The sequence below is a fragment of the Mustela nivalis genome, assembly GCF_964662115.1.
Source record: "Mustela nivalis genome assembly, chromosome: 8".
Taxonomy (NCBI): Eukaryota; Metazoa; Chordata; class Mammalia; order Carnivora; family Mustelidae; genus Mustela; species Mustela nivalis.
The window spans coordinates 140,060,128-140,130,188 of NC_139027.1; the positions used below are offsets into that span (position 1 = coordinate 140,060,128).

Below are 70,061 nucleotides of genomic sequence, written 5' to 3' on the forward strand. Positions count from 1 at the left end.
ACAAAGAAGACGCTAACAGCAGAAAGACATCACCAGAAAGCCTGTGGAAGACAAACACTTCACATCTTCAATTATAAGACAACCTGATGCAGAGAGAGAATAAATTAATTTAAAAACCTCCTGCACAAAGAAAATAATGGAAAAATACATCACAAGTAGTTATCCCTTTTGTGCTAAAAACAAGTGATTTGAAGAAAATAACTGCATGGGCTGAATGTGTTAGTCTTATTTTCTTTTTCTGGTTTTAAATTCTTAGGGGAGAGACAGAGAATAAGGGGGAAAAGCAGCTTTCATTGTTTCAACAAACATTTATTGGGTATTTGGTATGTTGCCAGGCACCAGGCTATACTTTCTGTGACTTTTTCTACTTTTAAAATCACTTTCAATCAGGTGAGAGAAACTTCTGGATGCCTCATTGCTGATTCCAGTGGTGGGTCCAGAAAGGCCATTCTTCTAAGGTTTTTGCCAAAACTGTTATGGCTCATCTTAGAGGTATAGCTGGGGAGTAGCACCCAGGATTTTCCCCCGCTGGAACCCGAGATTTAGGGGCTGGCTGACTCCTCCTAAGAGAGCGTCCATTTGCAAGGAGAGCTTTGTGAGAGTTTCAGATTGGCTTTCTCTGGAAACAGACTGAGACAGAATTTAGTGTTGGAGATTGGTTTGGGAGGGCCCTTGGGATGACGGGCAGCTGTGTAAAGTAGCACAGGGGAACAGAAGGGGCAGAGGGAGGGGGCTGAGCCCTAATACAAAGACAGCCTTGGCCACCCCATGGGGTGCGTTGGAGAGGGGCTGTGCCCCTGGGGGAAGCAGCTCTCTGTGGCCCAAGTGGGCCTTGGAGGGACCACTGCTGCCTGGAGACAGCCCTCTGGCCCTTCCCTGGGGGATTTGGGCTGGGACATCGTAGGATCTACTCCACTGCGCTTCCACTCCAGGCCCATCCTCCCTCCCGCCCCTCCCTGCTCTCCTCCTCCTCGCCCTCCCCCCTTCGTCCACTCCTCTCCCTCCTGTCCCTCCTCTCCCTCCTGTCCGTCCGTCCATCTGTCCTTCCTTCCTTCCTATCTAACAAATATGTACTGAGCATCTGCCATCTGCCCAGCATAGCCTGGTAGAGAAGATGTCATTGAACAAAGTATTATATATTATTTACTTACAACTTAACAAATGCTAACAAGGGACTATGCCAGGTGAGAAAAGAAAAAAATAATCTGGGGAAACCAATAGACTCGGGGAGCCTTTGGGCTGGACCCAGAAGGCTGACCTGGGATGAGGGTGATGGTGCTCCCGGTAAAGGAGCGCGGAGCTGGAGAGGAGCAGACGGGTGGCCTGTGGGCCACAGGGGAGTGGCTATGACACTGCTGGGCGAGGCTGGATCTGAGGAGTCCGTGGACAGAGTTAAGCAGTGTGCTTTTATCCTGAACAGTACAACCTAAAATTTCACACCATGTTTGGGGAGCTAGGGAAGTTCTGGGACCGGAAAGCTGGAAATTGGTTTAAAATGAGAATGGCAGACCTGCCCAGGAAGTTTGTATAGTTTTTGAGAATGGGAGCAAACCTAAGATTAAATCAGCTGCTTTCAATGTGGCGCAAGGGGGCACTGTGCAGAGCCGTGCAAAATTTCATACAGACCTAGTTAGGTTTTTGTCATCCCACTGAACCTGGCCACTTTTTCACAACTGACCATCTACAGGGGATTATCTAAGCTATAACACAAAATACTTAAAGGGTTAGTCGACCGTGGGATTTGAGAACTGCGGTCCGTAAAGCTTGTAATGAAGGAGTAGGTGGCTGGAATCGCCTTGCAATTTTTGTGTTCATCTGGTTGAAAAGATGAAAGGAAAAGGTCACTTTAACATCCAGAAGATTCTAGATGTCTGCCATCCAGTGTTGTGCCTTGTGGGACTCACAGAATAAGAGGTTTCTCTTCCGACTTAATGTAGGAGCAGAATCAAAATCAATTAGAAAATGATACAATTCCAGAAGGGACTCATGTTCGGAGTCTGGGGCTCCCTCTCTGTCCCTCATTCTCTCTTCAGCCAGAGAGAATGGTGGAGAAGCATTTGAAAAACAACCTATTTTGGGCTTGAGGAAGAGCAGGCTGTAAGTGTTTGTGGTCTTGCTCAGGCTTGTCTCAGGGCGTGCCCCCCCCCCCCCCCCCAGCTCCCGGGCTGCCTTATTGCCTTCGGCAGGCTGAGTCCTTATTTAACATAAAGTTTGAAAAGCTTAACCTTTTCAATTAGTAGCTGAGGTCTCCCCCATGGAGATCATCCAATTAAAAAACCAATTCCTGGGTCAGGGTAGATGAGTCATCTTTTATTTGGCACTTACAAAAGTGGTCCATGTCCACCAAGGAGCGCATCAGGGAAAAGCACTTCAAAATGCGCTGTCTTCAGAGTGTCAGATCCCACACCGGGGCTGGAAGCCGGGGAACAGACATGCATGTTGGTCTTTAATTAAGGAAGCTGGTGAGAATGAAGCACATTTAACTTCTTAAACCACCGGTGGCTTAAAGACGGCGTGGAGCCCCTGGGTCCCAGCTGTCCCAGCTGTCCCAGTACCTGCCTTGGCCTGTGCCGCTGACCCAAAGCTAAACGCCGCTCAGCAGGAAGGATTAGAACCGTCTGTAGACCCCTCATGCTGTGAAAACTCAATTTTCACAAGTGGCCAAGAAAGTAAAGCTGCAGTCCCCTCCTGGGGGACACACCTGCCACAAGACATGAACAGGGCCGGAGAAGTAAGAGTCCTCTGCCGGGAGAAGCCCGCAGCCTTGGGAACAGGCGAGGGCTGCGTATGACCAAGGATCAGAGCCCCATTGTGCAGGTTTCATCACTATTTCATCTGGGGGAGAAAGAACCTATAGGAGGATGGATGGAGGGGAAAAAAGCCCTCCAGATTGTGCCTTGATTTTATAACCAGATTGTGGGAAATTACTGACAGATTGAATAAAATAATATGCTTTAGAGCAGCAGGGAGCTTAAAGGTGGAAATCTAATTGACTTCTTCCCTAAACCTCGGAGCTTGGGGGGTGGGGTGGGGGAGGCTATATTATTAATCACCACTGTGGTCACTGCTTGGTGGTTTCCTGCGCTGCGGGAGGAAACGTAGCTTCCAATTACATACATGTGAAATTCAAATGACTACCTGGTGTACCGGAGAGGGGGATTCACGCGGCGGGGGCTGCAGCCCGTGTGTGTGCACGTGAGCAGAACCACGCCGCCCCATAAAACGATGCAGTTAGGGTATTGGGGGTGAGCACTGTGGGGGCGAAAACCCCTACCTTGCCAGCCCTCTGTCGAGGCACACGTTACTTTCCTTACTGCAAAGCCCTTGTGGTGGCCCTGGCCTGAATCGATTTCAGATCTGCCTTGAATAAGAAAAACCTCTGGATACATTCAGCCATTTTCTACCCTGAAAGTCAGAGAGACAAAAGGTGGATTGTGTCTAAATTTCAGGGATATTTCAAAAGTTCACTAATGTCAAGATAAAATGAGGGACAGACAAGAAGTCTTTTCTGAATTAATCTAAATTCTTTAGAATCCAAGTTTAGAAGGCCCTCTTTTGTTAAGCTTCCAGAGATTTCCTCTGGTATTGAAACAAAACCACACAATTTTTGTGGTGGGGTTCATTGCTAGTATGGACACTGGTTTCCTTTAACAAGTCTTTTGCTTCCCTGGAGAACAGACCCCCAACAGTCACCTGAGCTTGCCAATTTGCATAGCAAGTAGCTCCTATAAGCCCACCGTTGTGAGACATCGAAGACCCAGAGATTAAGACCAGCTTGTTCCTGCTCTGGGGAAACCCGTCTTAGCCCCTGCACATGCAGGCATGTGGTGGCCAAGATGTGTCCAGTTGTACAGTGTAAGCTGGGAGGCTCAGTCATGGATTCACTCACTCGATGGGCCTTTCCAGAGTGCCCACCGCGTGCGGGGCATGGTCGACTAGTCACTAGGTAGCACAGAGGACCGCAGGGGAGTAAACTCAATGTCGGGCCACACACACAGTCTTTGGACTCAGACGGACCTGGGCTAGAGTCTGCCTCTTCTCTGAATTTCTGTGCCTCAGTTTGCCTTTCTCTAAAACAAGGACAGTAGGAAGCCCCACTCCGACTGGTGACATTCGGCAAGAGCTTTACTTGTATTAGCAGTTCTGGCCTCAGGATTCCTCGACACTCTTAAACATGATGGAGAACCCTAAAGGGCTGTTGTTACAAAATCTCTATTACAGCATAGCGATCGATATTTATTGTGTTATAAATTAACACTGAGCATATGCAGGATAATTTATTAACTCATTTAAAAATAGCAGTGATAAACTCATTATGTATTTTTTAATGGAAACCACTGATATTTTCCAGGGCATTTAGGGAAAAGAAGGGTATTATTCATCGTTTTTGCATGTCACTTTTAAAGTCTGTTGCAATATCACTCTCCGTGTAATCTCCCCTGTGTGGTCAGACAGAGTCTGAGTCTGAGTTTTGTTTATCTTTTTTTTTAATTAAAAAAAAAATTATTTATTTATTTGAGAGAGAGAGAGAGAGCATGCACGTGAGCAGTGGCAGGGAGGGGCAGAGGGAGAGCCGATGCCCCGCTGAGCAGGGAGCCCGACTGGGTGCTCCATCCCAGGACCCTGAGACCCTGACCTGAGCCAAAGATAGACGCAAACCGAGCCACCCAGGTGCCCCTGAGGCTTTTTGTTAAAATAGAGTTAGACCCTTGAAAGGGTCGAGGGGACCCAGACCACACCATGGACACCAAGGTGGGAAGTCATTAGATTTTCACTGCAACCCTCCAGGACGGAGGCTATTTTCATTCCCATTCTACAGATGAGGAAACCGAGGCCTCACCAATGCCACACAAGCGAAGCAGCAAGCTGGCATTTACACCCAGCTCTCTGCCCCCAGGGACTTTGAACTACCACCTTGGGGCAGAGAGCACAAAGCAATGCCTGACGCTCGTTGCTCCAGGGAAATGGGGGCACTGGGACAGCCCTGAAGCATGTGACATTCTTCTCCGGCAGGGATGATCCCCCCATCCCCGAAGAGCCGTTCATCTCAGCGCCCCGAGAAGCGGGCAGAGTGAGGCCACTGGAATCTCAAGACGGGAGGCTTTGGAAAATAGTAAGATTCGGACCACCCCCGAAATACCTGAATCCTTTCCAGAACATCTCTAGGAACCAGAAGTCACTCACGGAGGAAGAGTCTGTCAGATCATCTAGAAGGTTTTAGACATCCTCAGCGACCGAGCAGCTCGCTCTCCCTGTGGTTTACCTGGTGGCGGGGCCTGCCCACAGCACACATTCGTGGAGGACCAAGGAGGCAGGCACGTTTATGGGCAGGAGCAAAATGTCACAGCAGCAAGGGTCTCTCATGCTTTGACCAAAAAGGTGGGTCGTTGATCAAAGGGCTTGCCCCTGAGAGGAGGCCCGGAGCCCTTGCAGCTCTGAGGTTAAGCAAATGCGGAGGAATGTTCCTCTCTCCCCCTTTTTTTTTACATGCACAGACCATTTGCTCTTTTGGGCTGAAAACACCCTAAAGACTTTGCAACTCACCTGTTTCCATTTGCCAGTTAGGAAAAAAGATGAGAGGGAAGAAACCCAGCCACATTAGAATTCATGGGAAGAAATAAGATTGTTTTTGAGACACTGGCAACTGGATTTCTTTGTTTTATTAGCATAAGTGAATTATTAATTCAGCACAGAAAAAAGCATAGATCTTTGTCATATAAAAAATCATCAATACCACAAGGGACTTTCACAACCCCGGATAATAATGATATCTTACTTACATTTGCATAATACTTTACAATTTACAAGGCTCTGTCATATACCCCATGGATTTCCCTCTGATAGCGGCGGGAACGGAGAGGCTGCCCTGGGGGGAGCTGGCGGGAGAGGACGCGGTTTCCTGCGTTCCTGTCCTGCCCCAAATCACGGAGAAACACTCCAGATCCAATCAAAGCGCCTGCAAGGCGGGGCGGGAGTGGGGCGGAGGAAGTCATTAATAGTTAACATGTTTTTTATTGTATCTTGAAACTCAACAAAACTTTTCAGAACTTGCTTTCCAGAACCAAAAGTTCTGGGCCCGGCACCCGGGCCCCGCTTTGGGGAGTGAGCGGTCCAGGCGGAGTCGTGTTCTCCCAGTGCTAACTTGATGGAGTCTTTGCCGTGGGGACCACCTCGTCCTGGTTCTCCTGGGCTTTTCCGGTTGGGGGTGTGGAAAGCCCAGGGTCCCCCCGCTGCGTCCCTCAGGTCTGGGCACAGCTGCTCAGCCGGGCGCCCTACGTTTGACAGTCCCACACAGAGGCACGCATGCTGAGCCTCCCTCGGCCCTCTCCTCTCTCTGGTTTTGCTCCAGCCAGTGGCTTGCTCAGACCTTCGTGTTCCCCAAGTGCCCTTGGTCTTAATGGCTGGAACTGGCCTCACGCCTGAACCTGGAGAACTGCTCTTCTCGTCTCCCCCCTTCTTCTGCTGTGTCAGAGCAGAGAGGCCAGAGCGGCTGCTTGGCGTGGGAACACACGTTCTCTCTGGGGGAAGTCCCCGTAGTGTCCCCTTAGTGTGTAGTCTCCCTCCGTCACTACAGGGACAACAAGACAATGGAGGTGCTGGTTCCTTTTCCCCAGCCCATGCGACTCTGGCTCTGGCGCATGTTCTCGCTTGGCTGGCCGTCTGCTCTCCGCCGGCACTCTGAGTCTTGAAGGAGACACATGAAGTCTCCAGGATGACTCAAGCCTGCCTGCTCGAGACCCGGCGTTCGGGTTGTCTCTGTCGCAAGTGCTCTGTGGCTTCTCAGTTCCCTTTGGGCTGGCCTGCTTTCTGAGCCCGATTTCCTGGGTCTATGGCCTCACCTATGTCCTTCTGATCAATTTGTTCAATGCTGAAGCTAGCTGGCGTCAGCTTCGGGTGTCTGCTACTTGCACCTACTGTGGTGGATCAAGAGCGATGACATTATACCTCCCCACCAACTGGCCGTAGGTCAGCTTATCCCACCCCCCCATCCGTCCGTCCGTCCACACATCCATTCATCCCTCTCTCTCAATCCTCTCTCAACCCCCCACCCCTCCCTCCATCTAGCCATTCATCCTCACTTAGCCCCCTACCCCACTCCCCTTTCTTTGGACTCCACGGCCCAACATTCAGAGGTGTTAATCATTTCGTTTGTATTATTTGCAAAATATGTATTATTATTTTATGTGCATACACACATATAAGCACGAGGCTGGAAGTGTATATTGCTCAGGGGACTTCAGCGCACGTCTGTAACTCAGATGCAGCTCCTGGAGCAAGGTGAAGGTGACCTCCAACATCCAGAAGCCTCTCCCATGCTCTTCCCAGTCCATCACTACCCACCCTGCATCCCAAGGGAACCGCTATTCTAACTTCTGTTACCATAAAAAAATTTGGGGGTGCGTGTATTTCCAATTTATATAAATGATCTATATATCTTGTCCTATTGCTTCGTTTTTAAAATGAAGTCCTTTGTTGTTACGATCCATCCGTGTTGCGAGGCATTCACCGTACCCATCACTTTTAACTCGTATTTATTTACCAGGATGGCCCTATCTGCCTATCCCTGCCCACTCTTCTAGGTTGACTCAACTCCCAGTGCCGGCATTGTAAATGGCTCTATTGTCTTTATGCATAGGAATGTGCTGGGTTTCTTAGCTGATACCTCAGAAGGTCAAGTTTTAACTCCCAGGGTGGAAGGATGCGGGTTTACAAGGTGAACTTTTTTTTTAACCCTTTTTTTTTTTCTTTTCAATGTACCAGAATTCATTGTTTATGTACTACACTCAGTGCCCCACGCAATACATGGCCTCCTCAATGCCCACCACCAGGCTCACCCAACCTCCTACCTCCCTCCCCTCTAAAACCCTCAGATTGTTTCTCAGAGTCCACAGTCTCTCACGGTTCATCCCCACTTCCAATTTCCCCCAACTCCCTTCTCCTCGCCATCTCCCTATGTCCTCCGTGTTATTCCTCATGCTCCACAAGTAAGTGAGACCATATGATAATTGACTCTCTCTGCTTGACTTATTTCACTCAGCATCATCTCCTCCAGTCCCGTCCATGTTGATACCAAAGTTGGGTATTCATCATGGAGGCATCATACTCCACAGTGTATATGGACCACATCTTCCTTATCCATTCGTCCACTGAAGAGCATGTTGGTTCTTTCCACAGTTTGGTTACCGTGGCCATTGCTGCTATGAACATTGGGGTACAGATGCCCTTTCTTTTCACTACATCTGTATCTTTGGGGTCAATACCCAGTAGTGCAATTGCAGGGTCATAGGGAAGCTCTATTAATTTCTTAAGGAACTCCACACTGTTTTCCAAAGTGGCTGAACCAACTTGCATTCCCACCAACAGTGTAAGAGGGTTCCCCTTTCTCCACATCCTCTCCAACACACATTGTTTACTGTCTTGTTAATTTTGGCCATTCCAACTGGTGTAAGGTGGTATCTCAATGAAGACATACAAAGGGTTATCTGACACATGAAAAAATGTTCATCATCACTAGCCATCAGGGAGATTCAAATCAAAACCACATTGAGATACTCCCTTACACAAGGTGAACATTTTATATGTTATGTCCCTGATGCCTTTGCTGAACTTGTCAGTGCCTCCATCCCAACAGACAAGGTGTTGTTGGGAGAGGTGGCCATCCTTTCTAGTTGTAGAACCTTCCTTTCCTCACTACTTCCCCCCACCCCTAACAGACTCACCTCCTCTGAGCTACACAAAAGTGGCGCTGGTGACTGCGGTGACCCCACAGTCATTCCATTGAGACCCACCCTTCTGGCCTGGCACTCAGCAGCCTAGAAATTCTAAGTGAAGTCTTTGGAGGAAGCCATGGGAAGGGAAGCAAGAGTGAGAGGACAGTAAAGCTAGTTTGTCCACAGAGTCTTCTGCTGTTTCCCACAGTGTTATGCCTCACCAGCAGCCGAGGAACATGGTGGCCCCAGCTCCAGAATACAACTTGCTTTCCATTTGCCTTCTGATGCATTCTGTGTGTGGAAGAGTTTATGTGGGCTTGTTGATGGGGTGTTGAAGAAATGTGTTTTCCCTGCAGAAACCAACAGTTTATGGGCAAAATAGGCCAAAAGATAAAGACCTTGGAAACACCGTTCTGCCTGTGGGGCCGCCTAACCCACCCTGAGGAGCAGACTTGCTGAGGACACAGTAAAGCCGCCTCATCCGGTGCAATTTTGGGAAGATCCGGAAGGTTATACTGAGGTGGATTTAGTTACTGAAGCTGATAGAAAAAGAAAATAAATGAATAAGAGAAAATAATCACTCTCCTCCGGGATGTAGCATGAAAAATACCAACATAATCCTGATTTCATAATAATTCAAACCAGATGAAGAGAACTTCATATCCAACCCCACCCTGATCGCCCTGATTTCTAATCGATTATTGTGGAAATGGCATTAACAGAGTTCAGGAAGCAGGGCAGACTAGGAAAATGTTCCCAGTTCCAAGACACACAGCCACTGGGAGGGATCGGGGAGGGTGACAGGCACAGGCTCCAGAGCTGGGCAGGATTGCAGTCAAATCCGCACTTTCTGTGTGCGTATCAGTTATGCAATTTTAGGCAAATTCCTTACGTTTGCCAAAATTCAGTTTTTTCATCTGTGAAGTGGGGGTAGGAACTGCTCCTGCTCAGGGTTCAACGCACAGAAAAATGTAGACCATGGAGAGCAACACCCAGAACGTGCTCCCTAAAGATGAGCCCTCTGCTCAGGTCGCGGCCACGGAGGAGCCCTTGGCGTGCTCATTACACACATTCCCTTTCAAGTAATGCGTCCACTGCTAGACATTCGCCCCCCAAAAACCTGTTTACGAGGCCACCCGAGACATTTTTTTTTTTTAAAGATTTTATTTATTTATTTGACAGAGAGAAATCACAAGTAGATGGAGAGGCAGGCAGAGAGAAAGAGAGGGAAGCAGGCTCTCCGCTGAGCAGAGAGCCCGATGCGGGGCTCGATCCCAGGACTCTGAGATCATGACCTGAGCCGAAGGCAGCGGCTTAACCCACTGAGCCACCCAGGCGCCCAGCCGAGACATTTTTATGAGAGAAGGCAGTGCTGTTTGCGGCAGCGACAGCGTGGGAACAACTTCACACCCATCGGCTGGTCAGTGTGAAGCACACCGTAGTACAAGCATTTGGTGGATTTCCACAGCGTTGGAATGAAGGTGTAGATGGACAAGTATGACAGAGAAGGGTGACCGAGTCCGAAAAGGAAGGGGTGTAACCTTGTTGATAGGATGCTTGCATTTGTGGGAAAAAACAAGAGGCAGCACTGTCTTCCAGTTGGATGTAGAAGAAAATAGAGGATTATGGCTCAGACGGTTGATGGTGACTTTCTTAGGGGTCAGGTAGCACCATAAGTAACGTAGTCCTATAACTGACTGGCCAACGTGGGTGCGGAGAGAGGTAAAGGGGTGCACGCCACCTGGAGCACCACCTAGGAGCAGTTCTCCACGACGGAGAGCACTCAGGACGCTCTGTTGCTGGAGACACAGTTTAGGCCAAGCCCCCGGGTTTGTGTTCCCTTGCTGGAGCCAGCCATGCACTGCAGCCGTGATGAAGCCAGGCCTGGACGAGGGAGGTGGGAGCCTCTTCTTTCCGAAGCCCGAGGACACGAGCTAATGTTCGGGGACACAGCCCTGCCTGTGATCATCTGGGAGGAAAGGACTGTGGGGGCTGGGAAGGTGGAACCAGCAGGCTCCGTTGCAGTCTACATGCCTGTGGGTTGTTGGAAATCCAGCGGTAGATGGAAAAGCCTGGAAGAAAGAGTGCCTTCCGGAAAATCCCTGTGGGGGTGGCTGGAGGCCACTGGACCTCAGCAAAGCAGCCGGTGCTCCCGAGGAGAGCGGGAGGAAGGGAACGCTCGCTGGGTCTGGATCTCCAAAGGGTGCGAGTTTCCTCCCTGGCACTGCGGTGAGGGAGCAGGGCTTTGAGGCGCCGGCAATGCACATGCGCAAGAGTGTGGCGCTCCAAGAAGGAAAGTTTGTTTTTCCTGATGGGAAGCAGCTGTGGGCCTTTGACTCCGCAGAGAGGCAGAAAGTTTGGTATCTTGCTGGTGTTAGAGGTTCCTCCAGATGATTTCCTGCTGCCCGGGCCCTGCTGAATTGGAACTATTTTTCAACCACTCAGACATCTAAGACTTAGAGGGTTTCTGAGGAGGTCTGGGAGCATCCCTCTAAATCAATCTTGCAGGGTTTCCCTTGGGAGCGCTCGAACGGTCCAATTACTGCACAAGCCCCCAGCGCCCAGGCCGTGCAGAAGCGTTCACTGGCTTCCCCTCAGAGCGAGTCGGGTTGCTCGTGCGTCCAAGCAGAGAAACTACCCCCTCGAGATGCCCTCCCATGATCTAATTCTCAGGAGCTACGGTATAAACGGGAGCCCAGAGCAGGCTCTGAGAAGTTGTAAGAATGGTGATCAGGTTAGGAGACGGTGATTCGTAACCGCTCTAGACGATACCTTTGCCCACCCAACTGGGGCGATTAATAGTGCCTACAGTCAAGGGTTAGATTTTTGTAGCCAGTTCTCTAATTTAAGTAACTTTTTAATTTTAAAATTGTTTTAGACTTACAGAAAAGCTGCAGAGGGAGTACAAAAATTCCTGTAAACCTTCCACCCAAGTTTCCCCGATTTTTAACATCTTACATTTCCACGACGCACCTAAGACAACACTGCCCATGCTGGTGCGTTACGAGTAACTAAACCACACGGTTCACTCCGATCTTGGCACTTTTCTCTCAGTGTCCTTTGCAGGTCCCACAACCCTGGATGCCACTGGCCATCTGGTGGCCTTCCTAGGCTCCTCTGGTTCATGCCAGTTGGCTTTGATGAACTTGGCAGCTGGTGGAGGACCGGCCAGGGGTTTTGTGAAGGTTCCTCTGTTTGGGTTCATTTGATGTTTTCCTCGTGATTCGACTGCAGTGGTGGGTTTGAGGGAAGAAGACCACAGAGCTGAAGTACCCTGCACACCATCATGTACCTTGGTCACCCAGGGTCATTCTGAGGATCTGATGATATGCCTGTGGGAAGCTGAGGAGAATCCCAGGCCATGGCAGGTGCACGACGACTAGACACATGGATGAACTAACTGAGCGAGTAGCTATTTTCCCTTTGTCAGGATGTGTGTCCGTCTCACACAAAGGTAAATCAGCCCCTGGGCCCCAAGTCTGCGGTGTGGACAGGGGCCTCCACCTCCAATCCATAATGATTTGTTCACTTTGGTTTGTTCCACGGCTTCTGAATTAGGGCTGTGGCTGCCGGCAGCTGGGGTCTGTGGGAAACCGGAGTATGAATCAGCACAGCCGTCTCTGGCCCAGGATGAAGAGCCCAACAGACAAAGGGACAGAGGCTCACAGAGCCACAGCTCAGCATGTAGTGGGACAGTGAGCCGTGGCGAGAAGGGGGAGATTCTTTCTGAAGAGCTCCCAGGAGAACCTCGTGGCCAAAAGGAACACTTGTGGTGGCTCTTCTACGAACTTCCCATGTAACCTCAGAATACTCCCTTCAAAGTGGCCCGCTGTTGGCCTCCTTGTACATGACAGGGGAATCGAAGCAGTTGGCTGGCCTTTCTCCTCAGGTTCACCCTGAGTTTAGCCGTTCGGCCTTGGGCACACGAAGATGAGAAAGTTCCAGTCCTCCAAAAGCCCCATCTGAGAACACTGTGAGACTCAAAGATACAAAACACATCACAGGTATTTTTAACTAGGAAATTCAACACAGATGTGAGGGTCTTAAATTATAGGCTGGAAGGACGTCATCTGTCACTTTGCCCCACATGCTTGGGACACAGAGGCGGGGGTCATCTCTGGAAAGAAAGAAAACACGGCGCTGTGCAAGTTCCTTGCCTCTGAGCGGTCAGCCACACACAATGAGGGACAGTCTCCATCTTTCACCAGAAAACAGGCAATTTTAAAAAGAGTTTTTAAGTTTTGGGTTGAGGAAGAAGCAGTGATGGGCTTGGGTGTGATTTGCCTTTTGTTCTTTGCAACTGTCAGAACACTTTAATCGTATTAGCCTAATTGTTAAAGAACTCATGGCAATTTTGAGACCATGAGTGAAAAATGGATACTGAGGAAGACAAGTTCTTTTGTTTTTTTGTTTTTTTTCTGAGGGCGAGGGGGAGATCCTAGCTTAGCTCAAGCCTCAGCTTTGTCCCTTAGGATTTACAAATGCCCCAGAACTCACAGATGCCCTCAGTATCTGTGCGGACAGACAAGGCTGCACAGAAAACATCTCGAGGGGGCGTTATGTTGCACAAGGCATGTGTGTAAGCTCCAGCTGTGTGTAAATTACATTGATTTTCACCATTCTTTTCTAGGAAAGAGTCCAGACCCCCAGAGAGATGCCAACTAGTTCTATGGGAAGTCTGGAAGACAGCAGAAAATCAAAGGTCTGCGGGCTCCCTTCTCCTCCACCTCCACTGACGAGAAACAGAAGCTCTACCTGCGTCAGGCAGGTGCTTCGGAAGGATCAAGCAGGAGCAGAGACTGTGCCCCGACGTGTGGTTTGCAGGCGTGCTGGTCGGTCTGATCAGAGTTCGCACGAAGGCACCCGCTGCGCTCAGTCCAGGAAAGGTTCCAGCCGGAGACCGGAGTCACCAGAGCCTGTTCTGCCTGTTCTGTGTCTGAGCTGGGTTTTGCCTCTTACAATCTAAAGAGTCCTTAGATTTCTAAAGGCAGAACCTGGTGCGCAAAGGAATGCTCAGTGAGGGTCTGTCATCCAACCCACCGAGAGCTTTCAAATGTGCGGTCTGCTGGGTCAAGGTTTCCCAGCCCTGGCGTGTTGGCTTCTTGGTAGGGGCTGCTCTGTGCCCTGGAGGATGTCCCTGGGCTTCACTGACCCCATGCCGGTAGCCAACGTCCCTCCCCCACGAACCTGTGGCAATCAAAAGTCCGGACGCTGCCAGGTGTCCCCCAGGGAGGCGAATCTCTCCCAACTGAGAACCACCGTGGCCGGCACACCTGGAATACCTCGTTCTGAAGAATTCTAGAAAAAGTACTCCATGGATCGGGCGAGAACACCAAACGGTAAAATAAGATTAGGTGAAATGAAACGAAAAAACACGTTACTTAAGTGTTCGAAGAGGCTCGGAGTCTCCAAAGGCAGGTGCTGAAGCCCATCCAAGCCATTTACATTCCGGAAGGTTCTGGGAGATAAATCGGTGTCTCTCGCCTGAGGCAGCTTGTCACCACTGCTCACCCACTGGTCTGTTGGGGACTCATTTAATTTCTTGCTGAACACTCCCTGTCTTGCTCAAATGTACACCCTGTCTCTGTCTTTCTCTCTCTCCATAATGAAGGGGTTTCAAGTGGGTAGAAGTTTGCTTATCATCCTAATCACGATTATTTATTTACAATGTCAGATTCCCCTCGAGATGACAAATTTGCTTTCTGTCAAAGTTACACAGCTGAATGTTTATAGCGGAGCCTGTAATTAATCGGGTTCTGTCACTAGAATGGATGTTTCTTTTCCCTTTGGTTTGCAGGTGTGAAAAGTCTGCAGAATGGTCTTGTAAGGTGAGGCTTTGGCGCGCATCAGCCTGAGGGGACCGGGCCTGTGGGCAGGCCCCATGGCCTCCCAGCTGCTAACTTTGGGCGCCCTGATGATGCTGTCTTCTCCTCTGTTGAATCTGGACCGCTTTGAACATCCATTATACCACAGAATTGGTCCCAGCTTATTTCAGAATTATTCTTTTCCAAAGCTTATTTAGGCAACCTCTGGCCTCCCGTTTGGTTTATGTAAAAGTATTTTCTCCAGAGACCCATCCATGGTCTGCTTCCCTGGGTGACTTGGGCTCCTTCTAATGGGCTCCTTCTAACCATGAAATCTCATTCACGACTCTATTGTGATGCAGAACAAAGGCCCGGAGTCTAGGAGACCTCATCAGAGGTAAGAGGCCGCCATCAGTGGGCCTCTCCCCGCAGTGTTTCCCAGAAAAAGTGTCAAACTTCCTAACTCTGTTGTGGAAATGCACCCACGGCAAAAACCAATTCAAGGAATCTTTTTAAAAGATGTTTTATTTATTCATTTGACAGACATCATAAGTAGGCAGAGAGGCAGGCAGAGAGAGAGGGTCGGGGGAGGGAAGCAGGCTCCCCGCTGAGCAGAGAGCCCGATGCGGGATGCGGGGCTCAAGCCCAGGACCCTGAGATCATGAGCTGAGCAGAAGGCAGAGGCTTTAACCCACTGAGCCACCCAGGCGCCCCCAGTTCAAGGAATCTTATAGCGGATGGCGATCTGCCTCGGTGTTGCCTTTAATTTCAGGACCCCTGCTTTGCTGATTGATTTTTTTCCCCCTTAATCCCCTGAAACAAGTTTCCAGGGATCCTCCCACTGCTCTCCGTCCCCAAACACACGGACTTTGGGGCCGGAGGGCAGCGGTGGTCTAGGTGGTCACTGTGTCAGGCAGTAAGAGGAGACAATTGTATAGTCCTCACTGACACAGAAGAAGGTTGAATTCAAATCAATTTAATTAGCCAATGCAGGAAAACAAAAAACCAAGCAAGACCAATTGTCCAATAAAATATGCTAGGTTTTTAAACTGATTTGATCAAATCGATGGATGCTTCCGAGGTCCTGCCTGGATGAAGCCGTGTAAACACGGATCTGAAGACCGATTTTTTAAAGAGAATCTAAGAGACTGATACAGAATAAATATTGAAGGCAAACAAGCAAGCAAAAAAACCTTCGCAAGCAAATAATCTTGTTTCCTGTCACTGACAACCCTTGTAGGGCAATTTACTCTTTATTCTGTCTGAACATCACAGGAATCCTTTAATTTGAAATATTTTCCAAAATGTCATTAAATAATGCATTTCTTTCCAAACAAAGCCCAGGCTAAATGGAAGCCTTCATTTTTCTGACTATTGGGATCTGACATCAAAACTCCCCTCAGCAGGGAAACTGGTCCAAAACAGCCTGATCCTCTTCAAAGGCCAGGCGACATCGCAGCTGTAGCTCGCGTGACCCCAGAAGGGGAGAGTCTCCATCCCAAACTGGCGCAGACGCTTCTCTTCTCAGGGCTGGGGGGCAACGGGAGCGCTCCCTCGTCCCAGTGCGGAGAGACCCCCTCCTCCCAGGGAAGCAGCCTCCGAGCTTCACCCAGCCGTGACCCAGGCTTTCCATGCTCCGCCCAGAGGAAGGAAGAGTTGACGGAAAAACTGTGTCGTCCAGACTGTCTGGGCCTCCGACCCATTTCTGCAGCCCCGGTGCTAGCTGTCCTGTCTGGCCCTGGATCCGAACGCAGCCTGCGGCCTCCCTGGGGCTCAGGCCTGCCCATGGCATTGTTGCCTGACGCCCTTCCCGGTTCTTTCTCCCGGGATTCGTTGTAAGGGATTCAGAGCATCTCTTTCCTGCGGAGCCTCCATTCTCTCGAAGCCCCTAACGCTGACCTCCATGAAGGGGCCTCGGAAGAACCTGCCGCCAGCCAGGCCCATCCATCACACAAGGGTTACGGTCCCCTTCCAAGTGTCCCACCCTGCGCTGGGCGCCTTGTGGCCGGATCACAGTGGCGGCGGGCCGTGGATCGCGTTTCGGAGCCCTCCCGGTCCCACACTGGGCTTCACTGCCCTTTCAGGGTGGGTGGGAGCAGGACTTTGAGTAGGTCACTGCAGACCGGCTAAGCTTTGTAGAGGGACTGGGAGAAGAGGAAATGATGGGCCTTAACTCCTTTGTTCAAAGACTCCCAGGAGTTCCTGCTTGGCCCTTCTGGTCTAGACTACAGGGTTCCCACACCGTACTCGGGCACTACTGACAGCAGACACTTGTTTTGGGGAAGGAAGGGAGCTTTTTTCCCTCCTCTGTTAAAAAAACAAAACAAAACAAAACAAAAACAAAAACAAAACCCTATTTCTTTAAACTGGTGAACGCGGCAGAACATAAACTCTATCATTTTTAAACATCCCGGTCGGTGGTATTAAGTACACGGACATCGCTGCGTGAGCATCCCAACCAGCCGTCTCTGGAACTGCTTCCTCCTGCAAAACTGAAGCTCTGTCCCTTTTAAACCCTAACTCGCCTCACTCCGGCATCCCGGGCCCCAACTCCCCCCCACCAAGCACCCACCATTCCACTCTTGTCTCCAGGAGTTTGACGACTCCAAGGTATTCAGGAGAAGAGAATCGTATGGTGTTTGCTCTTATGTGAGCAGCTCGTTTCCCTCAGAGCAGTGTCCTCAGAGTTCATCCTGTTGCAAAGAGTTGAGGACCCCCGCCCCTGCTTCAGGATGAGAAATCTTCCTTTGTCTGTGTAGACCACATTTCGTTGATCCGTTCAGCCGTCCGTGAACGCTAGAGCTGCTTCCGTCGCGTGGCTCTCCTCTGGTGCAGAGTGTCGCGGTGAACGTGGGCGTGCAAATACCCGCGTGCTCCCGGCTTCCAATCCTCCTCCTCCTGGTTTTTCTGACAGTGACCATCCTGATGGGCACGAGTCGATACTCCGTGAGTTCGGTTTGCGTTTCCCTAACGATTCATGACGCTGAGCGTCTTGGCATGCGCCCGTGGGCCGCGGCTATGTTTTCTTTGCAGAAACGTCTCTCTGAGTCCTTTGCCTCTTTTTGAATCGGCGTGCTTTTTTGTTGTCAGGTTGAGGATTCTCTGCACAGTTTGGATATTTGTCTCTTATCAGAGACGCGAGACTTGTGGATCCCTCCTCCCTTTTTTCTGTGTTGTGTGTTCTGTGTGTCGCCTTTGCGCTCTGTTGGTGGTGTCTTCTGACGCACAAATGTTTTTTTTATTGTGATGAAGTCCAAATTGTCTGCTTTTTCTTTGTTGCCTGAGCCTTTGGTGTCATATCCAAGAGATCATTGCCAAACCCAATGCTATGGAGCTTTTCCCTCCTATTTTCTTCTAAGAATTTTACGGTTTTAGCTCTTCCCTGTTTGGGTCTTCGGGCCATCTTGAGTTCGTTTTTGTACGTGGTGTTACATAAACATTCCAACTGTATTCCCTTGCATCCAGTTTTTCCAGCATTGTTGAAAACACTCTTTTGCCCATTATATGGTCTTTGCACCCTTGCCAAAAATCACTTGAGTATATGTTGGAGGTTATTTCCCCTGGGCTTGTCGTTAGTAACTTTTACCATATTTATGTATGACCTGAATTTGCCTTGTTTTCACAGCTTCTAAGTGATTTTGGTTCTTATTTAGCTCTTCCACTAGATTAGAAACTTCTCCAGAACAGTGCCCAGATCTTCTCACTGTTTTGTGTCTTGGTGTTGCCTGGTGGCCTCTTGTTTTGTTTATTAGGATTCTCCGACCTGTGTAGTCAGGTGTGGATATACCTGAGTGACGTGGTGGGTGGATCTACTTGATCCCTATTGAAACCAGCTGCTCTCGGTCATGTTGAAGGCCGGCTATGCAGTACCCTAATGGCCTGGTACAGCCAGCTTCCTTCTCCAGCCCGTAGGCTCCTTGGCGGTGCCCTGCCCACCGCTTGTGAGTGGTGCAGAGAATCCAAATGTTGAGCAGACAGGTGAGCCAGGGGATAAATGGTGTTGGGAATATGGGAGCGACCACTGGTCTCTGGACCCTCTCCCCCATTATCAGTGGGGGCTCTGTGGCCTGGTGGGAATCACAGCTGGGCTCTGTTTTCAGTCCCTTCTTCTGAATCTCCTTCCTCTTTCCAGCTCTAAGCTCCGGGTCACCTCACATCTCAGTCTCTAGGTGCCTTCTTGATCCACATTCATTTCCAAGGTGAGCTTATCCCCAAAGCTATAAATGCAGCTCCTCTGCGGACAGCTCCCAGGTTCAAATCCCCAGAACCAACCATCCCTCTTGCAAGACTGTGGTTAAGTCTCTGAGCCTTTTTGAGCCTCAGTTTGCTCATCTGTAAAATGGTGATAAAGTGACATTCTGTACTGCTATGAATTATAGATTCTGCATGTCAGTATTTGGCACCCAGTAGGTGTCCAAGAAGTGGGAAGTTTATCTTATGAAGGTTCTGCTTTCGGACACTCCTGAGATCACTTCTACTATCAGACACCCCTAATAAGGAACCCTGGGGATGAGCACGGGCGAATGAAAGCGAGAACGAAACTGTGGCAGATCCCAGCGTCTCCTGGCTGTTCTGCGTGCGGGGAAGGCGGCTCAGAGCCTCCCCTGGCCTCCTGGAAGTGTGAAGGATGGGTACTGTTTGCATTTTTTCTTGTTAATCTATTTTCCCAAAGGTTTTCATCTGTCATTTTCATTTATCGTCAACCAGTTCAGAGCTGGGATGTGTTTTTGTTTTTACAGGTTTTTATTTATTTATTTATTTGACAGAGATCACAAGCAGGCAGAGAGGCAGGCAGAGAGAGAGGGGGCAGCGGGCTCTTTGCTGAGCAGAGAGCCCGATGCAGGGCTCGATCCCAGGACCCTGAGATCATGACCTGAGCGGAAGGCAGAGGCTTAACCCACTGAGCCACGCAGGTGCCCCCAAAGCTGGGATGTTAACAGACTCCAGGATTGTTCTGAGCTGTTGACGACCGAGGTGTTGTTGAGAGACGGTGCTGATGAGAACGAGGGGTCATGGAGGCAATGGCTGGGACCTGTGGGTGCGGGGCTTTCCGGAGGCGGCCTAGCGGACCAGCCATTGCGGCGCCTCCCCCCGAGGGTAGGAGCGGGCAGAGCTGGAGGGCGGCCCTCCCAGGACTCGGGGTGACCTCAGGCCTTCAAGAAGAACTTTTCTCTCTCTCATCCCCAGGACTCTTGTCTGGGAAACCTGAGTTTGAAGCCGAGTTGATGGGTGGAATGAGAGAGGACGTGGTTGAGCCACAAGAAAAGGCCTCCAGTCTGAGAGTCCAGGGCGGCCCACCCTCCAGGCCCCGCTGCGGACTGGGCGTGCGACGTCCCCTTCATTCAGACCAACCTCCCTGCGCCCCCAGCCCTCCCACCCCGTCCCCTCGGACTGAGCTTCAAGCCCAAATCCTGAAAGGTGTTTTGTGATCTCTCCACCGTGCTTCTGCCTCCCTCTCCAGTCCAGAGCGGCAGATTCCGTGTCCGAGGTCTCGCTTGTCATGGGGCCGATGCCCCGTGGGCGACCCCCCATGTGGGGACAGGCTTGTGCTGTGTCATAGGCTCATCATGGAGGCAGGTCCTCCTCTCACATCCTCATAAGAAGAGGGGAAACAGCACAGGATGATGATGATGATGATGAGAAAGAGAGAGAGAGAGAGAGAGACGGAGGTCACACGTCCCTAACTGCCGTTCCCCTGTGGTGGTGTTATTGGTCCATTTCCTTACTGACGCCGTTCGTTTGTCTCTTACCATGCCTGGTTTACAAGCTACACTTCATCGGAGGTAGGTATGTATGGGGAAAAGCGTGGGTAGGATTCGGTGGTATCTGAGGTTTCAGGCATCCAGCGGGGGTCCTGGAACACATCCTCCACAGATGGGGGAGGGTGTTCCCGTATCACAAAATCCATTTGGCTCTGCCCCCAAAACATTTTCTGGATCTGATCGCCATTCTTTATTCTTGCACCATGATCCCCATGAAAGATCCGCATCCAAACGAGCCCCCCAACTGATCTGCCTGCTTGATCTTGTCCCTACATTCTCCACATGCTGCTAGAGGGCCCGGGGTTGGGGGTCAGAGCCCAGATCCCCAGAGGGTAACTTTTAGGCCTTGAAATCTAATGGTGTTGGCACTGCTGGGTTTCTAACCTGCACAGAGTCAGCGACCCCGTCCTCCTCACCATCTCTCTCCCTGTGGAGAGATGACGTCCACGTCATTCCTGTCCCGCCATTATATTCAGGGAGTGGGTAGCCAGTTTCCTGGGGCGCCATCCACAGGAGGAAAGTAATTTTGCCCCAGGATGGATCACACCCAGTGGCTCACCCATCCCTGATTTAGATGATGTAGATCGTGAGATCGGGGACTTAATTTATGGGGTTTGAACATAGTGTTGATGCTGTCATGGGCTGAGACTTTGGGGGATTTGGGTTGGGGTGAGTGTGCTTTGCGTGTAGGGTGGATGTGCTTTTGGGGAGCCGGGGGTCAGACTGCAGTCGGTTCCATGGTGACCTTCCCCTAAACATAGGTCCACCTCAAACCTGTGGATGTGACCTTATCTGGAAAAAGGATCTTTGCAGATATAGTTGGGAAGGGAGGAGATCATTCTGGATTAGGATGGGCCCTAAATCCCCCACCGCGCGTCCTCCCGAGAGAAGGGCAGAGCGAGGGCCCAGCCAGTGGGAGCTGCACTGCCCCTCCCTGGAGCTGCCGGAATCTGGGGGGCAGCAGAAGGAGCCTCCCTCAGAGCCTTCCAGGCTCCGTGTCGGACTCCTGTGAGAGACTAGATTCCTGTTGTTTGATGCCACTAATTGTGTGGTGGTTGGGTAGAGCAGCTACGGAAAGCTAGTGTGCTCGCCTGCCTCCTGCTGTCCCTCCTCCTGCCAGCCAAACGCCAAGCTCAAGTCCACCCCTCTGGGAGCTTTGCGCTCGCTCCTTTCTTTCCTGGATCACCCTTCCCCCAGATCTGTAAATATCTGCCTCCCCCTGGCCCCCATCTCGGGGTCCACTCCAAAATCTGCTAGCTACCACGAGTGGCCTTTGCCAGCACCGATGTGAATGATCTCCCTAGCTACTCAGCATCGCCTTACAGGCCCCCCCCAGATTATTCCACGGTCCAGTTATGTTCTTCCGGCTGCTGGTCCCTTTGTTCCCTGTCTTCCCCCAACAGAACTATAAGTGTCTTGAGGGCTGGGACTTTGTACCTTAGCACCAAAGACGGTCCCCATGTCCTGCATGGTCTGTAGTAGGTTTGTTGGATGGATGGATGGATGGATGGATGGATAAAAGGCAGAGAAGGCCCCGGTCTTGTAGATATGATGTTATATTTTCTCACCTTGTGAAAAGAGGAGAAAATGGGGGGTCCAGGCCCCCAGCAAGCCTACGATAGTGCTCATAGGGCACCCCGTGAGACTCTGGGCCCTGGCAAGACCTCTGCCTTTCACTTTTCTGTTCTTTCTTCTTCTGCAAGAGACTCTTTTTCAGGGCTCTGGGGTTTCCGTCTTGCTTGGTCTCTGGCTATCCCGTGCCTCCGTCACCCACTAGTGCCCGGATGCCAGTGGCTGGGCCCGGTGAGCTCATGCTCCTTCGGTCTGCTCCTTGCCCCATCCTGGCCTCTGCCCTTCCCTTTGCTGTTTTCCCTTCCTTCCAGGCCAGAGCATCGTGCTTCATAAGCCCACAGTGATCAAGGCGCATTCTCTCCCAGGCAGTGTAGCTCCAAAGTGCGTTTGCCACTGTTAGGCACCTGTGTTGAACACACCCATGAGTGTTAGATGAACCAACAGGCCCACTATCCCCGGCAGAGAATAACATAGCTCTTTGCAAGGAACATGTGCATGCCTTTTCAGTTATCTGATGTTGTGACTCACGCACCTTCTATCTCCTGGAGAGACCCCAGTCTGGGGAAGTGGTTGAGGGACCCTCGGGCTTACCTAGAAACCAGGGGCATCTCAGCTTTCCTCCTTGGCTCCCGGCCTTGCAGCTGCCCCTGGACGGCCTGCCTCGCTTCTGAGCAAGTAAGGCAATTGAGGAAGACGTGGCAGGTGGAAACCCCGCAGCAGGTCTGGTGGCCTCGCCAGAGCGTCCTGTGGAGCCCACCTTGCATGTTCCCAGCCTCTGCCCCCAAGACGGTGAACAGGGCAAGTCAGCTCCTGACTCGCACGGGCACACAGGTCCCCACGGCCAGGGCATTGCTGCCTTCTCCTCTAGAGAGGGGGCTGGGTCCACTTCCCTTGAACATAAGCCCTCACTGTTAGAGCGCGTTCCCAAACTAGCCACCCCTGGCCCCCATGTCAGTGGGTGTCAGCGCAGTACAGCAAGCTCATTTGAAGAGTTTTTGCCGGATGCCAGCACCAGCCAGGTGGTGAGAGAGGCTCGGGATATGAAGGTGATGATGACATGGACCCCACGGTCTCACCTTCAAGGCCCCCCTCCCGTAGCAAGGACGTGCTACCACAGACAAGGAAGCATGGGAATGATGGGGAGCCTGGACGTGGTGTCAGACCTCAGTTCTGGCCCAGGACTTCCGTTCGTTTTGAGCTTTAGGCCCTAAGGCCAGTTACTTTACCTCTCTGTGCCTCAGTTTCCCAGATGGAGAAAAGGGATCATAGGATATCTGCTCCATGGTTGACAGGACGATGAATGAGATGCGGAAGGAGCTTAGTGTGGTGCCTGCACACAGCAGACACAAGAAATTATAGCTTTTAATCGTAACAAATGATCTCTATAGGACTCTGTAGACACCATGCACCTGGGTTCGTATCTGGCCTGGTGGAGGTGAACTGTATCCCTCCCGTGTCTGCATCACAGGTACTTTTGTGGTGGGGTGGAACGCTGCTCCAAATTGCATTGGGGGACCCAAAGTAGAAGTCTTGGTTTTGAGCTAGACTGTCTTCCCGAGTTGTCTCCAGACTGTCTCCTGCAGTGGCCCCAAGTGTCCTTGAAGCAGACACGATACATCAAAGTTTTTACATTATCAGTGATTCCTATACTTGGCAAAAGGAGTGACTCGGGGCTCATTTTATGGTCCGTGTCTGGGAGTGCCTGACCTCAGGTTCTGTTGCTTTGCGGCAGTGAGGAGCCCGTGTAGGGGAAGCAAGTTTTGCTGGGTGAACGGAACGGAAGGTGGAGGGAGCACCTCTCCCCGGCAGCCGCAGGGTGACACCCACGCAGCCCTTTGGAATGAACAGGCTGCAGACGGTCCGCCACACCCTCACCGATGACCCGCCTGCGCTGGGAGGCCCCCCGGCCTTTGCCCAGAGGGCGGCTGGGTGGAAATCCCCAGAACTGAGGGCGGGACCTGGCTGGCAGGTGCCGCCGCTGCTCCCGCACGGGCTGCCCGGACCCGCTGCTCCCGCACGGGCTGCCTGAATCCGCTGCTCCCGCACGGGCTGCCCGGACCTGCTCATTTGCACGCATTCCCTCCTCCCTGCTCTCCCTCACCGGAACCAGGGACCTTCTCCGATTCCCAGGCATGGGTGGACAGCCCCGTCCCAACACCTTGAGCTCAGCCGTGCCGCCATTGTCACAGCGTCACCTTACTTTCATTGGGGCTCATGCTGTGTCCCCTGCTAAAGGATAAGCAAACTGGGCCCCCTCCACTCGAGGGGCTCCAAGGTCACTGTTGTCATCGGCAACACTGTAGCAAAAATACCATCGGGGTAGAGCTGTGGAGTTAAGATGTGCCTATCACTGTGTATGTGGCTCACTTAGAATCCTCCCAGCAGCACTGTGAGCCAGCGGGGCGTCCCTGCTGTCACCGTTTTTCCAAGAAGGACAGAGGTTTGGAGAGCTGAGTGGGTGCCCACGACCAGTGCGCAAGCGACACCCGAACCTGAGCTGGGAGGCGGGTAGCCTTGTGCACAGCTCCCCCGCGGGCGCACTCCAGGGCGGCACAGGAGACCATCCAGGTGGCACAGGGCCAGGAGCTGGGGCTGGGTCACTGACACTAATCCCATCAGGATAAGGCCATGCCCCAGTCCTGCCCGGATCCCGCTTGCCTCCAGGACAGTCTCTCTGCAGACCACATACCTTGAGCGCCTCCTTAATGATGACTCACTTTTTTTTTCTTTTGCATAAAGAGAGGGAAAGCCAAGAGCGGTGAGAGGCTTTGGCACACAATCGTATCTGGTTAGATGTTTGATGAAGGTGTTTTGCACTTTCCTGTACTTAAATTTATAGTGACTTTCTCTTTACAGCATGTGAAACTGGTTTCCATTTGTGGAACTGACAGCATCTCTTTCTAAAGTAAGGATTTTGAGAAGTGGTATGGGGTAAAAGATACTAAGGGAGTAGTGGTGGAGGAGTGCAGGGCTCTGGCTGGAGGATGTGTGTGATGCGTCTGCTGCAGGGTCCGTGGGCCGCGCGCAGACATGGCCTCGCCCCTTGTGAATGCCCATCGCCCTACAGACCACAGGACAGCCCCAGCCCTTCATCGCTCCTCCCTGGCTTTGTGCTCCGGCGGTTCCCCGCCTCTTCCTTCGTCTCCTCGGCAAGTGTCAGGCTTCTAAAGGGCAAAGACTGTTGTTGTATTTCTGCATGTCCCCGGGCACCCAGCACCTGGCTCCCTGGTTGCTGGTGACGGATGGTCTCGATCTGCGGGCTTCACTACTCTAGCAGGACAGTACCTGGTTTGAGCATTTGGCATGAATTGAGCACTTCTCATACATTTGAGGAAAAGGCCAACAAGGCCAACACAACTCAGAATTTTCCTATTATAAGCGTCTCTTGGCATCTCATTCCTTCTGGGGCTGTGGTGGCCACAGCAGGGAGTGAGTACAGCTGCTCTACCCTGGGGCACTTTGGGCTGCTAAGGTTCGGGAAAATGGGACGGGATACAAGCAGTAGTGACCTTCTAGAAAAAATGAAGCATAACCAGCTCTGGCCAAATGTGTACATATCTATGTCTTGGTTTCTTCTGTGAAACAATGACCCAGGAGTGATAGTGATGACCAATTAGAAAATGTTGATGTTGTTAGTGAAAGACACACTCTGGTGCTGCTTTGGAACATAAAGACTTGGCTGTCCAGATGCAAGTCTCATTCAGGTGGGGCTTGATCCAGCACCTCAGATGATGTCACTGTGGACCCGATTCTCTCAGTCTCTCTCCATTCTGTCTTCCATGGCATTGCCTTCAACCTTAGCCTCCACAGTGGGGAACAATGGCTTTTCTTTCCAGAAGCCAAGGCAAATGTTGCCAGGCACATCACTGGTTCCTTCCTGAACAAATGAGAGTCCAACAGGCTAGAATTAAAGTTCTGAACTTCCCCATCCCAGCTTTGTGACCTTTGGCAAGTCATTTCCCCTCCCTGGGTCTCACCTGTGCGATGGAGATAATGACGTAACCCGCTGGGTAGGGGTGTGGTGAGATTTAAATGAGGGAACGGAGGGAAGGCACGAGTATGCCCGTGGAGCATCTACTAATTGTCAGGTACTGGGGCACAGCGGCAGGCAGGGAGACCTGGTCAGTGCCGTCCAGCAACGTCATGGTCGTGGGGGTCAGGCACTCACTGGATCATCCCAGATGTAGGCATTTTGTCACAATTCTGAAGAACACTGTAAAGGATCAGTCCTCAGTCTTCCCAGCCCGAGAGGCCGGGTCTGGGGCCTAAGGGAGGTCAGAGGACTCTGGGAAGAGTAACCGATAGGCTGGCCTTGTCGCTATCCCTGGGCCGAGCCACCTTCATGCCGCTCGCGGTCCCTCTGTCGGGGACACTCCATCCTCTCCCGGGGTTCGGCTTCCTCCAGCTCCCGGGGCCTCGGCTAGCCTCCCTCTGCACCCCGTTCAAAATGGGGCCCCTGCCCTGCCCTGTCACTCTCCAGCTCTCCCTTTGTGCGCTCTTCCTCATGGTGCTTGTCCCAACCCCCAGTCACACGAGTTAATTATTTGTGTCTTTACTGCTTATTGTCTTGCCCGCCCGTGGTGTGTGGGCATCGCAGAGGCACGCCCCTTGCTCACGGTGCCAGCAGCAGCGTCTGGGGTGAGAGTCTGGTTCCTCCTGATGGGGCTCACCAGAAAGTGGTTGAGCGAATAAAGGAACAAGCCGAGAGCCCTTTGAAACGTGCTCTCTCTGTGCTACCAGCTGACCTCCGAAACGAAGAGTTGAATCCTAAGGTTTACAAAAAGTGCCCTGATTTCCTCCTCCCCCGTCCATCGCGCACTGGGGCCGAGAGCGGGCTGCTCTCTGGCTCCGGGAAGGTCTCGGGTCAAACCCCGCCCTCCGTGCGTTCCTGAACTTGAGTTATGAATTCCAGACCCTCACAGCATCGCTCTTTTGTTTAACTGGTGTCCTGCGGAGGGGCTCCTCTTGTCTTTCAGAGAGAACTCTTGCCTCCACGGGAAAATGTGGAGCTCATTAAAAACCCGGATTATGAAATGTCTTTCAGAAGGAAATGCATCAGAGTTACAACCCAGGAGGTTTTTGAGGAATCCCTTCCTTGTTCTAACTTCTGGAAAGTTCTGGAATCGGGGAATCCCACACAGGATCCTGTCCTGCCCTTCCCTAATCCCCGACCGTCACCCCTACTTCCCAACATGGGCTTTCACTTCTCTCGCGCCCTTGGTGTCGAGGCCGGATGGTCCTCGGGTGTGAGGGAGACCAAGATGCGGAGGAAGGGGGAGGGGCGCGCCCCGGAAGGTGGGCAAAGCCCACAGATATTTTTTCTCCGACCCTGGGAACGAAAACTTAAGTATTTCCATGTAAGGGAACGAAGTGAGCTGCGTGAGAAAAACCCGTGCAAACCTCAGTGAGAATGAACCGCCTACACCCTGCAAATTCCCGTTTCCGAGGGCCGCGGATTCTGACATTTTGCCACGTAACTTTGGGGCCCCAATTCCTGTTCAAGTCAGCCAAGGGTTATAGAATCTTCGGGGTCAAGGCGCCATTTCACGCATGTTGTAGGATTTCAACCCTGGCCCGGGGCGGGTTTTAACGGGCTCGGTTCTTTACCGCTCCCTGACATGCCCTCGACGCTGTCACCTTGCTGACGCCCCCACCCCCGCCCCCGCCCCACCAAGGCCCAAGAGCTTGACTGCTGGAGTTGCTTTGGCCAAGAGGGATGTTCTCCGATGCGGTGTGGACAGAGGCCTGAGAGCCGTCTGTGTGCTGCGTGCTCTCACCCCACCGGGCTGACCTGCTGCAGGACAAGAAACGGAGCAAAGCTGAGTCATTTCTTGGTCCCCAAAGTCAGCCTGGACGGCCAGCAAGCCCAGCCAGATCTCAGAGCCGCTCAGCCAGCAAATGGCCTCGTTCACTGTTGCTGTGGTTTGGGGAGCGTTTGTGCCGCATGCTATTTTGGCAGTAGATAAGAAACACCCCTTCCTTCCCCCGCCCCCCAAGACTTCTGATCAGGAGAGAAAAGTATGTGTACAATTATAACCACAACCACTACTATAGCTGGGTAACATTATTCAATGCTTATTCAATTAATTCAATGCTTACTGACTGTGTCAGGCCCTACAGTCAATATATGCCTGTGTTTTCTCATTTAATCATACAGCAATATGCCTGTGTTCTCATTTAATCATACAGCAACCCTACTAGGTAGTAACTCCCATTATCCCCATTTAAGATGTATTTTAATTTTAAAATGTAATTTTAAATTTAAAATACATTTTAAAATGTAAGGCTCAGAGAGGCGAGGTGACTTGGCCAAGGTCACACAGCTAGCAAGGGTGGGGTGGTCATACTTTCCATCCGGGTCTGTTAGGCTCTACTCCAAGTCTGTAGGGGCTATAAGCGGCCATGAGAGGGCCAGAAGGTATTTCCTTTAAAAAGCAAATCAGGTAGAACTTTATGGCAGGGGCCGCATTTGGGTTTTGAAGTGGCTTTGGATAGGATTCATGCAGCGGGGGAGGGAATGGAGAAGTGCCTTTGTGAATATTCTGCAAACAGATCAAACTAAAATTCGGTAGCTGCTGGAACCAAGTGTCCTAAACCCAGCGACTGGTCGCATCTGGTGGACACAGGAACTCACTGTGTCAGGAGCTCTGGAAGGACATCGCTCGTGAAAAATTCCTCTGATAAGAGTCAAGGCTACTTCACGGTAGGTAAAACAGGCAGGTGTGTTGTGGCGTGTTGACTTAACTTGCTCAAAAGCATCTCTCCCATGAATCTGCTAGGATGCCTGACATTCCCATCTCGGGGAGGTGTGGAAGGAGCCCGCTGAGAGCACACATGTAGGAGATAAGGGTGGATGGGTGTGGATGTGTGAATGGTCTGGCCGGGGGCTCCTGGGGGCGCTGGGAAAGGACTGAGCTGGAGGCATCACCCAAGAAAATCCTGAAAGCGAGGGCCTGAAGCGTAGGACAGAGGTTCCCGAGCTCAGTCTGCTTCCGCCAAGGGCTGATGCTGCTGAAGACAGAGCCTCTGTGCCCTTCCCTCGGGAACTGGTCATTGCTGTGCCAGGCAGCCGCGAGGCTCCGGGCTGGTGCCCCATCTAATGGCCAACTAACACGCTACATCAGGGGCAGCCTTCGCCACCCCACCCCGCCCTGCACCCCCACGCTGCGTCCTTTGTGCGCCACCAGAAATGGTTGTGAAGGCTACTCATGTCTTGCCTGGGACAAGTGTGGAACCTCAGATTTTCTGGGCACGGATGAAACATTTACTGTGGCAGCCCTGCCGTCCCCTGAGCGGGTCACCAGCACGCCCCTCCTGCTCCTGCTCTTGAGACAACCACCAGCAGGTTGGCTCTCTCACCTGCTGCTGCCGTGACACTGACCTCCGCACCAGTGGTTGAGCCGAAACATCATGACGCTTTTGACCGCAGGTGGCGGGAGCGTCATCTGAACAGTCTCAGATGGGACTGTGCCTGCCGGTGCGTGCAGGCGAAAAGTCCAAGGTGAAAGGTCCAGGGGCTCAACGCTTAGTCGCAGCACCCTGCGGCTGCTTCCAACTTCTGGTCTTTCTATGTGGGACAGACTTTTCCCTCATAGTGACAAGATGGCTGCCAGCACCTTTGCGCTGCCCTCTGGTCCTCTCAGCAGCCCCATAGGAAAACATCCAGAGTCCCAGAACCGAATCTCATTGCTCTGATGGGGCCAGGCTTGGCTCTCAGCGCTGCCCTCCAACAAACCACTGTATTCAAGGTTGTGTTAATTTCCTTTAGCTGCTGTCGTTAACTACCACCAACTCAAGGGCTTAAAACCTCGCAGATTTATTACGGTTCTGGAGGTCTGCCCATTTTAAAGGTGATGCGATGCTCTGGCTAGTCCACAGACATAAGCCCGCCCCTGGAGCCCTACACAAGCTGTGGGGAGATGTAGTTTCTGTGGGGAGTTCCAGTCCAGACCTGGAGGGACAGGATGCTGAAGAGGGTAGCAACAGCAAACACAGGAGAAACTCTGGAGCTCTTGTCCACAGTTTTTGCTAGACTCACTGTCAGATTCTTTTTTTGGGATCAACCCAATTTCTTTTAGACTTTCAATGCGTGTAATTGGCAGGGCTGAAGTTTGGAATGCATTGTGGTGATTTTATTTCATTGGGAATTTTATATACAATTTATGTCACTCTTACATCAAGGAATTTGAAGCCTCATACCCCCTGCCGCACATCTTACAAAGAGCCGCATGCTGACAAGGAGGTACACAGCTAGGACTTGGATCACACAGAAACGCACTTAATTATCTGGTTTTCTGAGTAAGTCCGGAGTTCCGCTGGCGTAGGTTGGGTGGGAGGAAGAAACTCCAGGATAATGGAAAAGTACATAATGTATTATGTTACTCTTACTTAAATCCTCTAAATTTGAAAGAAAACAACCTTCAAAAGAGTCACAAAGCACATGAAGAGGCAACTTGAGGCGATGCTTATCTAGATAAATCACAATATTCCTAACGGCTGGATTTTGAATCAAAATTTAACTGAGAGGTACAAAGATAGAGCCGCACATCTGCCAGCTTAGAAGAAGCAACTAGAATATAAACAGAATGAGCCTGCCATGCACTTGGCCAAGGCCCCCAAGTGTCCCGATACGTGTCTCCTCAGCCAGGTGCGTTTGATGGCAGGGGCAGTGAAGGGTGATCAAGGAGGAGTAGCAAGGCCACTTACTGTCCGCTGCAGAGGGGACACGGTCTTTCAAGTGACCTGGCATCAGTGATTACGGGAATAGGGAAGCTAGGCAGATGGAGAGGTGCGCACTCGTCAATGATACACAGAAGAAAACGAGTGTCATCATAGACCCAGGGTACGGGTTTGAGAGGCACCTGCCCAGTGGTTATGAATGGAACTGGGTGATTCTGAATTTAAATCCTGGCCTTGTCACTTGACTGAGACCACGAACCGGTCACTGTAACCTTTTTGAGCCTCTATAACTGTTAACCTTTCTTCGTCTAGACAATAGGGATAATGATAGCACAGACTTTTTTGAGTTGTCACAAGGGCAAAACAAAGATTAAAACGCTCGCCATCAGCACACATCAAATCATGTGAACTGTCTGTTTCCTTTACACATTGCATAGACGGAAGCCCAGGAGGACTGGTAGTGTTCCAGACAGAATTTTATCCCATTGAAAGGAATAGCATTCCCAAAAAGCTTAAATCAAAAAGAAATTATGAGCTATTACAAATGAAAAGCGTAGAGATAGTACGGATTTCAGGCCCAGTTGGATCCAGGGCTCAAAACAGAACACCAACCTAGTCTTTCTAGCTCTTGACTCCACTTTCCCCCATGCTGGGTCCATCCTCAGGCAGGGTCTTTCTTCATGATGGCAAGGCGGTTACCGGTAGCTTCAGGTACGTTCCCTTTCTTCTTTACACTCCCAGTGAGTAGAGACTTCTTTCTCAAGTGTTTTAACAGAAGTCCTGAGATTGACTGATTTGTCCAACTTTGCCCAGTCCTGAACTGATCCGGGGCCAAGCAGACAGGCTCTTTGGATTGGCCAGATCTTAATCACATGCCTACCTTGGAGTCCCAGACCCACTGACTACATAGACAAAGGAAAGGTCGGTCCTCAAGGAAAAACCAAAGTGCTGTGACCAAAAGGCAGGGAGGAGATGTTGGGTGAGCAAAAGTAACCAGTGCCTCCCACAGCGTCCTTCAGAAGTCATGGCTAAGGAATCAATCAGTGCATCCTGAAGTGGACAAACAATCCAACAGGAATAGGAGGAGGGCGCTGAGAGCACTCCTGATCTTCTCAAGTTCTCCTTCCTCCCTCTGCACACCCAACCAGTTGGATCAAACCACGAGAGCACAGGGAGCAAGACCTGGGACTTCCCGAGGCAGCGCCGTGACGAGGAGAGGTGCACCCTCCTTGTCTGTTGGCCCTTTTCCCTGTTACAAGAAAAGTGATTTTGAGTTTCAAAGTTCCTCTGTACCTTCGACTTGTCAAAATAGGTATCATATGTGTTTTATTTATTTCCACGGATTCTTTTAAGAGCTACTTTCCAGAATGATGAGATTTCCCCTTCCCAAAGCAAGGAACAGCTCTCTCTGCTCGTGTCCACTGTCCTCCCTCCGAGCGATTTTCCCTCAAACCACTCTGCTCTTCCTCCTCCTTGCCCGGTCCTTTCTCCTTCCCCTCCCCCTCCTCCTTGCCCATGAGATCCTTCTAGACTTCAGTTATGGGCAAACCAGCTTTGTGATTTTTGCCAAGTCTCCAAACTACCTTCACAATGACTACTTCATATTTTAATTCAGGTTATTCTTTAAAACATTTTAATAAAAATGTTTTTTTTTATTAATTTAGAGAGGAATTCTATTCACCACCGCACACGCAAAACCGGTACCACTTTCATAAATAAAAGATAAACATAAAATTAGACGCAATGAAACAATCTAATGAAATCCCAACTACAACAAGAACAACGAGATTCAATACCAGGCAAAGAACTTGAATAGACATTTCTCCAAGGAAGACATACAAAAGGCCAATTAACACATGAAAAGATGCTCAACATCATTTACTATGTGGGAAGCCTAAATCAAAACTACAATGAATACCATCTCATCTCACACTCATTAGTATGACTACTATCAAAAAATTGAAAAAATAAATGTTGGCGAAAATGTGGCGAAAAAGGAACATTTGTTGGCGGGAATGGAAAATGGCGGCTCTGGTGAACGGTATGGAGGTTCCTCAAAAAAACCAAACAGAATTACCATGTCATCCAACAACTCCCCTTCTGGGTGGATGTAAACCCAAAAGGATTGAAAGAAGGCTCTGGAAGAGATAGTCACACAGCCGTGTTCACAGCCGCATTCTTCGAAACAGCTACAACATGGAAGCAGTGCAGCGTCCATGAATGGAGGATAAGCCAAACGTGGTCCATACCTACAAGGGAATAGTATGCGGCTCTCCAGCGGGGGACATTGTGACACCTGCTACAACAGGAATGAAGCTTGAGGACATCATGCAAAGTGAAATAAGTCAGACACAAAAGTCTTGTCCCGCTGTGGGGAGGGGGAAACGGGGAGTCAGTGTTTAATAGGGACAGAGTTTCAATCGTATAGGATGAAAGGGCTGTCTGCGGAGAGGGGTCGTAATGGTGGTTGCTAACCGGGTGGATATATTTAACATTCCTGACCTGGGCACTGACGATGGCTAAGAGGGTAAATGTGATGTTATACATATTTTACCACTATGTAAAAAAAAGGGAGAGAGAGATCGAGAGCAAGAAAGAAATCCTATTTGGATTCTGTGGCTGGCCCGAGGTCTCCAAGCCTGCGGCCTTGTCTCTCAGCGCGAAAAGGAAGGTTGTATGAGAATTCTTACAGATGTTCCTGACCCAGGAGCAATCCTGGGAGCGGTCAGGACTGCGGAAGAGCAGAAAAGGGGAGAAGTTTCTCGCTGGAGAGCGGGTGTTGTTGAACGCCCTGGCTAGCACCCGCTCCAGTCACGGGGCTCAGCTTGCTGACCCAGGTGAAGACCAGGTAAGATTCTGCCCCCACTGACCATCCAGCGGACTGTGGCCTCTTTTCTCAGCTCTGCTCTCAGCACCCTGTCTCCTGGGTTCTCTGTCCCAGACTTCCTGCTGTTGACTCGATTAGGAGACTCTAAGGGGAGGGCCAGAGCCAGGCTGGTCTCCTGCAGTATGGTGGGCCTCCCGAGGAGCCCACCCAGGTGTGCTGCGTTTGGTCCAAGTTGTGGGGGGCAAGGGACTCAGTGAGTGGTCTGAGCAGCTCTGATGCCTCCTGTCTGGGAGCATCCCAAAACCACTTTCTAACCCCCTTCTTGCATTAGCTCGCTAGCGGACTTTCTCTTTCTGCAGCCATACCCCAGTTCCAAGCATCTTATTTTGTAGGTGATGGGCATTTTAATTCTAAGGGAAGGGATAATGATAAAGTCATCCAAGTTCCAGCCCAGCAGGAGCAGAAGATAATCCTAGTCTTGGCGCTTTTTCTAATTTTCAAGGCACGGAGCACAAAAAAATGAAGCAGCGCCCCCTTACAGAGCTTACATCCTGCTTGGTGACAGTCGCCCTAAGGGATAATGTCTTCCACATCCTGCACCTTGACCTGGACTCAAGGACTGGGCAGGGTGGAAGGGGTTGGGGGCGGGCTGGAGAAACTTCCCCATCAGCCCTGTTCTGGGGGCTTGCCTGGTTTTTGCCTCGCATGGCGTTGGAACAAATTGCTCAGCACTGACTGGGGCAAACCTCCATCGGTGGCCCTCGTGGTTTCTGTGGGTCAGCCTAGGGGGCCACCCAGTCCTCAGCGGCAAGTCTGGGAGGCTGGGGCTCCAGTCACCCCCCGGGCTCCTGCATTTATGTGTCAGCAGTGGGCTCTGGCCGGTGCTGGGAGCTGTTGGATTCTCTCTGTGTGGGTGGCTCTGTGCGGGCTCACCCGCGCTTCCTCCCAGCGTGACGGCTGGGCTCAGAGGACCAGCGTCCCCACGGAGGGAGCCAGGTGGATGTTGTGGCCCTTTTATGACTTCTGCTGCTTTTTCTGGGAGAAGTCTACGGATTTGGGGACATGTGTGAAGTCAACCTCCAGGGCTCTGGGAGTGGAGCAGCTCCCAGTGCAGGCCTGTCTGCTGCCCCATGACCTGGCGGTGCCCGTGGTTCCCTGGAGAAGCCAGCTCCCACCCGGCACAGGCTGGGCCCTCCAACCAGCCCTGCGGGGACTGCCCAGTGCCATCTGGGGCACCACCTCTGTGTATTTGTCTGTCCCTCTGATCTGAGGACTCTGGTAAGCCCTCTGGGGGTTTCCAGGGGTTCTCAGAGGGCAGCAGCTCAGGGCCAGGTCCCCAGGTTCATTCATCCACTCAACTCGTGAATCTTTCCAAAGTGCTTCCTCGGGGCCCAGCACAGACCGTCTTGGTAACAACCAAATAAGACAGTCCTTGTCTTCTATGTTGCTTGGGGCAGCAGACAAGACTCAGGTGAGCCGCGGGAGCCCTCCACCCATGGCGCCTGGACCACCTTGAAGGCCATGGAGGGGATGCCAGGAGGCCTCTCAAGGCCGCCCCCACCCTGTGCAGGGGGCTGTGAGCGAGTGCGGGTGGCCCAGGCCGCTCACCTCTTTCTGCATTGACTTTGCTCCCCTGCCACGGGCCCACACCCACTGGCTCTGAGCTCCTGGGAGAGGCAGGGAGCCACTGCCCGTGCCCCTGAGTCACGAGTGTAAAGTACGCCCAGGGCCTTGGCAGGACCATCTGTGCAAGGGTAAGGTGTCATTAGGTGAACATTGAGAAATGTTGCTTTCCCACAGCCGCTGAGATAAAAGGTAACAGCTTCCCAGTTCAGCCTTTTGTCGCTGGCAGGGGTGGGAGCTGCAGGTCCAGGGGGCTGCAAGGCAGTGGGGTGTGTGTGAGCGCGCGTGTGCGTGTGCACATGTGTGTATGTGTGTGTGTGCGCGCGCGTGGCCTCCCAGCAGCTGTGCCCCCCACCGCACCCACCGCACCCACCGCCTCTGGCGCGCTGCCCCCGCCCCTGGCCAGCTGAGTGCGCCCCCCCAGGCCGCTGAGCTGCCTCCCCGCTCCCCAGCGCAAGCGCCGGGAGGCGACCCCTGGCGCGCCCCGGGTTCAAAGGCCCCGCGCGGCGGCCCCAGCCCCTCCGGGGGGCGGGGAGGCGAGGGGGTGGTGCGGGCGCCAGAAAAGCCCGAGCCCACAGCCGGCCCTGCGCAGAGATGGGCAGCGCGCTCTCAAGTGTGTGACCGCCGCCGCCAACTCCCGGCCGGGCCGGGGACGCAGCGAGCGAGCGCCGGCCTCGGACCCCGCAGCTGGAGGGCGAGGCCGCTGTGCCGGGCCCAGCGCCCTTTCTCGGCCGCCGGCGTCCGTGCTCCCGGCCCGGTGCCCGATCGGGGTTCATGGAGCCGGGGCTGTGGCTCCTCTTCGGGCTCACAGTGACCTCCGCTGCAGGTAAGCGGGCGGGGCGGCGCGCCACTCCCGGCGGGAGCGCACACAAAAGGACCCTGGGATGGGGGCGCGGGGAAGGGTGCATTGTGGGGAGCAACCTCTTGCCTGGGCTCGCCACCCCTGGAGGCGCCTAGGGGTGGGCTGGTGGCGGGCGGAGGGTGGGGGCGGACCGAAACGGAGCGCCAACTACCCCGGGGGGCTCTGGGGGTTGCAGTCCACCGTCTGTTCACCGGAGATGGGGCTGGCTGGGTGGACTTGGTGAATTTTTCCTGAAGTTGGGAACTTTTCAAAAAAGTTTGCAAACTCTTCAGAAACTGTGCAAAAATGATTGCAGAGCTCTCAACGGGTGCAAATACCTTGCAGACTTTGCAGAAAGTGAAAATAGCTTGCAAGCATTTCACGAAGTATGCACACAACTTGCAGTCTTTTCTGAAACTGTGCACATAGCTTTGCAAACTTTTCAGAACACATGGCAGAGTTTGGAGACTTTACAGAAAGTGCAACTAGCTGGCAATCTTTGCAGAAAGTTTCCTTGTCCCTTTCCTCCAGGTTTTTGGGAATGGTAGGTGTATGTGTGGGGGGGATTTCTGCACACTCAGGAGCTTAGGAGTCCTTCAATCTGCCTTTTGCAGGACTGGTGCCTCGCCCCCAGCCTGGGGACGCTGGCAGGAGCGGCATGCCCGGGCCCCCCACTGCAGCCAGATCTGAGGGGGACATCGAGGAGATTGTGGCCACTACTGCAGTGCAGGGTTTGATTCCCAGACGCCCTGGGCAGGAGCAGAAACCAGGTCGGTTTGGGGAGCAGGCATCCAAGGGGGGTCCTGTGCACCGCCGCGCGAGGCGCTGTACGTGCTTCACCTACAAGGACAAGGAGTGTGTCTACTACTGCCACCTGGACATCATCTGGATCAACACTCCTGAGTGAGTCAGCCCAGCCCTGGGTGGCGGGAGTGACTGGGAGGGCTGGCCTGCATCTCTCCTCCCAGAGGACCTCATCCTATCCCTGCCGGGTCAGCCTGGAGCCCACCCTCGCACAGCCTGGAGCTCTTGCTGGGGCCTCCTGCCAGCGCAGGCCTGGTCTGCCGGTCAGGGCTGTGCCTCCCTTCCCCTCTGAGGGCCTGGCCTGGGAGAAACCCAATCTCAGAGTTTCGGATCCAGTGGAAGGGGGAGCCCTCCCGCCAAGAGAAATGAGCTGGCCAGAGGGATTAGACACCTGAGAAGTCCTTCTTCGATGGAGGAAAGTTATCTCCTGCCTCCGGGGATGAGTGCCCCCCCCCCCAACTCGACCCTGCCAGGCTCCAAGGAGTTTCACATTCCTTGAAAGCAGCCTGCTGTCCAGGGAGTGCAGGGGTGAGCTCGGTGGAGCCTGGTGGAACCTTCCCAGGACGGGGGGAGTTCCACAGGGCGCAGGCTCCTTTCCTCCCGGGGCTGGAGTGCCACTGGTCCTGCCACAGGCTGACCATCACCCGCTGCCGCCCACTGCCGCCTTCTCCCCCAGATGACCTCGCCTCCTCCCTTCCAGCCCCGAAGAGCTCTTACTCCTACTACGGGACCGAGGCCAGTGCCACGGGAGTCCTGGGGTCGGCCTTGCTGTAAAGCCAGCCTTCTTCCAAGGCCACTGGGTGGAGAGTGCTCTGCCCTGGGAGGGTGTGACAGTGTCTTCCATTCACTTCCGCCGTCTGGGACCCTCCCTCTGCGCACGCATCCCCTCAGCCACCTCCCTGATAGTAAAGAGGGTCTGACCTTGCTCTGGTTTCCCGCCTTCTGGGCTTTGCCATACCGAGCTCTAAACTCTGGGGCTTGGACCCGATGTCTCCGCGTTCCATTCCTCAGGGTGTTCGTGGGACCTGGCGGGACTCGACTCCTGCTGGTGCCCTCCTTGGGAGTCTCTTGGAGGAGCTGGTGGTGCAGGAGAGCCTTTCGCTGGGAGGGGCAACTTGGCTGCTGTGTTTGGAGCCACCTTGATTCAGGTCCCCTTGTCTTCCTCCACCCCCAAACCTCTGAGCACACTGGGTGACAGCTTGGGTGGGCTCACTTACCCACCTTGTTTCAGGAGCCACCTGCAGAGTGAGGGGCCGAGGAGGGTGTCCCCGAGGGGTCGAGCAGCTTTCAAATCAGGTGACAGGATCTAAGTGCATCTGGGGCAGGTCTGGAAAGTGACCCCGTGATGCCAGAATGGCAGGCGGCACTGGCTCCACGAAACCACCTTGACCCTTGCTCAGGGTCCCAGGCTCGGAAGGAGCCACGCTCCGTTTAACACTGTCTTGAAATTCTTAACACTTGTTGCACCAGACGCTGGGCGTTGGCATTTGATCGTGGGCTCCCCACATTGTGTAGCCGGTGCGGATGGTGGAGTTCGCTCTCCAGGCTGTGTCCACTCGGGCTCCAGGCAGCACAGTCAGCCCACAGCCGGGAGGACGCAGCTCGTCCTCGCCGGGAAGAAGAAAGTGGGGTGCGGTGGGCGAGGTGCCACTGATCGGCTTCTCTTCTCAGACAACAATCAGAGTCACCTCTTCTCGCGGCCCGCGTTCCCCGGACACTTGTCCTTTCTGATTCCTACCCTCCTGGTGGTGTGATCTGGCCAGTGTATCCAGAATTCGGGGCAGTCAGCACAGGGTTGAGTCTTGCCTTGGCTCGAGTCCCAGGCTGTGCCTATAGAAGAAGAAAGGAAAGCCGACTGCATTAGGGACGGGGTCCTGGGACAGAGGAGTGGCGGACCGGAGGGAGGACAGGGTTTGGAGATTACCTCTGCGCTCTGCTTGTGGTCAGGCTTCTGGCACCGGCTGGAGGACCGAGGGCTTGAAATGCACCCAGGGGGCTCCACGTACACCCTCTGATCTGTGTGGAGCCCCCGCGCGTAATTCCAAGTCGTCCTGTGTGAAGCCGTGGACCGCCGACTTCTCCTGGGGCCGCCGACGTGCTGACGTCCCCCCGCCCCCACCGCCCCGACAGCTTGATTGACCTCTTCCCCTCTTTCCTGACCCGGATTCATTTTAAACACTAGGAAAGAAGGATTAAGGATGGTGTGGAGAGTTCTGTGTACAACAGAAATGACAGCAGCCCGACGAGCAGTGTGAAATTAGACAAGCAGAACAGTTTTCCCGAGACAGATTCTTCCAGATGCTCTTTCTCGTTTCTTCCTCCCTTGCCCCGTGCCTCCCTTGCCTCTCTCCTTCCCTTTCTTCCCTTCCTTCCCAAACTGGATAGATTTGTAGCCGGGTCCGTTTGCTGTCTTTAAACATCTTGGACAAGATTGCGATGTGAGAAAACGGGCTCTCGGAGAAGGGAACGTGGGCCTCTGGAGACACGGAGGAGGGAACGGCCGGGACAACCGTGGGGAGTGACCGGGTCTCCTCGGCTCCGGGCTGTTCCCATACCCGCCTCCTGCTGCGGACCCTCCTGGTCTGTGGAAACTTCTCCAGTGTGTAATGTGCATTCAGGGTCTGCCGCTGGCCACGCCGGGAAGCGCAGGGCTCTTGAACCTCATGTCTATGTTGAGAGGCTTGACTTTGGGTGGTTTTTCAGCTCTTCGTGTCCTTCTTCCTCCTGCCCGTCCTTTCCTGTGACGACAGACCCCACAGCCCTACTCTACCCCGAGAGGACATTTGCAGGGTTGCGGGCAGTCCCGGGAGTGTGGTCACTCACTCTGCGTGTAAGGACCCGAAGACTGCAGGTGGGACGCAAGGTACTGCCCAGAGCCTTCGTGCATCTTAGTGCGAAGTCATTGTCTGGCGAGGGCCAGGGAGACCAGGCGGTCCTGAAGTATCTTCTGGGTGTGAGAGCTGACACTCTCTGGCTCCCTCACGTCACAAGTCAGTGAGCCCATCTTCCAGACCTGAGGCGGCCCAGTTCTTTCTGCTGGCCCCCAGTGCGTACTGGGCGTTCAGGAACGCCGGCTGGCTCTCGGTGAGGTTGTACTGCTTGGAGGTTGTTCCTTGTCTCACTGAGGTTCTGGTCTGCAGAGCTTTCTCCCAGCAATGAGGCTTCTTGTTGCAGGGCGAATGGATGTTCTGCGGAGGCTCGAACAGCCCAGGAGACCCATGTGGGAATGTGGGTTTCTTCAGAGAAGTTGCCCATGATTTCCACCGTGGCCTTGAGAAAGGGGAACCAAATGTGTGCTGGGCCTCTGGAGGCGGCTGAGGCCACAGCTGGCCTGTGGCACTGTTTTCATGACTTTTGTGACTTTCTCTGGCCGTGTTAGGGAGCTCCCACCCCTCCTCCCCAGTAACCCCCCTCTTGCCAACAGAAACAAAAACAAAACTCCCAATCAGAGAAAAAACACATGCGCTCTTAGGGTCATGGAAAGTGCGCCAAGAATAAGATGACAAGGAAGACGTCATGGACAAGTAGTTCACGTGCTTACACACTTGTACACCTGGGACCATTCTCCACGAGTCCTTGAAAACCAGGAGTCACACAATTAGTTGGAGTCTCTGGAGAGACGGAACTCACAGGACATTGTGTGTGTGCAGACACGTGTGTGTAAATACACACACGTACGCATGTGCACGGCCCATGATGTTGCAGTCAGCCCCGCAGGCAGAATTCCTCCCTCTTCAGGCGCCACAGGTTTTTCCCACGAGAGCCTTTGACGGATTAGACGAGGCCCACCCACATCATGGAGGGTAATCTGCTTTCCTCAAAGTCTTCTGATTTAAATCTGAATGCCATCTAAAAACATACGTTCTCGGCAACATCTAGACTGGCACTGGACCAAACACGTGGCTGGGGTGGCCCAGCTACACTGACACATAAAACGAATCCCTCTCTTCCGGCCACCATGCACTGGTGGGAGGATGAACCCCCCATCGAGGGAATGATGGAGCTGCAGGGCACCCAGCAAGCAGCTCCTCTGTGTTCCTCCCACTCCGCTCCCGAGACCCGAGAGAACCTGTCAGCTTCGAATCCCTCCGAGCTCAGAATGAGGGAGAGGCACTGAGGGCTGGGATGGGGACCGTGTTTTCCACACAAAACTCGGAGCTGTGTGAGCTGACCAGGAGGAATGCATTTTTGGAAAGAGTGATGGGGATGTTTGCCGTCTCCACTGTGGTGGAAACTCCAGGGTCTACAGCCCGCAGCGCGCCAGAGCCAGGCACTGTGCTGCGTCCTGGCTGACAGGCTGAGTGGCTCCGGTGGGCTGCCCCCGCTCTCAGCGTGCCCCGGCGAGGCGTCAATGCCAGTCTGGCTGGGATGGTGACCGCACAAGATGACCAACCTGCCCGCCACACTGGCTTCTTCAAAGCGTGCCTCTCGGACTCAGTCCAGCAAGAATGACATTTGTTTTGGGTTCTTTTCCTCCCCAAAGAAGTAGAGTTAAAAACAAAAAAAAACAAAACAAAAAAAAAAACAAAACCAAAACGGTAATTAAAAAAACATTGAAACTTGCATTTTAATGTATTTTGCCACAAAAAGGCAACAATACCAAAGATTCATCTTTGCCCCAGTTTGTTCAAGAAAGTAACACTCACATTTCCAGGAATGGGCGTTCCAAATGTAACAATGTTCCAGTGAAGTGGATGGATCCGGAACCCCTGCCTCCTGCTGATACAAGGCCAGCTGTCCCCCCGGCCCATAAGTCAGGACCGGGAGCCCCGTTGCCAGAGATGCAACGAGTCTTTCCGGCCATCGGGAGACCCCGAGTGCCGTGAATGACGATGGTGATGGTGGGCGGTGTGGACGCCGAGTGAAGACGTGTGACCTGGTGAGCACTCGGCATCGCGAAGACAGGACCATCCGGATAACTGTGCGGCCTCGGGGCGGAGTAAACCCACTGGGGCCGAGGCCCGGCCTGCTGCACCCCGTTCTGTGGTTGGAGGGCGCAGGCGAGGAGGTAGTGCTTTCCGCAGGACTGCTGAGGCCTCCTCCTGGGACCAGCCACCCGGGATGGCATCTGGATCCTGGAGGGGCGCGGAGCCAGCTCGGCAGACGGTCTGTTAGATGCCATTAGCTTACGGGGCACAGAGCTGGGGTAAAGGTGTGCCCGCCACCGACCGCTGATAAGTAGATTGATAAGGACGGGCTGGCCAAAGGTCCATCCAGGCTTGAAGAGACTTGGCCCCGCCCTTTCTGCCTCTCCTGTTTCCTATTACCTTGCTCTCCCCTCAGTAAATCATTGCAATGCTTGGGCCTAGGTGTTCTCTGTGGGACCTGGCCTCCCAGGTCCTGTAGCGGGGCAGTGCGGCAGTGTCCGCGTAGTGGACGATCAGCGTGGACCCTGTTTGTAGAGGGGTCTGTCTGCGTTCTCGTGGGGTCCCCTGCATGAACACTGAGCCTTGGGGTTTGTGGACGGAGGACCCCGTCCCGGGGCCTGGAGGAGACACTGGGCACACTGGTTCATGCACTTGTGGGAAGGACCCAGGAGAGAGGCCGCTGTTGGCCAGACGGGACAGGAGTCTGGACATGGGGTTCTGACCAAAGGTGGTTTTGCTGGACTTGGTGTGAGTTTTCTCCCTGCACAACCATTCTGTGTCCTTCAAAATCGGGTAAATGTTTAGATCCCGGCTTTGAGGTCAGGTAGTGTGTCTCCGAAGACACTTCACGGCAAGATAGGGCTTTCAAAGCCGAGGGCCTTGAGGCTAAATTTCAGTTTGTTGGAGAGGTCGGCGCACACCAGGTGACCCCACTTTGGGGGTCACAGGGACCAAGAGTCCCCTTCTGTGTCCCGGGGTGGGTGTGAGGAGGCCGGGGGTGGAGACGAGGCGGGCCGAAACGCAGCCGGTCCCCACAACGAGGCACAGTGACTCGAGGCGAGGGGCGGTTTGCTTTGTAGCAAGAAGGCTTGGAACGAAGGGCTTGACCCGGTGTGACCCCAGGGGGAGAATTTGGGTTTCTGCTAGATGAAAGGGACCTCACAGCTGGGAACTTGGCCTTAAATCTGAAGGCAGGTGAAAGGCTCTGACATCTCTGGTGTGGTTTATTCCTGCAAGAATTTAAAACAAAGGAAGCTGGGAGCAAGCAGCGCTTTCCTCTAGCAGGCCCCGCGGCTGCGTTGGAGCCGGGCCCGCTCTCTGCTCCAGCGCCTCAGCCGGCGGGACCCCCAGCACCTCCACGCACCTTCCATCCCTCCTGCAAAAGCACGGCTCGGCCTCCGGCATGGGGAGGCGACCTGCTCTCATTGTGCGTCATGTTTCCGATAACGAAATAGTTCCTTCAACTGGGACACACACACACACACACACACACACACACACACTTCCCCTTACTTGGACAGGAGCCCGTCTTACCGTGAGGGAAGAGCCGCTTGTCTGGGGCGCGTTGGAGCTCCCGTGTCACTGGCAAGTGTTGCTCGAGTGGACTGACAGACAGCAGGACGGGGTATCCGCTGCCCTCCTCAGCTGTGCCAGCTGGGAGCCTGGGGGAGCCCAGCAGTTTCGGAGAATGCGTCTGAAGGCCGGGAGGCACAGATCTTCTCTTCTCTGGTGGCCTGCTCGGGACTGACTCGAACAGGACGCTTTGGAACAGGTCAGCCAGGGAGCCCCGTGCTTTGGCCCAGCAACTCAAAAAAAATGAAACAGACTCATTTTGGGAATCCACGAGGGGCCCGGAGGCCGACCTGACAACGGCACGAGTGGCCCCAGGGGGGTGGGGGGCAGCCCCACCTATGCCCCGGGGAGTGTAACAGCTCTGCCGAAAGTCAGAAGCAGGCCAGCGAGAAAGCAGAGAGGTGTGTGTGTCTTTCTCAGACTGTTTTCCTTGGGTTTCTTTGTAGGGTCGAGGCTGGGGTGAGGCCCAGTAAACATACTGCCCCAGGTCCGGTCTTCAGGGATTTGCCCAAGAGTCTGTAGTCAAGATAAATGAATATTAATGCAATATTTTTTTTAGTGCCCTTTTTTTTTTTTAAATTTAAAGCAGAAAATTCATCATCAACAAAACGTCAACATTAGTAATGAGGCAGGGTCCCACACTGTGCGTGTCTGCCCTGTCTCCCTCACCTTGCCCGGGTCCCAGCATCGGGTTCTTGTGTGGGGCTAACGCCTGTACCGACGGGGACTCAGGTATTCTTACTTTGAGGTGAGTGATCAGTACATCAGGGCTATCGCAAGGACAGGACCCAAGGACGCCAACAGCTGGAGTTGGCAGAGAAGGAGTCTTTGTTCGAGTCGTGCAGGTGGGCGCGTCTTTGTTCGATAGCAGTTGGCGAAAGCTCTGAACAGTTAGCAGGACTGTCTTCTCTTACTGTGGATTATTTCAAGGATGTAGGATGGTGTCTGTATTTTCTTTTTCTTATCCCTCTGCAAATTCCCCCCATCTTTAAAAAAAGTACCTGCTCCTTACTTATGGTCACTCTTTCCACAGCTGGGAACTATTTTGAGCCATGTCTGTCTGCAGCTTTGCATAAACTTCTAATGAGGCCAAGCCAGACAGACGTGGGATTGCCTACATTCGACCTGGAATCCATTCGGGTCAAGGTGGGGGGAGCTGGGGAGAGAAACTCCAGCCTCGCTCCCTCCCGGGCACCCGCGGGGGCCGCGCCAGACGGAGGCGCAAGCAGCTGATCTGTGGGATTCTACGGACAGTTTCATTCCCCACGTAGTGTTGGAGCCTGTTCCCCCAACTTCTTGTTTGAGCCGTAACTCATAGCGATCGCAGACCACCCCACAAACGCGGAGCATTTTTTTCTGTTCCCCTTTCTTGGACCCCTCGTGCCTCCGAATCTCCTTGAGTGAGCGTGGGCCCCTGTTCGGGAGGGATACGCCTGTGTTCTAGAGGGAGCTGGCGCGCACGAGAAAGTCTGTGGCTACGGTGTTATTTTTAAGCTTGTTTATATGGTGATAGGACACAGCAGTCTAGGCGGAAGCGTTACGAGTACAGGTGGTGGTCCCTGGAGCCTTGGCCTGGGGGGCAGGGGTCCTGCGTTTCACTGCGGTTTTATTGCCCGAGTGAAGGGTCGCGCCTGCCCCAGCAGCCCTGCGGTTTGGAGACCTGGGGACGCGGGGCTTTGAGAATCTCTAGGTGGAATATGGGGCTGGACAGACCGTCTCCGAGACTCAGCCAGCCTTTTCCTTCCCCAGGCCCGAGGGCGGGTGCTTCCTGGGGACTCTCACTGAGCTAGTCTTCCATCAGGACCAGAAACCTGGGTCCGTCTCGTGAAGCTTGTCTCCCCTCCAAGGACTTGGCCACCTGTGCAACCTGGTTCCTCCCTCGTGCCCCGGGGGTGGCCGCCAGGAGCTCTGGTTCTTCCCCCTCCATCCCAGGACATCTTCTCTCCAGGAAAACCCCTCTGAGATGGGCCAGCTGAGGGCAACAGTAGAAGCCCACGACATCAGTACATATGGGAGATGGGGTGTGGACCAGAAGTAATGGCTAACTCAGACCTCACTCCTTCCTCCCCTCATTCATACGACACACAGTTACTGCTAAAATCCCGAGGCTTTCCTGAGCACCCCTACGTCAGCTGCCCTTGGAGTCCTGGCTTGTGCTTGGAAAGGTCCAATGTTGCCGACCCCGGGGCATGAGAAGCCAGCCACACTCGCTGTACACATGCAGAATTGACGCTCATTCCTGGCTCTGCTTGGTGAGCTCAGGGCTCAAACACACTCGCAACATGCCTTTGATTACTGTCATATTCCCAAACAGCCAAGTCCTGGATAAATCCAAACTTAAAAAAAATTTTTTTCCCTTTGGTGGGGGAGTAGCCCCCCCCCCCCCCCAAATTAACCACCAACACACAGCCCATTGCTCACTTTCATGTTTCCAAATACCGTAGGCTCATTGGCTATTTTGGGGGGCTGCGGGAAGGGCACTTTTCACCTGGCTGGGTGGTAGGGTGAGCAGTCTCTGCCTTGGGGTCTTCCAACTTTAAGACGCATGGATTTTCTGCAGTGGAAGCAAAGCTGCAAATTCCCAGTTCACTTTACATTGTTTGTGAGCGTAAGGTTTGCGGAGTCGGCCTTAGAACTGGAGAGCGTGTGTGTGTGTGTATTTTCTGCTTGTATAACAAGGTCGCTGAGGAGCTGTATTTTCTGGCCTGTTTTCTTTCCTGGAGGCTGTAAGGGCTCCCTGTGGGTTGTCTGGCGCGAGGCCTGGCTCGCAGCAGACTTGCACAAGCATCTGAGGAGTGGACGAGGAATAGTTCACAGGACGGTATGACGTCTGAGCCGGGGAGCCGGCCTGGGGCTGGGCTCCGAGCATCTTCAGACGGAGGACAGTGCGTGGGATGCGAGTGCGCGGGATGCTCGCTTCACCTGCCGAAAGGACAGGATGATCCAAAGCAAACATTTCACAGGGGCACACCGGGGAAGGAAGGACTCCAGCCGGCTTTCTTTGCCGAGTTTTGTCCTGATTCTGAACCCCGTCTTTTGTGTTTGGTTGCAATGAAGAAAATCTCCACTCATCCCCAGCAGCTGGAGACACTCTGGGTCTTGCTATTCAATCCGAGAGGTTACGGTCACTTTGGTTTCAGGGAAGGGAGTTCCGGAGCAGCTAGCCATCACGGCCACAAACCCCAGACGACCTGGTCAGCTCACATGGTATCGGACGCGTTTATGGGGAGGACGCGGACTGAGAGGGAGAAGCCGTCCCAGCAGCTGGAGAGGAGCCGAGACTGGGGGCCCAGACGGACGGGGACGGGGACGGGGCAGCGGGGGGGAACCGGGCAAAGAGCAGCCCCAGAGTATTTCTGGATGTTGAGTTGCCTTGCTCAGGCGTCTCGGGAGAGAGTCTTGGGAGAGACGGGGTCTCACTTGCCCAACTGGGGTCACTGGTGAGTCCTCAGACAGGAGCCGGTGCGGCACATGGACGGAGGGAGGATCGTTCCCCAAGGGAAAGGCAGCGCTTAGGTTCCTGGAGACAAAAGCGACCAACGGTGGCCTCAGGCTCTAGAGAATTCTATTGGTCTTGGGCACTAGAAAATTCTGGGCTTTCAAGTCCTTGGAGAGGGGTGCTCCCCTCTCTGAGCTGGTGCCTCTGGCCTCCTGGCCTTTGTGCTTAGCAAGTGCACCGGCTGCCTGTGGAAGTGAGTGGCGTAGTGACACACACGCCTGTGGGGAGGGACCCCCTCCTGTCATAGCAGTCAGAGCAGAGCTCTCGCCTGACGCTTCTTTCCCATTAAGGGGACAAAGGCTGTGAGTGGAGGTGAGCCACACTCTCTTCCTCACCCAAGAGGCTGTTTCTCCGCTCGGGAGAGCAGGTCAGTGATGCCTGCCACAGAAGGAATTTAATAAAGTCTGAAACGGAGCCGGCACTGGAAAGTGTGCAGGGCTTGAGAGGGAGGTTGTCAGCGGAGTGGTCACAGGTATTGATGGCCGCTGGTGGCTGTCTGCCTGCGGGACGGTCCTTTCTGTCCCTTTCTGCTGTAGGGTCGGTCAACACTGAGAGGGGCAGGGGCTGGGGCTGGGGCAAAGGGGAGTGTTCATGCCACATCTGTGACTTCAGTGCTCCCTCCGGACGATCGTTGGCGTGTTGGAGAGCGGGGCTGGTGTGCGCATAGGCCCTCCTCACTCCGGAGAAGCTGCAAGTTGGGATGTTTGTGTGGAGTTTTCAGATTAAACAACAACAACTCTCTGTTGATTGGGTGAAACCCATAAAATGCGAATTTGCTCACCCCTACAGTAGCTTCAAACTGTGTGTGTGGAGGCCCACCTGTCTTGTTCCTGGGCGTTCCCCCAGAGTCTGGTCCAGCACCTGCGCATCGAAAAGCACGGGGCAGAGACTGTAGCGTGCCTCTCATTAAGGGGCACGGCGGGAGGGGGTGCGGTAAAAACTGGGTTTTCAATGACAGTTTGCTAAACTTTCTGGAGAAACGAGCCTTTGACCAGTGAGTCTCCTTTGGCTGCGTCTGGCCGGCCTTGGTGGACGTCTGCATCTCTCCTTTAAACTTCAGGGATAGAGGCCAGTTCCCTGATCAGAAAGATGGAGGTAATTAATTCATTTATGAACAGGCAACCCTGAACTTGAAAACAAAAACTTAAAAAAAAAAAAAAAGAAGCCAACTTTCCTTATTTAAAAACTTGTTGCAGCGAGAAATCGAGTGCTGTCAGTGTGATATGCAGATGAAGAAAGCATACGGGGGATCTGGAAGTTTCATATTTAATAACATTTATATATGACATTTGGGAAAAGCGGTAAATAAGGAACACTGTGATAAATAAGACGGTGGCATCGCCGTCTCCCATCAATAATGAACGTACGTAGGTTGAGGGACGATTTCTTACACAGACACACAACGCTAGACGCCGCATATGTAGGTATCTGGAAGGCGGTGTTGTTTTGTCTGAGAGCGTTTGGACTGATCTTCTCATCCGCTTCTCTGTTGTGCGGAGCTCCGTGTTGTAGCTGGAACATAAGCAGACGCGAGAGCTGCCTACTTTTTACCAAGAATCGCGTCCTCCAAGCCCTGCTGTGCACCAGTAGCTACACCGACTGGCCGGAGAGCATGCTGGTCCCAGGCTCTCCGCGATGTGACTTCATTTTCATTGTTCCACTGCTTAGGTCACTTCCAGTTCTCATTAAAACAGGAGAAAGGGCACCAAGATAAACCAAGGGCAAGTGCTTCTCAGGGGGGCCGTGCAGCTAGAGCAGCCTGGAGGAAGCGCGGCAGAGAACGGAAAGGCCTTGCTCGGACTCCTTTCTTGCTCTTGCGTCTGAAATGCAGGCCGCTGGCCAGTGGATGGCGCTTTCCTGCCTGATCACATCCCTTGAATTCCCAGACCAATTACACAACAAAGAGCTATCTCTAATTTACTGCTAGCCCCTCCCTAACCGTTTACAAGCAGTCTGTCATAGATCAGGACGCTGTCCAGAGGGGAGTGATCATCGTGTAAAGGGCTTTACAGCCTAACAGTGGGATCATCGGCTCACCTTTCTCTGTGCACCTTGCACATACCTGTGTGCATTGGCTTGTAATGTTTCCTTTACCTGATTTCATAGCCCAGTATTACACGAACTCCTGAACACCATTCTGTCTCCCCATCACACTTGGAATAGTGCTGGAGACATACACCTATGTACGTACGTGTGGGATGCTTGGCAGACGTTGGGGATTCTTTATAATGCTTTTCGTGGTGCTTGAACGTCTCAGGTTGGAAAGAATCTAGTCTTAACAGTCCAGATTATCTCACGATTACTACCCGTTCCTCAGTCAGCAGCCTTCACTTGCTCAGTCTTGCGCGGGGTCCACGGCACTTACAAAAGATGCAGACCAGCCTTCTGCTCTTGAGGAGGGGTGACCCACAGTGACTTCCAGACAGTGGAGTCCCCTGCCCTGGGCCCCGTGTGTTCGAGGGCTGCCTCTGATCATCCTCTGGCCATGTCTCCCACTCTGTGGGACTCAAAGTCTCCCCCTTCCAGACCGAGTCTCCGGCGTCCGGGATCCTGCAGTCCTTTACCCAAATGTCGCTGAGCCCACTCCCAGGGCCTTTGCAGGTCGGTGTCTTCCAGAATCTGACACCAAGGAACAGAACAGGGCTCCAGACAGATCCCAAAGACCACAGGGTGGCCAAGGGGTGGTTGAGGTCCCCTTGATGTAGGACAGAGTCGGACAGAGTCGGACGGAAGGGTGCTCAGCCTCCTTGGGCAGCCCTGTTCCAACACCGAACTCCGTGGAGCCCCAGGAATCTAAATTCACACCTGGTCCTCCAGGGTGTTTGGAAGCCATATTTGTTCAGGTAGGCGGCCGGACCTGTCTTATTTAAGAGGTTATTTAAAACCTTTGAACTGTTGAGCCATGGGTGGTGAGCCTCACTGGACTGGAGCCCTGTTAGAGGTAGGCTCTTCCGTAGTCTGGGCCACCTCTCAACCCGCCAGCTGCCGGCTTCCATCCTCGCCCACCCCCTCCGGAGGCCAGTCCCCTGAAAGCACGCTTGGCCCCCAGCGCTTGGAGCAGGGGTTCTCAGCCTGCCTGTGGGGAAGGGGAGCTCACTGTAAACGCTCTGAAAATTGCAAGGGCTCATTTGCGTATGAGCTTTTTGCATTGGGCTGTGAGAAAGCCTTTGCATTTCTCTATTAACGAACACCTCGTCGCCTCATTTCCTCACGTGAAGCACGCCGGGGTGTTTTCGCTGGAGTCGAGCAGCTCTGCTCGCGTAAACGCACAATCGGCGACGGCGAATTCAGAACTGCAGGACTTGCTGTTGATGGAGAAATAGGAGCGTGGCTATTCCTGGGTGTAGTCTTCACCACGAAAACGGGGACTGGGTTTAATGTCGACCCTTGGAGATCTGATGTGGCCCTGTTACTGGAAAAACACACCTTTAGCCAAATCCTGGCTCACAGCGGGGTCTGTATTTGGGCTGCCCCTCTGCCCCCCCACCTCCCAGCCCTGCTCCTGAGAAGAAATGGGGTTTTAGCACAGGTTCAGCTCAGACCGGGACGGCACACTGCTTGGTTTCTCCATTTTGGGGGCACAGACTGCTCAACTCCGAGTCTTCCTCGAGGCGCGAGGAGCCCTCCTTCTACTGTTCAGGAAGGAACCCAGCACAGGGCAGAACACGAGAAAGGAAACGGGGTGGCAGCACCCTTCACTGGCCTCCAACCCAGCAGGGGAAAGTTGGTTCAGAGCATGGGTCACAGTCACAGAGGGTTGCCACCGACCCCCCTGAAATGCTCCATGGTGTGTGTTTCAAATTAAAGTAAATCCAATTTGATTTTATTTTGAAAATGCAGAGAAGATGTCAGAACTCCCTTTGAGGCCCATGATTGGTGATGCCCCAGGGGCGTCACAGAAACCAAGGTGGTTCCTCTTGGAAAACCCGGCCCTGCTGGAACAGTAACTTGGCCACAGAAGTTTCCTCTGGTAATTAGCAATTTGTCCCCCAGTCCTATTCAATAGTGCTAATGAATTAAGCATATGCTTTTAACTTTTCCCACCACACTGCCTCCAGGTAGTCTTCTTCCTTCTCTGGAGTGATGTCTTGGACTAACACGAACATAAGAAACAGACAAATGTTACTGGTCCCAGATGACCGCATTCCCGCCTCCCAGCTCCGACCGTGAACAAGACTGGCAAACAGCTCCAGACTTAAAGATTTTTTTTTTTTTAAGATTTATTTATTCATTCATTTGACAGACCGAGACCACAAGTAGGCAGAGAGGCAGGCAGAGACAGAGGAGGAAGCAGGCTCCCCGCTGTGCAGAGAGCCCGATGCGGGGCTCGATCCCAGGACCCTGAGATCATGACCTGAGCCGAAGGCAGAGGCTTTAACCCACTGAGCCACCCAGGCGCCCCCAGACTTAAAGACTTTTTAAATAAGCCTTTTCCCAAGGCCAGTTCTGGCTTGGCTGTCTTCAGGGTGCCTGGGGGCCCTCCTGATGTGTGTGTCTTGGAGGACACGGCATTGGGGCCAGGGTGAGCCTGGAATTCCGTTTGCGTATTCTGGTTGGTGCGGACAGCGTGGGGACGTGTGCACAGAAGACACTGGGCATGAGGCCTGCAGAGCACAGCCGGCTGGCCTTGGGCTTGGGGCTGGGCAGGCCTCTTACTGGTAGGGAGGACGTGCTCTGGCCTGCCTGTGTTTCGGCCGCAATGTCCTTGTGCCAGGCCGGGGACAGGAAGGCAACCCATAACTGCCCTCCAAGGGCTCGCGACTGGGGGCACACTGGAAGTGGGAGAGGATGGACCCTGGGGAGTGCCGACCTTTCCTCCCCCAGGGCACCCCACCTCCCTGTCCCCTGGGCCCCAGGGCCGTTGTGGAGAGCTTGGGGAAAACGGAGGTAGAGATCGCCTGCAGAGTCTTCCTAATTCCCCCAGGGTGGGGAAGTCTGTGGACACCAGATCGGAGGTGTGGCTGTGCCCCATCACTCTGGCCATGTCCACGGCCTCCCAGAGGCAGCCAGTCACACGAGGATTCCCCGCTGAGTGGGGAGGCCTGGCCTGTGTGTCCATGCAGGGCCCTGACGCTGCTCTGTCCTTTGCAGACGGACCGTGCCCTATGGACTGTCCAACTACAGAGGAAGCTTCCGGGGAAGGAGGTCCACAGGGCCATTCCCGCAGAGCCCGCAGCCCTCCGAGTGGAGCCCGCGCTGCTCTTGTGTGCAGAGCCAGGACAGCGCCTGCTTGCACTTCTGCGCCCGCACCCTGGCTGTCAGCAGGTATGACGCCCCCGTCACACTCCTCCGCAGATCTGGAGTTCTGGGCAAGTGAGAGGAGGCGGGAAGAGTCTGCGCATGGGCGTGGGGCATGATGGAGTAGGGGGGGGTGGGGCGGGGCCTGGGGGCGGGGCTCAGGGCGGGCCTGGGAGGGCGTGGCTGTGCCCTGGCCAGGGTGGTCTGGAGCATGACCTTGGCTTCAGAGGTGGGTCCAGCCCTCTTGGTCCCTTTCAGAACAGAGCCTGCAGGGTGGCTGCAGCAGTGTCTGGTCTCCAGACACACTTCTGGACTGCCCAGCGCTTTGCCAAAATCTGCATAAGTCGCCAACATTTAAAGATTGAAGAATTACCCATCCCTGCCAATGTGTATTTTTAGCTTCTTGCAAAACAGCAGATGGGACCATCTGGCCCCAAGGGGCCCCACCTCCCCTCCTGGCCTGTAGAGGCTGGAACCTCGTGGGAGCCACTCCCATCCGGGGAGACGTGCGTCCCGCATCTGCCTGCGTCGCCCCTCACCTTACTTCGCGGACCTCAGGAGCCGACTCTGGCAGCTAAGAAGTTTGTGAATCTGTGTGGACCTGAGTAGATGAGCAGACCCCAAGTTTGGCCCCGGGTGGCATTTGCTCAAGTGCGCGGGTGCCATTGAGGTCAGGGACCCTGGATTCTCTGTCCGAAGCCTCAGGGCCAACCTCATTTTCTTTGGCTTTGTAACATCCGGTGAATAACTGAGGAGCCAGTCGACTGTGCTCGGGTCGGAGTCCGCCCGCATGCGCTCAACCTTGGATGCCGCGCCCGAGATGCCATCCCTGGGGAGTGCGCTAATGTCCCCGCTGGGAAGAGGAAGCCCTAATTTGGCACCAAAAAACCAGCCGCATGGAAATGCGGGTCGATTCATTAAAACCAGCTCTCTCCCCACAGGAACTCAAGGACGGCAACAAATCCTGACAAAGAAGAGCCAGCCAGCGGTGCCAACGGGGGCCTGCGTCCGAGGAGGTGAAACTGCTTTCTGAGGCGTCACACCCTTGGGGACAAGGAGGATGTGAGGGTGGCATGTGGTCGTGAGGACAGCCGGTGGGAGCCCCAGCACGCACGGGGTGCGGCATCCACAGGGGACGGGGCCTTCGGTACATTATCTCTGGGGGCAGAGCAGGCTGGAGCTGTGGACAGTCACTGTCACTGCCCGGCCCCTGGGCAGCCACTCTCCGTCACAGAATTGACGCCTTGCATCCCTTGCAGCTTTGGAGCGGCGACAGCCGGCTCTGGACTTCAGTGGGCCCGGCCCAGACACAGCTAGCTGGCCTGCTGCTCGGACACAACCCTCCCCCGACCCCAACAGCCCCGGCTCATCTACCTGGGCCCAGGTGTCGCCTTTTCCAGAGGCAACATGTGGTCGTTACCAAAAAAAAAAAAAAAAAAATCATTTCTTCTCTGCAGCAGCTGATTCTGGCGAGCGGTGACTTACAGCAGCTTGGCTTGGCAGTAAGGCCCCGTGTCCCCGTGTCCCCACATTGGTTTTTTGTTTTTTGTTTTTTAGCCTGCTTGTCTTTGGTATGAGAGATTCCGAGGGTTTCTCCAGCCAGACTGGGTTTCTTTGTCACCCTCTCAATCAGGAATTGCTATGAATGGCCCGCACATCTCAATGGGACGGTGATTCATGTCCATAATAATGGCCTGGAGGTGGCTTGGGTTCCTACAGGGACTGATCAAGGGAAGATTAAACCGTGCTCGGTACACAGGAGGCTTTCCGAATCAGTGCCAGCGGCTTCTCGGCATCCAGGGAGACCCTTCGGCACCCGGAACACGAACGGAGACAGTGGCGGGGCGGGCGAGGCGGCAGAGAGAGGCCCCAGAGAGCACGAGCCAGGCCCCAGCTGGTCCCAGCCTTGCCTTTTCTGTCTCTTTCCTTTTTTGCTCTTCTCGCCCCACACCCATACTCCTCTCGGCGAGGGCGGGGTGCGACTAAAGCCATCCGTCCTTCCCCTCATTTATTCACCCCTCATGCACCTGTGAATCGCGCACCTGGGACGCACTGGGCACGGTTCTAGAAGTCGGGGACGGCAGGGCGCGAGGCAAAGCGTCTGGCCCTGTGGAACTTAAATAGTGGGGGAGCGGGCAGCAAACAGATGCGGTCTCCCTCCTTATCCGTGGGGCTACGTGCCCAGGCCCTCCGTGGACGCCTGGAACCACGGCCACCACCGAGCCTCGTCTGTACTGTGCTTTTTCCTCCACGTACACGCCTCTGGGAAAGCGTGGTTTATAAATTAGGCACAGGAGAGAGCGACGACAATAGCCCACCCTAGACTAGAAGCAGCAAAACAGTCTGCTGTAATAAAGGTTCTGTGAATGTGCTCTCTCTGGCTCAAAACAGTTCGGTCTGTACTCGGCCTCCTTGCGAGGAGGGAATGACACGATGCTGTGTGGGGAGGGGAGGGAGCTGGACACGTAGGCCCGCGATGCAGCGCGAGGCTACTGGGGACCCTCGGAGAGTGTCAGAGGCAGGGAGGGACGTCTGCTTCTGGGCCGTGGCTGACAGCGGGTGACTGAAACCATGGCTAAGAGGGGACCACTGTACGTGAAATAACAGGGCGAGACAGATGAGGGACAGTAGGAAGGCAGGGTCGGGCCAGGAAGTGCTGGGGCTGGTTGTAGTTTGGGATCTGGTGGACAGCGTGGTCTCCCTGAGCAGGTGACGTTGGCTTAGAGACCCTCAGGAAGTCAAGGGGTGAGCCAGGGGGATGAGGAAGGGGAAGAGATTTCAGGCAGGGACCACACTAAGTGCAAAGGTCCTGTGGTAGGAATGTGCCCGGTATGTTCAAGGAAGGCGAGAGAGCTGTGCACAGAGAAAGTACGAGGTTGCTTTAGCTGTTGCTCTGTTACTGTCGTCTTGACGGTCCAGAAGGTGAGGAAGGTAGCACAGGTGCTACCCCCTGGGGCCGGAAAGGTGGTTCTTCCAGGTCTTTGCGATTCATGTAAAGCTCCTGTAGGAAGATTTACTCAGGAAGAAACATCTTTTTTCTTATAAGCCACGGTCCCTACTTGCCTGCAAGACTCAAGTTAGTAATTTCCAGATTCACATTCTCAGAGTGGAAGCTTGCCACCGTCCCGAGCTTGTGATAATCGAAGCCGTGACCAGGCTGCGGGGCAGCTCCCGGCGGCCACGTCTGCTAGTGTGGTTGATTCACACCTTCCTGGGCGGATGGCAGGCTCTGAAATTGCCAAGAAGCACTGGCGAGAAGGTTCAGCAAAGCAGGCAGCGGGGCTAGAGGGAGCGCGGGGGGAAGTCGCCTGTACAGGCAGTGGGAGCTCTGCGGCGCTACATGCCTTTCTGTCTTTCACCTCTTTCTCCGGGACAGGCTGAAGTCAGGGACGGACAAAGTGAGCGGGCCTTAGGCCTCCAGCATCAAATGCTTCCCCAGGCAGGGCTCCTCGTTCAGCCTGTAGCTCTGCAGTTTTAGGAGCCCCCGCCAAAGCAGGCCCGCGGCACCCGGTTTCGGGGGCCTCAGTCCCTGCTCCTGCCCGCTTCACATTCCCACCTCTTGGAGGTCAAGGAAGGCGTTTTGCCCCCGGGGAGAAAAACCCATCCAGAGGGTCGTCACTTAACAATACCGCCCTACCCCAAGAAAGCCCCCGTCCAAAGGACCCGGTTTCTCTAATGGGTAAAATGATCCCAGATGTGCCCCAGAGCCTGACGCCCGTGGCTCGGGTTTCATGCAGGAAATTGTTTTTGGAGTGGTAGGGCATGTTGGAAAGCCACTTGCTAGCTTTCTCCTTCTCCTGGAGGAGAGGTGGGCTCTGAGCTGGCTTTGCACACGTGAACGCGCATCCTCTTGTACGCGACGCAGCGGGTGGTGGGAGTATGTGACACTCACGTCCTGACATGGGGCGGCCCCGCGGTGGGAGCCGGGAGGGCGCTGGGCGTCGATTCTGGGTGCAGGTCGTAGCTCTGCGGAGTTGAGGACTGTGAAGCTTATCGGATGTAGACAGAGATTTTCAGCTGTGTGTGGTGCCCACCGGAAAGAACAGATCTTAAAAAAAAGAAAGAAAAAAGAACGATGTTTGTGACCAGCAAAGGAGTCCATGAGTATCTGTGGGCTTTGAACCCTGGGCGGTGGCTGAGTGTCTGCTTTTGGTCGGGCCCTGACTTCCTGTGCCTTTTGCGGGTCGTCAGACCAGGGCACGGCGGGCCTCTTCCCAGAGAGCCACAGGAAAGGCAGCCAGCTGCAGCTCAGGGCCATTTGCGAGAATATTTGCTTTCATGAATAAATGTGGATCTTTGGGGAATGGCTTCAAAATAAGTCACAAATGCAAACCCTTTGTAAATTATGTAAATTCCTATTTATCTATATAATCGGCAAGCACTGGGTCACGCCCGGCAGCTCACGATCGGCTCCGGCTGTGCTTTCGGCCAGCCCAGGATTACTGGATCTGACAGAGGGACGCGGGACGATGTCACCAACAGGGACGGCCCCTCCCTCCGCCCCCAAGCCCCAGCTCCCACCAGCAGAGAGAGGAGAACCTCCATTTGAGGCATGCCCAGGTCACCCTGCAGAGAAATTCAAGGTGGTGGGGGACCGAGCCGTGGCCTTGACCAAATGTTGAGTTCTCCATGAGTATTTCCTAAGTTATTATAGGTATGAAACGGAGTATCAGCCGTGAGGAAGCAGAAGGGACTGGTTTGCCAGCAGGGGTGTGTAGTGTAGAGAAGCAATTATTTATTTCGAGACTTTTCCTTACTTCAATTCCTTTACGTGGATCTGTTAAAAGTAAAGCCACTATATAGAGAGAGAGATTTTAAATTGTGTTCTGAATCCAAACTCCTAGTCCTTAGAGCTTGAATCCGATTTTTAAAACGCATATGAACTGTTTGGCTCTGTGGCAAGATGGTATCTTGGAGAGAAATTCATTCGTTGTGCTAACACTCAGAAAATACTAACTGTCAAATGCATAATAAAAAAATCTTGAAGTTTTCTCTGATTTGTGGGTTTTTCTCACTGGTGTTCTATGCATGGTTACACATCGACTTTTCATGGACCTCTGGAGAGCTCGGAGCGAGTTACAGTCCAGGAAGTAGAATCCATCCAAAGTCAATTATGGAGGGAGGCGAGCATGGGGCTGCTTGAATTTAAGGAAGGAGCGGGATTTGGGGACCATCTGAGCGAGATAAACAATTCAAGGCAGCCGGGAAGGGGGAAGTTTGGGGAGAGGATTGGCTCCTTTCCCTGGCGCTGTCCCAGTCACTTGGTGGAGCCCCCGAGTGGCCACAGCAGGGCTGGGGCAGGAGTCCGGGGACAGGGCAGTCACGGCCGGCAACCGGCGGCCGACCCGAGCGGTCCCGTATGTGGCCGTTTCGTTTTGCTCTGCTGCGTACAGCTCTCGAGAATGAGCAGCCAGAAGTGACCACATTCTGTTGGATTTCCTCCCTCCCTTGCAGTCACTTTAAGCCTTGAGGACGGCGAAAGCGTCTCTCTGGGCTGAAGAGTCAGAACAGGCTTAGGTTTCTTCATTTTCTTCCCCTTCCTCTCTCCAACCTCCTTTCTCTTTCTCTCTTTTGCCTCAAGGATTGGAGGCTCCCCGGGCCGGGAAGTGGACCGAAGCTCACCAAAGAGCAAAGGGAAACCCGGGATTCTGAGTGGGCTTGATCACATCCAGTCTGAGAAAACCCAAGAGCCTCTCCTTTTAGTGAAACTCACTTGGAGAATTGTGGCCTTGATGCACTGGGAGTCCCGACAGGAATTTTCTGCTGCAGGACGTGAGGCCGTGCGGCAGTGGCTGCCAGGGCCCAGGGGAGGCACGAGCGGGATCTGTGCCGGGCACCCACAGAGATGCCACAGACACAGGGTGGCCGAGGAAGGGAAGGGGAGTCCACGGGGCAGGAAGCAGGAGCCGCTGCGGGATGGGCGGGGCCCAGGGCGGAAAGCAGGTGCGGGGCTCCTGGTTCAAACCTGTCAGAATTTCAGGATGGGGACAGCAGAGCACCTGACCCGATGTGGGCATCCCCGCCAGTCTGGGGGCCCTGAAGTCCAGCAGGAGGGCCAGTGAGCCAGAAAGCTGGCTTTGCCCCTGAATCACCAAGGGGCCTAGCCTTCAGCCGGGCCTCAGTTTCCTCGTTTATAAAACGGGCATGATAAACACCGGCCTGCCTACCTCCTTGCTTTGCCCAGAGATCCAATCGAAAGAAAAAAAATCATTTAAAAAATGTTTTTAATCCTGAACTCACAGCAGGCATGAAGCCTCATCTCCACGTGTTCCAGGTTTCTCCGAACTAGTCACTAGCTCCTGTTTTGACTCAAAGTTTCTCACGGAAGCACATCTTTGAAGTTAGACTATCTCTCAAAGTAATAGAATTTGATTTATAGACATTGTCAGGATAGTTGATTCCCCCCTACCCCAGAAGACACATATTCTCTAAATCCCCAAATTCTTTTATAGGAATTCTTAAGTCTCCCAAAGCTCGAGCAAATCAGTTACCTGTTATTCAGGCCGTTATGAACCCACTTGGGTCCTTCAGTCATCGGGTATGTGATTTCTTCTTTCTCTCCTGGTAGGAATGCTCGGAGCCGTTGCGATCTGAGCAGTATTTAGCGTGGGGAAATTTAAGAATTAGTCACCATCAGGGCCCGGAGGAATGAATGCAACCAGGCTTCCGCCAGGTGTATGTCATTAATCCTTCCAGCCTTCCAGAATGACGAACTGCATACCTGGCAACAGGTGAAGGGAGGAATGGAAGAGGCAGAGGTGTTGGGGCCCGGCCTGCCACAGAAGGCACCCGGGGGATGTTTGTAACGCGGACTGAAGAGGAGGGCTGTCGGGCCCGGGGTTGGTGGTGGAAGGAGGGCTTCCTGGAGGAGGTGAGTGAGGATGAGCCAAGCCAAGCCCTGGGGGGAAGGGCGCCCCAGCTGAGCAGAGGCTTAGAGAAGCCCAGGGGCCGAGGTGGGGGCCTCAGGGAAGGCCAAGGGGCTGTGGCTCTCGGTGGGTCAGACTCGGTGTGGGGGGTGGGCGCAGACGTGGACAGGAAGGGAGAGCGGTGGGGGTGACCACCACGGTCACGACGAAGCATCCGGAGCCAGCTCTGTCCCCGAAACCCCCCATCATTTCCGCACGCCTGAAACGGGCCGGGTCCACCAGCTCCCTGTCTGCAAGCTCTGCGCGTCCGAGGGAAAGACACTTGTCCGTGGGCCGATGGGCTTTTGTCTTGGTTTTAGACACACCCCTGGCCTGGGACTTCCGACACGAGCCCCAGAAAAGAGGGGGGCTGCTCGTCCACTGGGGCGGGAAGGGGACATTTTCCGTGTGCCACGTATTGGGTCTGGCCCGTGCCCAGTGGGGTTCGTGGGGTTCGGGCCAGAGGAGCAAGCGCGCGGGTCCACACGGGGCCCAGAGCACAGGCATCTGCGGACCCGGCGTGCGTGTTTTCGGCTTCGTGGGCCGCCAGCGGCGCTGCCGCGGGGACAGCAGCCACCACGGAAGGGGCGCCGCGCGCCAGGAAAACGCGGGGGGCGGAAGCCCGCAGGGGGCTGGATTCCCCGGAGCCTGCCCCGGGCCAGCCCCGGAACTGACGGTTCTGGAGTCGTGAACTTTCTGTGTCCTCGTCCGTCTGAAGCCGGCTCCGTGTCGGTGCGCTGGGTGCTCGCTTGGGCAGGGGAGCGGTTTAGGCGGTCGGCTGTGTCCCCCTCACTGTTCGGGGATGTCATTCTCCCCCGAGGTCAGTACCACGGCCGAGACGTGTCCCTGAGACCGTGGCTGTGCTGCGGCAGCGGGTCCTCCGGTCTCTGTGGCGCCGTCAGGACTTCTCCCTCCGCTTGGTGACTCTCGTCCGGGTGGGGGTCTCCGTTCCTCCGGCTTAGACCCGTGGGCGCTCCGCGGCAGGACCTCCCGCCCGAGGGTCCTCACCCCCAAACCCTCCTTTCACAGCTCTCCCCCCACCACTACCCCGCCCCGCTGCGGTTTCCGGGGGCCCAGGAAGCGCTCGTCTGGAGCCCACGTTTGCTCTGCGCCTCCCACCCCTGCGCACCTGTCTCCTTCCTTCTCTCGTCCCCTCCCTCCCCTCCCAGATTTATTCATTTATTTGAGAAAGAGCGAGCGCGAGCAGGAGTGAGCAGGGAGGGGCAGAGGGAGAGAAAGAATCCCCAGCCGAACCCGCACCCCGCCCAGAGCCCGAGGTGGGGCTCGATCCCACGACCCTTAGATCACGACCAGAGCCGAAACCAAGAGCTGGAGGGCTTCACGACTGAGCCACCCAGGCGCCCCATTTTCTTCCCTTTCTGAGAGTCTGAGTTCAGGGCTGAAAATCCAGACCTCTCGTTAGACCGTATTAAGTCATCCCAGAAGCGAGGCTTCCGTGACGCTGACTACCAGCCAGTCCACAGGTGTTTCTAGGGGTCTCCCCTCGCACACGGAGCCCAAGCGCATGCTTCGTTCTCCTGTTGGTTCAGAGTTAGGTGTCGCCTTTGTAAATCTTCAATATAATTCCAGCCCACAGGTTCTGTCGTTGTTCTCATCTTACAGATGATCCAGAAAACCGAGGCCCAGAGAGGTCACGAGCCCCGGGTCCCGTAGCTGGTCGCTAGCCCTCGGCTCTCCGCAAGGTGCCTACTCACCCTCGTAGATGGTGCGTCCGTGACAGGACACAGTGAGGACGTGAGGCTCATGATAACTTGATGAAGATTTTTTAAATTAAAGCATTTAACAAGTGATACTTTTCCGTGATTCAAAAATTAAAACTACTCCCCAAAGTTGCCCTCAGCCCCTGTGCTCCTGCACCCACTGTAGGGGGTCACTTCTCCGGCTTTCCAGTCTACCTGCCGCTGTCTGCTTGTGAGGTCAGGGGCGCAGACCAGCACGCGGTTGCTCTTCTCTGCTTCCGCAGAAGTTGGTGTCCAACACTGTGTGATTTTTTTTTTCCTGATTCCACTTTTTACACCAAATGATAGATTTTTTTCCCTGACATCAAACATGCATCATTTCGTACCCCTGTTCTCCGACGCTGCGCCTCCCGCCGGGGTGTCCGGCGGTCCAGTTCAGCCCCGACGCCACCTTCCCAGAGTGAGCGTCAGATTGTCCCGGTGGCCCCTTTCCAGACCCCAGCACCAGTGGGGGCCCTGGGGACCCATGCTTCTGCTCAGCTGACTACAAATTTGAGGGTTCACACAACCCTTGCCCCCCATCAGGTCGATAATTCACTAGAGTGACTCCTAGAACTCTGAAAAGCTCTTCTGTCCCTGTCGTAGCTTTATCACGAAGGACACGACTCAGGAAGAGCCAAGCGGACGGGTTGTGGAGGGTGCAGTGTAGGGGAAGCGGGCGGCAGAGCCACAGGGAGCGTCCGGGAGCTTTCGAAGCCCAACATGTTCCCGACACATCCAAGTATTCCCGGCCCAGGAGCTTTTAGGGTTTGTTGCTGGTTCATTACATAGACACGACTGATTACATCAGTGGCCACAGGCGACTGAACCCCGTCTCCAGGCCCTCGCCCCTTGGAGGTCATGGGGTGCACTGAAAGTTCTGGGCCCTTCACCCTGGCTTGGTCTTTCTGGCTCTTGGGCCCAATCCTGAAGGAGCCCACCCCTCCCCGATGAGCCACCTCATGGACATACAAAAGACTGTCAACTCTGTGCCAGAAACTGGGGACAGGGGCCCAGTATTTATTTTCTATTATACCATAAGCCTGTACTTTTTTTGACCTTGCTTTTTGGCTTCATATAACTGGAAGATGACTATCCCATGGCCTGTTCAGTGGGTACCCGTTGACAGACAAAACTGTCAATACTGTATTATGACAAGTAAAGCCCCAGCGACTAAGGCCGAAGCTCCCATGTGGGCATCTGCTGGGTGGGGGTGGGGGGGGTGTGGGTAGACGCATCTGCTGGGCGGGGGTGTGGGTAGACGCCTGGAAGGCAGCCCGCTGTGTGAGAAGGTAAACGCTTCTGGGGTTTTGGTGGATATTCTCATATTTGAGGAATGTTCATTATCATCCGCACTTCCGGACGAGCCGCCGACCTGAGGCTCAAAAAGGAGAAGTCATTTCCCCAAAGCGACACCGCGAATGAGGAGGTAGGAAGGACACCCCTTAAGGATCCAGGGGGCCAGACAAGTGGGGAAAACACTGCTGCGGGGAAGCGAGACGGAGGTGGTTCAGCGGCCGGAGCGCTAGGAGAGCAGCAAGCGGGATGGAGGCAGCAGGAGCCCCTGGAAGTTGTTGAGAACCGTCCCCTTCCTCCCATTCTGCTGGAGGTGATGGATTTCTTTCCGGAATTTTGGTGACATGGGGCGGCACAGTGGGAGCCCTTAACTACACAGAATGTGTCTTCCCTGGTCCTTACTGTTGGTGATACCTCCTTCTGCACAGGCTGGCTGGCTGGTGGTCCAGCCCTTTGCAGAAATGCTGGTCACCACCCCCCAAAATAGTTTTTGCATCTTTTTACCACGTTGAGAATCTTTCCCTCATTGAGAATGCAAAACCCGAGGTCTGTATCCATACATGCCAAGGATTTTGGGGGTGTCTGTAAAGCCCCTTCGGTAAAAACTTAACCCCACCCCCAGATTAGACCTCTGGTAGCACAGCTGAGGCCACACCACCCCACTGCTCTGCCACATCCGACCGGACCGGGTCTGGGCACTGAACAAGGCCTCCACCAGCTCAGAAGTGCGACAGTCTGAGGGAGCTGGTCAATGGCGGCCGTGAAGGACCTCAGAAAGGGGCTCCCTTTTCTGCCTTTACATAGAGTGCTGAAGAAAGCTGGGCCCTGGAGACAGACAGATGAGCAGGGAAGCCATACTCCTGGGAGAGCGTATCCGCACGGAGCCTGGTTCTTAGTGACGGTCCTGGTCTGAACTTCATACACGGATTTCATGCAACCAGACATTTTCCTGTCCTTTCATAATCCCTCCAGTTCCTGAAGCTCAGGTAAAGGGGTAAGAATTCTAATGTGGGCATCCTCTTCTAACTTAGCAACCAGAACCCAGGACTCACCAGCTCTTGCTGCCTCAAGTCCGAGGGAAAAGGGAGAGCCCTATCTCCAGTGGCTCCTGTCCCGAGTCCTGGCTCCGTTGTGAGCACGCCGACCTGGGTCACGTGTCTACCCTCCAACCGGCCACTGGGCCAGGACGATACGGCACGAGGATGGGCCCGGGCTCTGAAACTCACAAAGCTCTTGGACCAAAGGAAGTTTGGATGCTTCTCCTAGAAGTAGGGAAAATGGGTGACGGGCAGCAAAGCCCATAAGGGCGTGTTCAGGTACCTGGTTGTCCAAGGCTGTTGATGAAGACATCCTGCCTGTCTTGAACGAAGTGAATTAAGTGCATCTTCCAAGTGAAACCATGGTTTTCATCAATTTCCAGTATGAGATGATCTTGACAGGGTTGTTCAGAGACTTGTTTCTGAGAACGCGCGTCCCCAGCATTCGTCACTGGAGAAGACCGGTGAGCTCTTTATTTCCGTCCATGCCCCGTGGCCCAAGCAACTGCCTAGTGTTAAGAGTAGGGGAAAGAGACCATTTGTAAGGGAAAATACGCCTTCTTTTAAAAATGGTGTTAGAAGAGGCTGCCTCCCGTGTTGCCGTGCAACTCCAAGTTTGAGGCCAGTGAGTGTGGAACTCATTCGGAGATGCCCGAGACAGTTTTGTCCACAGCCATGTCCCCGTTCCGGCCACGGGCAGGGCATCCAGAATTTCAAAGTTGAACCTGCCATATCTTAAGTATTCGTGCACTTAGTTGCTTGGATCAAGAACCAGGGGAAACATTTTCCTACGAATTAATCAACTAGCCTTGGGATCAAGGAGCCATATTTACAGGAAGAGGTTAGAGCTCAGGAAACACCACCCCAACTTAGAATTGAACTGAATCTTCCTCAGAGTTAATTCGGTAGCTAATGCTGGCTCAGGCATTTTAAATGGGACCCTTGCTTAGGAACGGGGTAGGATAAGTTCTAAGGGGGTTTTCCTTTTCTCTTGGTTTATATAAATATGAAGCCAGCATTAAAACCAACCAACCAACCAACCCCCAGTTCCTGAGAGCCAGCTGTTTACAGGCTCCTTCTCTCTCTATGCCTCCCACGAGCCGAGCCTCCTGCAAGGCCCACTTGTCCTCAGCTACGTCCCCGCTTCTGCCTCCCAGAGGCCAGAGGGAGCTGGCCTACATGGGTTCCTCCTCGTAGTGGGTAGAACAAGAAGCTGGAGGCGGAGGTGGAGGTCAAGGTTGGAGACCTCACAGTTAGCTCTGTTAATTCATAAATAGCTTGTCTTGCACGTAACTTTGTCATTTTTGCTTAGTGCTCGTTCCTCCCTTTGCCTCCCTCATGAGGGTGGATCTACTGCTGTATTTACCGCTGTAAACTCAGTACGTAGACAAGCACCCAACCCATGCTGTAAACTCAGTACTTAGCCAAGCACCCAGCCCTTGCTATAAACTCAGGACTTAGCCAAGCACCCAGCCCATGCTGTAAAGTCAGTACTTAGCCAAGCACCCAGCCCTTGCTATAAACTCAGGACTTAGCCAAGCACCCAGCCCTTGCTATAAACTCAGGACTTAGCCAAGCACCCAGCCCATGCTGTAAAGTCAGTACTTAGCCAAGCACCCAGCCCTTGCTATAAACTCAGGACTTAGCCAAGCACCCAGCCCATGCTGTAAACTCAGTACTTAGCCAAGCACTTAGCCCTTGCCATAAACTCAGTACTTAGCCAAGCACTTAGACTTTGCTGTAAACTCAGGACTTAGCCAAGCAAGCAGCCCATGCTGTAAACTCAGTACTTAGCCAAGCACCAGCCCTTGACATAAACTCAGTACTTAGCCAAGCACCCAGCCCTTGCTATAAACTCAGGACTTAGCCAAGCACTTAGCCTTTGCTGTAAACTCAGGACTTAGCCAAGCACCCAGCCCATGTTGTAAACTCAGTACTTAACCAAGCACCAAGCCCTTGCCATAAACTCAGTACTTAGCCAAGCACTCAGCCCTTGCTATAAAATCAGTACTTAGCCCAGCACCCAGCCGTTGGTCAAATTCCAAGAACACTCGTCCGGTGAATGGAGACACAAGTATCACAGGCTTCTGACGTTGATGGTCTTGGGGGCTACTGGAAAAGCACAGACTGTTACTGCCCAGGAGTTTCACCAAGTGAACTTCACGGTGAGGCACTGTGGGAGCAAAGGGGAACAGGGTCCACTTTTCGGGGCGGGACATAGAACAGATGCCTGTCAAGAAAAGGGCTCCTCCACGGTCCAGCAAGTCCCATAGTCGCCTGTGCTACCTGTCCCCTTCGGGGAGCCCCCAGCCTTGCCAGTCCTCAGGGTGCCCACCTGAGCAGTGGGGATGCTCTTCCCATTTGCTGACCCCCGCGGGCTGGGCCGCTGTGGTCTTCAGAGGTCCCGGTGACAACACATTGAGTGCAGGCCCAGCCCGGGCCAGACCACTTTGTGGGGCTGAGAGTTTCTGAGAGGCTATTTTTCTTTGGAAATTTATGTGGAATTTGGCTCAAAGTGGAAGAGATAATTTGAATTTTCTTATGATTTTTTAAAAAAATGTTGGACTTTACTAAGAAAAAAATCATTCATTTCCCTTGGTTGTGTTAAATTTTACTTCACTCGTGTGATTATGTATTAACAGAGTAGGGTTCTGGTTCACTAGCGGACATAAGGCCTGTTTTGAAGACATTGAATGAAGTATTTGTCATTTTATTTTGCATGTTTTTGTTTGTATTTCAGAGCCAACAGACAATTTTTTTCAACCCCTTGGAAGGTTCCCAAGCCACAGCCCTGGCTGCCATAGGGTTCCTTACTAACGTGGGTCCAATACCGCCCACGTTCTGACAATCGGAGTGGAGAGAGAGAGTGGAATGCTGCACATTTTTGTTAGTCCTTGGGTCCAAGAGCGGTTGCTTTGTAGCAGACCATCTCAGAATTTGACGGCTTAGGAAAGATAGCCATTTGTCCTTTCCCACAAGCCCGCGGCTCATCTGTAAGACTTTGCTGCCCTGGACCAGGTGCGGCTGATGTCAGCGGGCTGGCGGGAATGTCTGTGGTCAGCTGGGGGTTTGCTGGGGACTGGCCAGTCTGGTGTGGCCTCGGCGGGGGGTACTAGGCTCTGCTGCTTGTGATGCTTTGTCTCCCAGCAGGCCAGCCTGGCAGAGCCAGAAATTGTGGGGTGGGGGGGCTCCAAATCCTACTGTTCCAAGAGAGGCAGAGGCAGAGGTGCCCCCCAGAACTGAGGGGAGCACAGCGACAAGCTTTGTGCCTTGAGCAGTGACTGCAAAGGGCATGGTTGTTGAGGAGGTGGGGACTGGAGTCGCTGGTCGACATTTATCACAGCCGAACAGTCGTTTGCGTTTCTCATTTCAAGGAAATGTTCAGTCTTAGCAAGAACCGTGGCTTCGTGAGGCCCGCCTGAATTCTGTCAGCGCTCTCCGGTGCCAGTCTACGTCCCCGCAACCTCCTGCCCAAGGCCGAAGTTGCAAAAGGCAGGCTTGCCGAGACGCTACCTCCCGGCCTCAGGCCGTGGGGCATCCACAGGCGCCTGGTGGTCCCAGGGCTTCTCGGAGGTGGCAGCTGTGCGGGCCAGAGCTCTGCTCTTTTCTGCTGGCCTTGGGCAGGTGCATTAGCCCCAGCGTCCGGCACTTCGTGGGCTGGACAGGGCAGCACGGGTTGCGCACAGGGTCCTGAAGATCCGGGAGATCGTACTTGTCAAGGGCTTGGGGAGCTGGAGACGCGTTGACCGAGCGCCGTAAGCATTAGCGGCCTTCACTCTTCCTTCCACAGCTCAGCTCCCAGTCCGCACGCGGGGACGTCTGGGGACTGCACGAGTTAGCCACGCGAGCCCCCCTTTTCTGAGAGCAGAGACATGGAGAGCACGTGCGGGAGAGGAGACAAGGACATAGGGCCCGGCTCTTGGGGTCTTGCTAGGATCAGAAAGGCTCCCTGATCCCCTGTGCCAAGTCCCAGGCTTGGGCTATTACATGACCAACAGGAGACCAGCGGGAGATGACTGAAGGATTTTTCTAAGAACTTCAAACTCTCCCTTTTCTCTAGTAGAATGATAAAACAACAATGACCGTGAAGGGCAAAAGAATGTTATGGGGGGGGGGGGTCCCAAGCGCCTTGAGCTGGGTGTGGAGTAGGGGCCGAGGCGAAGCCTTCTTCCGATGGACAGACTCGGCTGGAAGCCAGACGGCTGCTGGAGATGGGGGCGCCGGTGGGAGAGGGTTAGAATGTTCTCAGGGAAAAGGACTGTGAATGGATCCTCTCACATTTGAAATGGGACACTTTGGCTCAGGAGGAACCTTCCGGGCCTGGGAACTCCTGAGCCCAGATGGTGGGAAAATCCTCCGAAAACTTCGGGATTTGGGTCTGTGCAGCTGGGCGGCAGCTGCGGGCCTGGAACCGGAGCTGACCCCAGGTGGGACCACCTGCTTCGGTCAACATGTTTTCCCGCCCTGGTCAGGGAGGCCCGGCCTTTCTCGCTGCGGCGCTGCAGGGAACCAGGAGAAAGCGGAGAGCTGCTGTTTGTTGAAAGGATCAAGGTGATGGGCGTGCAGCCCGGAAGGCTCACGGAGGCTCGGGGCTGATTACCAAGAAGGCCCAGAGCAGCCGAATCTGTGCGGTTTTCCCTGAGGCCGCCAGTAAGTCAGCCTCTGATGTCACATTCTTTGTACCCACAGAGCAATGTGGTCACCACTGGGCCATGTGGACTCCATAAATTTGGAGTTTATAATTGTTCCGACAGGCTAGGGAATGGACCTTCTCTTCCAATTATCTATGAAATAGCAAATTAAGAGCATAATCCTGATTGCACGGGGCATGCCTACCCCACCAGCAGGGACAAACCCCGTGATCTTTCGGAGCAGCTGGTCTTGTGTCATGAATTACTAGGGTGACGGCCAGTGGCTCTCTCAGGCCCCTTGGAATGCCGGTGGGTGACATGCTTTGGGTCTTGTTGTGCTTGAAGTCACCCACAGAAACATTACAAGTAGCTAATTACAACTGTTTCCTTTAGGAAGTCCCTGGAATTCCCTTCTGGAAAGCTCCGAGAAGGAGCTAAGGGCCTAGGTCTGGGGTCGGGGGGCCTGGGGCCCAACCCTAGCTCTGCCGCTGCGTTCCTGGTCAGTTCCTCAATCTCTCTGAGCCTCAGTTTTCGCAGCTGCAAAATGGCGATGATAAATGGGTTCTGAGTCCACGCGCCGGGTGTAGGAGCGGACCACCATGGGGGTAGGTCCTCCGGCCCCAAGGAGTGCAGCCCGGGGTCTGCACCTGGACGGCGGCTCTGAAAGTGCTAGAACCACCCAGCTCTACCTGGCTGTGTTCCTGACCCACAGACGCTGTCAAGATAAACGCTTCTTGTTGTGAGTCGGAGCAGCCTGGTAATTGATGGTCCTGACCTCTGCCGTTCTTCTGACAGGGGAACGAGTCCGTGTGGGAACAGGCAGAACCTCAGGGTCCAGTGGGTGCTCCCCAATGGCCAAGACGGCGACGCCCGTGCTGGGCTGCCGTATTCAGGATGTAAAAATATAGGCAACCCCGTTCTGTTTGAATTTCAGATAAACAGTAAATAAAATTTTAGCGGAACCGAGAACCCGGCAACGACTGGGACACACTGTGTTGAAAATGACTTGTTGTTTATGTGAAATTCAAATTGAGCTGCGTGTCCTCTAGTTTATCTGGTAATCCTAGATCGAGGGGATTTACTTCCTCAGACTCCAGCAGATGTCTGTCTCTGGTGTGGTTGATCCTTTTATTCCCCAGCTGAAAAAAAAAAATATAGCAGTTCCTGAGTACTAGAACTTATTTTGGCAATTACCAAACCTGGCAACAATACAGAAGGTTGTCATTCTCTTTGCATCCCTGGAAGAGTGTAAGCGGGAGTGATGTCTTGTGTAAACAGTTTGTCAAAATGATTGAAGAACTCGCAGATGTGCCTACCCCAAACTTCGATTACAGAAGTGTTCATCACAGTCTTACCCAAAATAGCAAAATAGCTGGGGGGAAAAAAAACCCATTGCTCAAATAATACTAATAACATGAAAATTTCCCCTAAGTTTTCTAGCAAGAACCGAAACATTCTCTGATGCCTGTCAGTAAAGGTTTCGGGGGAGAGACAAACAAATAAGGAATAGCCTCCTGGTTTGGCTACGCTCAGCTTGGGAGCAGAGGCTTTAGAAGTGACTGTTCACGTGCAGGGACGTGTAGGTCCCTACACGAACACGGTGGCTCACAGCTCAGCCCCGGACCGGCACTTCTGCTTCCTTGACCAAAGGCCCAAAGCTCAATGAAGCTGGAAATCAGAGGGTTCGGTTCAAGTCTCAGGGAACACATGGAATTCAGACACAATCCTTGTCACAATGGGACGTGTTGGGAACACTTTCTTGGCCAAAGGGTTGTGTTCCTGATGATGACTGGGGTGGCGTATAAGGGTCCAAAAATGCTTGGGCTCAGCCTGGTGACCAGGAGGGGTCTGGTGTGTTCCTTCTGGCTCCTTCTCTGTCTGCCAAGGTCATCTCGTGGATCGGCTGGAGCGTTGCGGGGGCGGGGGGCACGGCAGCCAGGCCCAGCACCCGCTGGACTCCACCTCCCGATACTGGGGAACGCGTGGGTTGTTGATTTCCTACGACATCTGGGAGCATGAACCCGACCTTGGGCTGACGGCGGAGTGTCTGGCGAGGCTTCCTGGAGGACACGGTGGGTTGGTGGGTTGGCGGGGTCCCCTCCCCTACCTTCCCCTCGCAGTGTGGACTCCGCCCCTGGGGCAAGAGGCAAGTACCGGAAGGAGCTGCCTTCGCACAAGATGGCAGACAGTGCGCTCAAGACACATGGCCCTGGGGCCCCAGAGGTGCCTTCCCTTCCCTGTAGCGAATATCTAATAAGGTCTAATAACAAGCCCAGCCTCAGCAACATTCATCTTTGTACGAGCACTGCTGTAAAATAACCTCATAAAGCTCACGGAGGAAGGGACTGGGAAGGCGAGGGTGCCTGGGGCCCACGGCCACCTCGTCAACTACGGCTTTCTCTGAAGACCCATTTCCTCGTGGAGTTTGGGAGGACGGGGGGCCAGCCCAGAAACTCTGTGTGCGGGTGGGGGTGAGAGGGGTGAGGTGGCGGTAAGCCGCTGGCATCAGAAGCTGGGGGACGGGGTGCAGCCCCAGGGGCCTCTGGGAGGCCCGAGGGCGATGGGCTTGCTTCGCAAGGTGACTGCGGCAAGTTCTTTGATGCTCTGTGCCTCAGTATCCCCGCCTCCTGTGAAGTAGGGCTTCTCATGGGAC

General features: G+C 53.7%; 1 protein-coding gene and 1 long non-coding RNA gene across 2 annotated transcripts; both read left to right on the forward strand.

Annotated features, from left to right (window-relative positions):
• The first annotated feature begins 35,112 nt into the window (after window positions 1–35,112).
• On the forward strand, window positions 35,113–56,797 carry EDN3 (endothelin 3). The gene is made up of 4 exons (XM_082745784.1): window positions 35,113–35,804; window positions 36,434–36,722; window positions 51,654–51,827; window positions 52,742–56,797. The coding sequence occupies exons 1-4, from the start codon at window positions 35,753–35,755 to the stop codon at window positions 52,818–52,820; spliced, it is 594 nt and encodes a 197-aa protein (XP_082601910.1). The 5' UTR covers window positions 35,113–35,752; the 3' UTR covers window positions 52,821–56,797.
• Window positions 56,798–58,622: 1,825 nt separating this feature from the next.
• LOC309871894 lies at window positions 58,623–60,514 on the forward strand. Its single transcript, XR_014315553.1, has 2 exons — window positions 58,623–58,671; window positions 60,329–60,514. It is a non-coding gene; the product is annotated as an uncharacterized lncRNA (long non-coding RNA).
• Window positions 60,515–70,061: the final 9,547 nt, after the last annotated feature.

Bases quoted from the DNA above. Each gene is read 5' to 3' on its own strand.
- EDN3 (XM_082745784.1), top strand. From the start codon at position 35,753: ATGGAGCCGGGGCTGTGGCTCCTCTTCGGGCTCACAGTGACCTCCGCT. The intron at 35,805-36,433 runs GTAAGCGGGCGG...TGCCTTTTGCAG, and splicing joins CACAGTGACCTCCGCTGCAG to GACTGGTGCCTCGCCCCCAG. The intron at 51,828-52,741 runs GTATGACGCCCC...CTCTCCCCACAG, and splicing joins CGCACCCTGGCTGTCAGCAG to GAACTCAAGGACGGCAACAA.